The sequence below is a fragment of the Carcharhinus amblyrhynchos genome, chromosome 26, assembly GCF_965287045.1.
Source record: "Carcharhinus amblyrhynchos chromosome 26, sCarAmb.v2.hapA, whole genome shotgun sequence".
NCBI lineage: Eukaryota > Metazoa > Chordata > Chondrichthyes > Carcharhiniformes > Carcharhinidae > Carcharhinus > Carcharhinus amblyrhynchos.
In genome coordinates, this window is record NC_137349.1 from 37,157,992 (window position 1) to 37,230,080 (window position 72,089).

Consider the following 72,089-nt stretch of genomic DNA (forward strand, 5'->3'; position numbering starts at 1 on the left):
AGCATAGTTATAGACTCCAAGTTGTCTGCGAAATCCAACAGGTTTCGGCCCAGCTTGTTTCTTGCAAAACCAGCTCGATGGGAAAGCAATCAATACCTCCTCAGGACAATCAAACCCATTTTACATTTCATCAGTTCCAAGCACTCATCAACAGGTAACCCGATCTCTGGAAGAAGCTGCCAGAAATTCAAAGGCTGCATCTTTTTAAAATTGGGTAAAGACAAAGGACAAGAGACTCTTTTAGCCAGAGCACATGGGTGGTTCACTTCTCCATAACTACAACCAGGGACTCTTCTCCAAGCAAAACAAGCCAACTCTGCCTGAGCTGCAGCCTTGTTTCTTATTGGTCCCAACAGCTGAAAAGACTTTAAAGTTTCTCTTCAACCATCTCTTTAAAGTTTCTCTTCAATTCCACCAGTATTTACCAGCGAAGATCCAGGATACAATAAACTGCATTTTCGGACACAACCCCAGACTGAAGGGTTGCACAGTAAAGATTTTTATACCTAGCTGATCCCACGGCCAATGTGCATATCCCTTCAAGGCAATATGGCCCTGACCTTAAAGACAGCACTGCCTCTTTCTTCCCAGGAGTGGTGAGTACAATCTACAGTCTCCAGAAATCCTCAATTAGCCAGATGTTGAGGAAGGGTGGTTGGGAATTGTATAAAATTGTGTAAACCTAAAAATATCTGTTGTGACATTATAGCCTCTTCCTTCCATAGAATAGTAACTTGTTCTGTGTGCGTGTTAACGGGTCTGGTTAATTTCATTCCTTCCTGAGTAAAATTTGGCCTTTTGTGTCACCCACTCGTCTGTCTTTTCATTCTGGTGGATCACAGAGCTAGAACATAATTCCAAAGTCTAGAACCAGAGGGGTTCAGGTGCCTCAAACGTTCATTCAAGTGGATTCACTGATCAGGCCTAAACAGTGGCTCACTTTCCCTCTCCCTGCGAAGTTATCCCGGTGTGAGGCTTCCGCCGTTTCCTCCACCTGCAGGAGAGGCACACACGTCCAAGAGTGGTAGCAGAGACCACCGCGTGTGGAATAAAAAAACCCCTGCAAGACCCATTGATAGCACAACATCACCATGGATTTCCCGGTGGCGTGGGTGGATCCAGTGGGAAATGCCGTTGACAGCAGCAGGATTGGAAGATCCTGCCACCGGTGAATGCCACTGTACCTCCCGCTACAAGAAACACGCAGTGGGGAGGCCAGAAAATATCCCCCATCATACACTACAACAATCCACCTAACTACAATAATGCCTAAACACACACTTTATCTCATGATGTTCCTCCTTTTTCCCAACTACCTATGGTTCCTCAACACCATCCAATATTATAAATGCAGCATTTGGCTACCACCCTACAGGTTATTTTCCTGGTTGTGGAAAACCATCTTCAGTTACGGTGTACAAATTCTTGTCTGTTAAAGTTTTGATTTTAAACAGCAACCTTTCAGTAACAACTTGTTGACATGAGAGCTGCTTTTTACAGCTGGGTGTGCCTGTGAGGAAGCTGATTCTCTACCCTTTTCTACAGTTATCTTCGTATGGATATGTTATTTTTCCCTTTGATGTTACCCACTCTGTGCGCCAGACTTTTAGCTTATAGCTGAAAATTATTCCCTTATCTCCCCATTTTGAAGTCAACTCTATGATACACCATTCTTTCCTCTTGTCACTTTGGTAAACATTTGTTTTCCTATTGCTACACTAATTTGCATATCAAAAACACCGCTTCAGACAGCTGTACTCCTCAGTTGATATAGTTAAAAGTCTCACAACACCAGGTTAGAGTCCAACCGAGAGTTAAACTGGTTGGACTCTAACCTGGTGTTGTGAGACTTCTTACTGTGTTTAGCCGAGTCCAACGCCGGCATCTCTACATCTTCTCAGTTGATCCCATTTCTTTACTTTATCCCAATTTCATTTCTTAATCTTGCTTTTCCTCAATTCTTAACACGTTAGAATGAATAGATTTTGTACTTGGTAACAAAATTTACCCGATACCATCAAAAGTATGATGTCAAATGGAATATTACAAATGTATTAAACTCTGCAGCCAGATAATTCCATTGTGCCTGAGAACAGGGGCAGGGTTTATGGTTCACATGTCTGCTGGTCCCATCAAATGGTGCAGGAATCGCACTATCAAGATCTTTGGCCAGCACTATCCACGCGATTCAATGGTTGTATGAATCGGAACTGGGTGCAGAGATTTTGGCTCCATTGACATCACGTAAAAGGAGCCCTTTAAGTGAAGAAGCAAATTACAGCCAACGCTAGGAATCTGAAATTAATACTGAAAGTGATGGAAAAACTAAGCAGATCAGGCAGCAGCTTTGCAGAGAGAAGCCAAGCCCAAAGGTTGGATTTAATCCAGTCCATCATGGTAGGAAAATATGGAGTCTGAGCCTGCTTTACTTGTGAGAGTGAACGCACATCAATCTCCAAACACAGGGTGGTGGAAAAGGAGTTGCAGCAGCTGTGTACAACTAAACACAGTAAGAAGTCTCACAACACCAGGTTGAAGTCCAACAGGTTTATTTGGTAGCACAAGCCACTAGCTTTCAGAGTGCTGCCCCTTCATCAGGTAAGTGGGAGTTCTGTTCACAAACAGGGCATATAAAGACACAAACTCAATTTACAAAATAATGGTTGGAATGCAAGTCTTTACAGGTAATCAAGCCTTAAAGGTACAGACAATGTGAGTGGAGAGAGGGTTAAGCACAGGTTAAAGAGATGTGTATTGTCACCAGCCAGGACAGTTAGTGAGATTTTGCAAGCCCAGGCAAGTCGTGGGGGTTACAGATAGTGTGACATGAACCCAAGATCCCAACTGAGTTCTCATACCAAATAAACATGTTGGACTGGAGTTGTGAGACTTCTTACTGTGTTTACTACAGTTCAACGCTGGCATCATGGCTACAACTAAACAGACAGAGAAAGCCTGACTGACTGTTGGACCAATGAAGGAGGGTCAATTATCAGGTCAAGGCCCTTTGTGGAATAGCTTTCATCAAACTACTTTTAAACAAAGGAATGATGCAGATAACTCAGAGTGACTTTTGAAATGTTAGCAAACCAGAAGAAGTGGGAAGATTGGGCAGAAATGCAGATATCATCATTGAACAGTCAGGGCAATTACTCTGCTCGAATGGTCAGTGTGAACGATTAAAACATCATTATTTTTACTTTGCTTTTGACTTTGAAGCTCAAACTTAACAGCAGCAATTTAAACATTACAGAAAGGTCAGAAAAATACAGAGAGTGAACTAGCAATAGAAATGGAGAATATTTGGAAATTGTGGTTAGCGGTTATAACGAACTCAATTAACGAATGTTCAGAATATTGGGAAGTTGCCTGAATTGTAAAACTTCATTTCCCCACTTCCTGCAACAGTTGTTCTATTGCAGAATCAGAAATCCCGAGGGTTCGGCCATGTTAATGTTCCCTTGTGAATCTAGAGTCAATAAACAAGTAATTAAATCTTCTCAGCAATATTCGTCTGGAACAAACCTGCTCTTTAAATGACAATTGCCACACTTTAAACAGTGACAACTACAAAGCACCACAGCAACATCGGAACATAGGAGCCAGAGGAGACCATTCAGCCACTCAAGCCTGTTCTGCCATTCAGTCAGATCATGGCTGGTTGCAGCCTAACTCTAAGAACAAAGAATAAAGAACAATACAGCACAGGAACAGGCCCTTTGGCCCTCCAAGCCTGTGCCGCTCATGCGCCCAACTAGACTATCCGTTTGTATCCCTCTATTCCCAATCAGTCCATGTGGCTATCTAGATAAGCCTTAAACGATCCCAGCGTGTCCACCTCAAACACCTTGCTTGGCAGTGCATTCCAGGTCCCCACCATCCTCTGCGTAAAATACGTCCCCCTGACATCTGTGTTGAACATTGCCCCCCTCACCTTAAACTTGTGACCCCTTGTGTTCGTCACTGCCAACCTGGGAAAAAGTTTCCCACTGTTCACCCTATCTATGCCCTTCATAATTTTATACACCCCTCAATTTTAAGTCACCCCTCATCCTCCGTCTTTCCAGGGAGAACAACCCCAGTTTACCCAATCTCTCCTCATACCTAAGACCCTACATACCAGGCAACATCCTGGTAAACCTTTTCTGCACTGTCTCCAAAGCCTCTACATCCTTCTGGCAGTGTGGCGACCAGAACTGGACACAGTATTCCAAATATGGCCTAACCAACGTTCTATATAGCTGCAATATCATATGCCAACTTTCATACTCTATGCCCCGTCCAATAAAGGCAAGCATGCCACATGCCTTCTTCACCACTATCTCCACCTGTGCTGCCACCTTTAAGGATCTGTGGACTTGCACACCCAGGTCCCTCTGTGGTCTATACTCATGATGGTTCTCCCATTTTTTGTATAGCTCCCCCCGACATTCGATCTACCAAAATGCATCACTTCGCATTTATCTGGATTAAATTCCATCTGCCATTTCTCAGCCCAATTTTCCAGCCTATCTATATCCTGCTGTATTCTCTGACAGTGTTCATCACTATCCGCAACTCCAGCAATCTTTGTGTTATCTGCAAACTTACTGATCACACCAGCTACATCTTCTTCCAAATCATTTATATATATACATCACAAACGGCAGAGGTCCCAGTATACAGCCCTGCGGAACACCACTAGTCACAGACCTCCAACCAGAAAAAGACCCCTCCACTGCTACTCTCTGTCTTCTATGGCCAAGCCAGTTCTAGCTAGCTCACCTTTTATCCCGTGAGATTTAACCTTTTGCACCAGTCTGCCATGAGGGACCTTGTCAAACACTTTAAAATTTTTTTTTTGAAAAAAGCCCTTTTGTTTTGAAAAAAGGAAGTCCTGCTTCTGCCTCTTGTCCCTTAAAATCTTTTAGAACAAAAATCTGTAGAAGTAGACTTAAAATTAACATTTGATTCAGAGTAAATTATTTGTTGAAAGGGGTTACAACTTTTTACAACCCATTGACGTAAAAATGTTTGGTTTTAACTTTTAGACAATGTCCCTCTCAGCCCTGGACTCCCCAACCAATGGGAATAGTTTCTCTTGAGAATATTCACTTCTATTGATCTTGCAATCTGTTTTGTCACCAATTGCAATCAGTGTTATTACGGTGCAGAATGAGGTTATTTGGTGCATCGCGTTTGCACTGGCCCTTTAAATGAGCAGTAAGTCTTTGATTCCCTCCTGAACACCTTGGTTGAAGCTGCCTCCATCACACTTCCACGCAGTGCATTCCAGACCTGATTATTCATGTGAAAAAGATTTTTCTCACATCACATTTGCTTCTTTTGCAAATCACTTTAAATCTGTGCCCTCTCATTCTCGATCCTTTTGCAAGTGGAAATTTTTCTCCCTACATACTCTGTCCAGCCCTCTCATGATTTTGAACATTTCTATTGAATCTCCTCTTCGCCTTCTTCTCTCCCAACCTCTCCAATCTATCCTCATATCTGAAGTTTCTCATCCCTGGAACCATTTTTGTAAACTTCTTCTGCACTCTGTCCAATGCATTCACACCCTTCCTATAATGTGGCACCAGAACTGTACACAGCTGAGGTCTAACTATTGTCTTGTATAATCTCCTTGTTCTTGTACTCCACGCCCCTATTAAGAAAGTGTAGAACGCTATATGTTTTATTAACTGTTCACTCCACCTGTCCTGCCACTTTCAATGATCAATGCGCATGTACACCCAGGTCCCTCTGTTCCTGCTTTCCCTCAAGGTTTTACCACTTGTTTTAGATGATCTATCCATGTTCTTCCTACAAAAATGGTTCACCTCACACTTCCCCACATTGGACTTCATTTGTTACCTATCTGTTCACTCTGCCAACTTTCATCTTTCAGGTCAGTCACAGAAACTATCTGGTTTTACCCAGGACTCATCCGAATGGCCGTCTTCGTCAACTTTCATCATTACTCAGGTTAGTTCGGTTGTAAGCTTTCTTGAATCATAGGACCCCTACAGTGCAGAAGGAGGCCATTCGGCCCATCGAGCCTGCACCGACCACAATTCCACCCAGGCCCCATCCCTGTCATCCCATTAATTCCCCTGATGCTAAGGGGCAATTTAGCATGGCCAGTCAACCTAACCTGCATATCTTTGGACAGTGGGAGGAAGCCAGAGAACCCAGAGGAAACTCACGCAAACATGGGGAAAATGTGCAAACTCCACACAGACACAGACCAGAGGCCAGAATTGAACAACCTGTGCTAATGGCAGTGCCATGGGAAAGAGTCACCTCTGTGTGAGCCTGTACTGAACTGCTGGAGAGGGGTCAAGATATGGTCAGGGCTGGGTTAATGAGATTAAAATGCATGTTAATACATGCAAAGCAGCGAGTGAACCTGAGGGATGGCGAAGTTTTGAATTCACGTTTTCACCAGCGAGAACTGTGACTTCCAGATCTTGAGCCCCCATGTTGAACCTGGGTTCAGATTTTCGCCTGTACTCCTCTGAAGCTGACACAATGGACAGGAGTTTCTGCTCCAACTGTGGTGTGTTTCACCAAGGAGGAGATAGCCTGCCATTAGCTGGCAGCGGGATCTTCTGGTCCCGCCGTTGTTAACTGGGTTTCCCATTGAATGCATCCCTCGCCAACGTGAAACAGCCGTTGAGTGTGTCAACCTGCAAATGCTTCCAAACATGCTAATAGTTGGTGGTAAGAGTGGATGAGACTTCTGACCAATCACACTTGAGTGTTGCCCCTAAAGCTATAAGCCCCTGGCAATAGACTAGCCTTTCGATGAGCACTTGAAATGCAAGGTTACGCATCAAGGCCAAAATTCTCTGGTCATTCACACCAACAAGAATCTCTGGTTCCAGTGAACGGAGATTTGGCAGTGGGGCTTGAACTGCTGGAGAATTGCAGCCCAAATGTTAAGAAAAGATCGCTAGGTGTTTGATGGCTGGCAGAGACATGAGGGGCCAAAGGGTCTCATGTTGTGCTGTAAAACTCAATGGGTCCGATTTTACCATCAAATTGCACCCGTTTTCAGGTACGAAAACTTGGTAAAGTCGGGTGTAAGGCGAGTAGCGTGAACCACTACTGCCTCTGTGCCCGTTCCCCTTTTACCAAGTGCCTAAAATGACAGCCATCAGGACCACGGCAGAATTGGGCGCGACTGCATTTTAAATAAATCATAGAATTCATGGGTCAGGGTCACACCTGTGTGATACGGGTGCTCCATCAGTGAGGGTTAGTGAGGAGGTAAGTTCCTCAGATAGTGCGACATGAACCGAAGATCCCTGTTGAGACCGTTGATCCCTGTTGGGATCTTGCGTTCATGTCGCACTATCTGTAACCCCCATGACTTGCCTTGGTTTGCTAAACCTCACTTACTGTACTGTCTGGAGACAATACACATCTCTTTAACCTGGGCTTAATGCTCCTTCCACTCACATTGTTTGCCACTTTAAGACTTGAATAGCAAGCTAGGTGTAAAGATTTGCATTCTAATCAGTAACCTGTAAACTGTCTGTGCTGTTATATGCTCTGTCTGAGGCCAGAACTCTCCATTCGCCTGACGAAGGGGCAAATCCCAAAAGCTTGCGAGTTTACTATCAAATAAATCGGTTGGACTTAAACCTGGTGTTGTCAGACTTCTTACTGCGTTTACTCCAGTCCAACGCCAGCATCTCCACATCATGTTCCTTCGTTGTCACAGGGTCAAAATCCTGGAACTCCCTTCCAAATGGCACTGTGGATGTGCCAAAGCAACACAGACTGCAGCAGTTCAAGAAGTTAGCTCACCATTACCTTGTCTAGGGCAATTAGGGAGGCAATAAATACTGTCTTAGCCAGCAATATACACCTCTCACAAAAGAAAAAAATTCAACAAAAGTCCCCATGCACAGAGCAGTTATTGTCACCATGTTACTGTCCTGCTGTGAGAACTTCTCTGTGTATCAGAGACACAAATCGCTGGAGAAATTCCATCATCAATGTTGCCACTGCATCCTCCAGAGTCAATGGGAGGACCATTAAACAATCACTGTTGTCCTGCCTGAAGCCCGTTCCACAAACGTTCAAGCAAAACTGCAAAATCTACTACAATGGACTAGACACTGTGCCCAGCTGGCCTAAAGTGTCTCCTGCGTCAGGTCCTTTTTTCTCAACCCTCAACTTTCCAGTGGAGGACAAAGAAAATCCTTCAAAGACACTCTGAAGTTATCCCTTTAAAGGTCAGCAGCATTGAGATCAGTGACCAGGGCTAGTTCACCAGGTTGATCCTGGGTATGGAAGATTTTTTTCATGAGGAGAGGTTGAGTAGATTGGGCCTGTACTCATTGCAGTTCAGAAGAATGAGAGGTGACCTCATTGAACATATAGGATACTCAGGGTGCTTAATTGGGTAGTTACTGAGAGGTTCTTTCCCTTGAGGGAGAGTCTCAGACCAGAGTAAGGCCAGACCAGAATAAGACCAGAGAGTCTCAGACCAGAGTAAGGGGCCACCCACTTAAGGCAAAGATGAGGAGGAATTTCTTCTCACAGAGGATAGTGAACCTCTGGAATTCTTTATTGCTGAGAGCTGTGGTGGAATGGTGGGCAACCTCTAGTTCGGAAGCTACATGCGGCACATCTGGGGTCTAAGTGTGGCCCATGAGACATTATGTTAACTATTAGCCACAGGCAGGATTGTCACATTCAGCTGATTTCTGTCCGCGTAGTTTTTGTTCCTCCCAGTGTGACTGAAGTGAAAGGCAACTCAGTGAAGTGAGGTGTGTGCTGATTACCCACAACATTGACTGCAAGAACCACGCACTCTCTCTGCATCCAAAGCATGAATACTTCAGTTGTTTTTACCATTTGAAGTTGATGAATTTATCAATGATTGAGCATTTTCTATAGCTTGTCAGGAAACATTTAGCATTTATTAAATGTATTTAATCTTATTCCTGGGGTCAAGGTTAGTGAAAAAACCTGATTTCAATCTTGCGGCCCACTGAACAAAGGAGAGCCACTCATGCAGCCTACGTATTGGCCTAGGTTGCCTACCACCACTGCAGAGGCTGGGGCGTTAAGTATGTTCAAGGCTGAGATAGACAGATTTTTAATCAGAGAATTGAGGGGTATGAGAATAAGGTGGGAAAAAACAGAAGAACGTAAGAACTAGGATCAGGAGTAGGCCATCTGGTCTCTTGAGCCTGCTCCGCCATTCAATAAGGTCATGACTGAGCTTTCATGGACTCAGCTCCACTTACCCGCCCACTCACCGTAACCCTTAATTCTTTTACTGTTCAAAAATTTATCTATCCTTGCCTTAAAAACATTCGATGAGGTAGCCTCAACTGCTTCACTGGGCAGGGAATTCCATAGATTCACAAACCATTGGGTGAAGAAGTTCCTCCTTAACTCAGTCCAAAATCTGTGCATCCTTATTTTGATGCCATGTTCTAGTTTCACCCACCAGTGGAAACAACTTCCCTGCTTTTATCTTATCTATTCCCTTCATAATCTTATGTTTCTATAAGATCTCGGCACGGTAGTACAGTGGTTAGCACTGCTGCCCAGAACTCCAGAGTCTCGGGTTTGATTCCCAGTTTGGGGCACTGTCTGTGTGGAGTTTGCACATTCTCCCTGTGTCTGGGTGGGTTTCCCCCGGGTGCCCTGGTTTTCTCCCACAGTCCAAAGACGTGCGGGTTAGGTTGGTTGGCCATGCTAAATTGCCCCTCAGTGTCCTGAGATGAGTAGCTGAGAGGGATTACCGGGTAAATATGTCGGATATGGGGATCGGGTGGGATTGCGGTCAGTGCAGACTCGATGGGCCGAATGGCTTCTTTCTGCACTGTAGGGTTTCTATGCTTCTATGATTCTATGATCTCCCCTTATTCTTCTGAATTGCAATGAGTATAGCCCCAGCCTACTCAGTCTCCCTTCATAAGCCAACCTTCTCAACTCTGGAATCAGCCTTGTGAATCTCCTCCAGTGCCAGTATATCCTTTCTCAAGTAAGGAGACCAAAACTGTACACAGTACTCCAGTGTAGCCTCACTAGCACCTTATACAGCTGTAACATAACCTGTTTTTAAACTCCATCTCTCTAGCAACAAAGGACAAAATTCCATTGGCCTTCTTCATTACTTGCTGCACCTGTAAACCAACTCCTTGAGATTCTTGCACAAGGACACCCAGGTCCCTCTGCACAGCAGCATGCTGCAGTTTTTTACCATTTAAATAATAGTCCATTTTGCTGTTATTCCTACCAAATTGGATGACCTCACATTTTCCAACATTGTACTCCATCTGCTAGACCCTCGCCCACTCACTTAGACCATCTATATCCCTTTGCAGACTTTCAGTGTCCTCTGTAAACTTTGCTCTGCTACTCATCTTAATATCATCTGCAAATTTTGGTCCCCAATTTCAAATCATCTATGTAAATCATAAACAATTGTGGTCCCAACACTGATCCCTGAGGCACACCACTAATCACTGATTGCCAACCAGAAAAATACCCATTTACCCCCACTCTTTGTTTTCTGTTAGTTAACCAATCCTCTATCCATCCTAATACATTACCCGTAACACCTTATCATATGCAGCAGTCTTTGGTCTGAACTTGACACCTTGTCGAATGCCTTCTGGAAATCCAGATACACCACATCCACAGGCCAGAGTTGAGGATTATCATATCAGATCAGTCATGGTCTTATTGATTGGCAGAGCCAACTCGATGGGCTGAGTGGCCTACTTCTGCTCCTACATCATATAGCTGTACAACAAATGAGCAATAGCTGTGGGAGCTGGTCAGCTCAGAGGCACTGGAGGCTGAGTCATGCAAAGCTGCCGCCATCTTTGAAAGGTAGCAGCCTCGAAGGAATCTGGGAATGGTCTTTGGCAATCAGAGAGATCAGAAAATGGTAGATGGCAGAGTTAGAGTAGCTTCGAATTCACTGAATCCACCCTGCTCCTCCAGGTGGCACAACTCAGAGGGAAGTCCTCCTTCCTTCAGCCAGGAGGAGAAGAACAGGTAGTGAGACATAAAGAGCTTGGATGGAGCTAGTGGAGGTGTTGAGCAGTCATTGGGTAGTCCCACATACCTGTTTGCAGTGTTCAGGATCATTACCTCAATACATTCTGCCAATATGAGTGCAGCATTAAACTTTACAACCCTGTGCAACTAGAGACGAGTTTAAGAGTGGGTTGCCCACCCACTTAGTGGAAATGTCCAGACATCAGCAATGGCTGCCACAGGTTCAGAACGCTCTCTGCCCCGTACACTGCCAGAGCTAAATCCCTGTGGCACCATGATAAGCAGTTCAGCTGCCACCAATATCGATGTGGTGCGTGTCTGCTGGGCTGGTAACAGTATACATTTATAAACATTTAGAAGAACTGAATTTGCAATGATTAAGAAAAAGTAACTACTAGGGATGGCATCCATGCATGGTATTCTGTCACCAAATCAGGAAGAGGTATTGGAACCAGGTGGCAGGCTATCACTGATGGTAGGCTTACCACTGACAAACAGCGTCTCCCAAACCTTTTCTTTATGTGATCACATTGCAATCCCCCAGACCTTGCAGGACATCAGAGTAAACATTTGGGGGCTACAAGAGTTGGGGGGGGTGATCTTCAGCTGCGGAGTGGAAGGGATGGGGAGCAGGGGCTGCGCAAGGGGGCAGAGCTAATGCACCCAATATTATTTTGCCATCAACAGTGCAAGACCATGCTTTAAGTACGACACAATCAACAATGGTCACTTTTGGAATTAAAGTATAGGTATCCTGTTTGCAACTTGTTGTACACATTGTGTCATAATGCTTGGCTGCAATTGGGAAGTCTGTCTAGCATTCCTAATTGAATCACCATAAATCTGCAACTACCTATTCGAAATCTTATCTACCCACTCGGTCGTTCTTAGTAAATCTTGCCAACTGCCCACTTTGTAAACATAGTTTAAATAAAACACTTACCTTGACACAGACTTTATTTTAAAAGCAGAAATCAGATCATGCCCACCAATAAAAAAGCACGCAAGGATTTAAAGGGACCTTGCCCCCAGCCATTGCTCGGTGCTCGTAATCCAAAATCTCACCCTGCGATCCCCTGGGGGTCGTGACCCAAAGTTGGGAAACCCATCGTTAGACAATGTAGTTACTCAAACCATCCCACAGTGTTACTATATACATTTGCAATTGTTTTTTTTTAGCTCTTTAGCACGAGGCTTTATTATTTCATGCATTCCAGGAAATAGGCTTTCAGTCTTTATAATAATAGATGTTTTTTAAACACTGTGGAACCAATTCACCATAAACCACAATGACAAAGTTGAGTGAAAAGAAACAGCATTATCAATGATTGACGAAATCAGCAGGTCTCAGGATAGATACATCATTTGATTCTTGTGGTTGGAGTTGTATTCAGTCACAGCTGATTCACTTGAACTCTCACACCTCAGGATAAACTGCATTTGAGGCAATTCCACAGTTGTTATCCATGTCCTTAGCCATGTGGACATATCCTTCATTGCCCCAACTCGCTCCCCAACTGAAACAAGTCAAAGAGATTTTCAGTACAGCCCTGGTGAGTCATATGATTAGAAATTGAACAATACACATAAGAATTGAAGGCAATGTCATAATTTACATTGAAGACACAGTGAGCAGGAATTAAATGAAACCCAGAGAGATAATGGGCAGGATTCTCCAGTTTCGTCCGTGGCGGGATCCGTTGTGACTAAGAATGGAAAATTTGGCGTTCCAGCCAGAATTCCACCCACTTTCAGCAGCACCAGAAAATCCCAGCCCTGAACAAGGATGGAAAATTTGGCCAGAGTTTCTACAATAGGAGAATCAGAACAGGAATGGGCCGTTTAGTTCCTCGAGCCTCTACCTTTTCATTAGATCATGTCTGGTTTGCACCACAACCCCTCTTGGCCTCTTTTAAGGTCAAACCAAATAAACAAACTCAAGTTAAATCAGGACAAAGTAAAAGGCACGGCTCCCCAAAAGGAGGGGGAACAGCCCAAACAAAATCAAAGTACAAAGGAAATTTGAAAACATCAAATTAAAATGTGATTATTAGGGTCAATAATGCAACCCAGCCCCTGCGGTGCCCAACAGGCACGGAAAGCGTCAATTGTGGCCATGGACACCGCTTGCTCCCTCTCCAGGGACACCTGGCCACGACCGTAGCCGCGGTAGAGCGGCAGACAGTCGGGATGGACAACCCGCTGCCTGGACCTGTCCTGGGAAGGGGGGCTGAGGCTTTGGGCCAATGTGGAATTCGTTCCGAGCAGAAGAACGGGATCTCACCGCACGTCTGCGCTGCCTTGAGACCGCGTGCACACTCGGGGCCGAACATGACCATCCTAAGATCTTGGATGGCTTTAGCCGTGCGCCGGGTGGACACCCCCGTGCACTCAGCCAGCATGTGAGGGCTCATCCAGCCCACTCCTCCACCATCCAGCACGTCCCCGATCCTGGTCACCCCGGCATCCACAGCCTCCCTCTCCATCAGCCACCTGAAGTTATACGGCTGGAGGAGCAGATTCCTGAGCAGCGACTCTCGCACGAGAGCCGCTACTCCTAACAGGGGAGAGCTGCGTCACGAGGCGAGCGTGTTCCAGACTGTGAGGACGTGCTGGGAGAAGACGGGCAACTCCTGCAAGGAGGTTGAAATGCGCCCCAGATCGATATGCAGGAGCTGCACGTCATAACTGAGGCCGTGCCACTGGTGGAAGAAATACGTTGCCAGGGCGCACCATCATGGAGGAGGCTCGACATAAAGGTATCTCTGCAGGGTCTAGAGGCGGAAGGTCGCTACCTGGGTGCGAAGGCACACCAGACCTTGACCGCCCTCCGCAATCGGAAAATGCAGAACCGCGGCAGGGACCCAGCGCAGTCGGTTGTCCCGAAAGAAACGCAAGAGGGTTCTCCGGATATTGGCGACAAAGCCAGGGGGAGGAGTCAAAGCAACCAGCCGGAACCACAACATGGAGGCCACCAGCTGGTTTATGACCAGAACTCGCGCCCTGTAGGACAGCACTCGGAGCAGTCCTGTCTAGTGACCCAGGTGGGCGGAGACTTTGGCCTCCAGCTCCCGCCAGTTCTCTGGCCAGGATTCCTCGGCTGGGCAGAGATGGACCCCCAGGTAGAGGAGGTTGGTCCTGCTCCAGGTGAAAGGCCTGAACTCCTCCAGAAGGGGATCCGTCTCCCACGGACTGAACAGGAACCTGGAACACTTGGCCCAGTTGATCCTGACGGAGTACACCGCCTGGCATTCTCACATCCTCCGCAGGTCAGCCAGGTCCGTGAACACAAACAGCACATCATCGGTGTAAGCCGACAGGACCACCCCTACGTCCGGACCGCGCACAGCGAAACTCGACAACCTCCTCCGCAAGAGGCGCAGGAATGGCTCCACGCGTATAGAATACAGTTGGCCGGACAAAGGGCAGCCCTGCCATACTCTTGTCCCAAAGCAAAGGGGCGCCGTCAGGGACCCGTTAATCTTAATTAAACACTCTGCGACAAAGTACAGTAATCAGATCCGGGTGACAAAATGCATCCCAAACCCAAATGCCCACAGAGTTCCGAGTAAATACTCGGGCTCCACCCTGTCGAATGCCTTCTACTGATCTAATGACAAGAAAGTGCTCGACAGACCAGCCCTCTGGGAATGATGAATCAGGTCCCAGATAGAGCAGCCTGGGATAGTGTGGACTGGTCAGGGTGCATCATGTAGTCCAGCACGGATCCAAGGCATGAAGCCATAGCCCTGACAAAGATTTTATAATCCATGCTGAGGAGGGAGAATGGGCGCCAGTCTTTGAGGAGTTGGAGATCCCCTTCTTGGGCAGCAGGGCAATGATGGCCCTGTGCCACGAAAGGGGCATCTCCCGGTAGCAATGCTCTCCTCCGGGAGCCCCACGTAGTCATTTCCCAGGACGTTCCAGAACACCCTGAAGAGCTCCACGGCCAGCCCGTCCAGCCACGCGGCCTTACCCCGTCCGAGGCCATTGAGGGCGCCGGTCAGCTCAGCCAGGCTGATACTGGCCTCCAGCCCACTGACGCCCTCGGGGCTAACCTGCGGCAGATCCTCCCACAAAACTCTGTGGGCATCCTGACTGGACAGGTCCGAAGAGAAGAGTTGGAATAGAAATCACAGGCAATAAGCCCGGATGCCCTCCAGATCCGAGATGGGGGAACCATCGTCGGCCAGCAGCGTAAGGAGCTGCTGACGGTTTGCCCATCCTTTTCCTAGCAAGTAGAAGAAGGGGGAGCCATGGTCCAGGTCCACATGGAACTGGAGCCGCGACCTCACGTACCAAGAGACTCGACAAGTTGCAGGTCCCATATGAGGGGAAATAGTTTCTCTGAACCCACCCTATTGAATCACATTATCATTTAAAGCACTTTGATTAAATTATTCCCAAAATTCTCTAAAATTCTTCAAAAGAACATAAATCAAGTTGATGTAATCCATCCACATAATTTAACTCAGTCTTTAAACTTCAGTTAACTCAGTTGCATAACGGGAATTTCCCCCAGGTTAAATTCTTGTGGAACTTTGAAAAGTCTTGCTCACGGTGTCTGCAATAACCTTCAGCATCTTGTTGTACTAAAGCTTGTGGGTGCCTCAGACACACCACAGCAGATTGGGTGCCTGCTAATTGCATTATTGATGAGAATCCTGGGGAGATAGCAGCAAAATTTGACTCAATTCCCCCGACTGTTAGAACAGTTTCTTTCTGCTGCCAAAGTTGTCAGATTTTCTCAGCCCACACGGAGTACAAGGTCAATGTGTTCTGCCTGTCAGCCCTGTCTCACTGATCGCCACCTACTCTGTCCTACATACTGGCCAGAATTCTCCAATCCACTTAAAGACCACATTGGGCCAAAGTATGGATGACCTGGCTGGTTTTGCACCCACTGTAATATGGGGACAGGCTGGTGGAAAGGTCACCATTTTACATATTCCCCATCTTCAAATGTACCAACGGGGTGTGTGAGGGAGAGACTTAAAATTAACACCAAAACTCTTTTTCATATCTCCAACATTGATTATAAATAAAATGGAACTTGCAACCAGAATGCGTTTAACAATGTCCTCCCTCCGTGATGTACCTGTTTTTGACGATCCAGAATGGCTTCTGATTTTCAGTTCCATATCCAACCACCAAAATTCCATGATCGAGTTTGACAGTACTGCAGTGGGGCTCGTAAAATATTCCTACCAAAAAAATAATGATTTCTAACCATTATTGGAGAATTTCTAAATTTGTCAGGATTTCACAAGTTGGAATTTTGTGAGGGAAGTATCTACGGCAAAGTACCCAAGGGCAAAAATTCTGGCCTGCGGGGATGAAGGTGGGGAACTGGGGTGGAGAGGGGTGGGGGGGCAGGAAGAGGTTTGGTAGTGGGATGGGATTGGCAGATCCTTGTGAAGGGATAACCTGGGATACCAAGAAGGGAAATAGTTCCAACCACTATTCCTATTCCCCAGTTTTTACTGTTTTTTCCTCCTGGGTAGATTCTCTATCACATGTATCAGCCATTCAAAGAACAAAGAACAAAGAACAACCCAGCACGGGAAACAGGCCCTTCGGCCCAACGAGCCCGCGCCGCTGCATCACCCTACACCTATTCCTTAAGAACTTCAGGTCTTTGAGAGGAAGGATCCAGCTTTGTGGGAATGCTTGAAGGTGACTGTAGAAATGCGGTCCAACTCAACCCCTGATAGACAGATCAGATCTAACGTCTAAAAAGGAATAACTGTGAGTAGGGTTGGGGACCTAGTAAAGGCCCAGCAGTCCTGACTTTGATTAAAGAAATAGTTCAGTGTTGAAACCTGCTGCAACCTTAGTCTTCAGCACAATTTGGACCTCAAGTGTCACCTCTCAGAGAAGCGCTCCAGTATCAGTATCTCTGCAGTGTCCATGTTGTGTCACACATGGAAGATTTACTCAAAATATTGAAATAATCCTGTCCCATGGACAGTGACAGGATAATGCCTGCCCAAGTTGGGCGTCTGATTTCACCTGAGACAATTTTTACCTCTTTAAGAGTGATGTGGGATTTCTAGGCTTTGTTGTCAATAGATCGCATGATAGGACAGATTGTGATGTTAAGATGCCTCGACCATTGCCTTAACCTCTGTTATGCCAAATTTTTGCCACATAATTTTGCCACATAAGCTTGGGTCACTGTCTGTGTGGAGTTTGCACGTTCTCCTCATGTTTGCATGGGTTTCCTCCGGGTGCTCAGATTTCCTCCCACAGTCCAAAGATGTGCAGGTTAGGTTGATTGGCTATGCTAAATTGACTGTAGATGCATAGGTTAGAGGATTAGTGGGTAAAATATGTATGGATATGGGGTAGGGCCTGGGTGGGATTGTGGTCGGTGCAGACTCGATGGACCGAATGGCCTCTTTCTGTACTGTTGTATTTCTATGATTCTATGATTCTACGAAATAATATTGGTAACTGGAGCATCCAATTGTATTAAAATTAGGCTCCAGTAACACCATGGAAGCAATCATGCAATTGCCAGCATTTCTCCATCATCTATCTGTTCATTTACAGCGAGTCTCCATTGATAATAGACGTGTATTTAAAAGGACCTGACAGAAGGATTTGAAGAGTATTTCTGAATCTTTTCATTTTGTTACTTTGTTTCTTTCCCTTTTCCATTTAGTTGTTCGATAAGCTTTGTGCCAATTGTCTTCTTTAGTGTTCCCGAAATATTGGAACAATGGGTTTTCCAAAGGAAATTCAACTTTTAAATCTTTTCTTTTCACAGAGGCAGGCAGATGAACAATGGAAGAATGTAGCACATAGACTCGTATTACAGGCATGAGCGCATATACTTCCAGGCTGTTACTGACACTAGTTCAAAATGGTAGGTTGTACCCTCAAGTCTTCCTTTGTCATTTTCATCCCGATATTTTGCTACGAGGCTCAATGGAGAATGCTGGAATTAAGATGAGACCACATTGGGTGGACCATGGGACAGAGTTTCTTCGGCACATGATGCATCCATGCCTCCTGTTTCACACTCAGTAACTGACATGGGCCAATTTAACCCTCCTGTGAAACTTGTTTCTTACCTGATTTGTACAACATGAAAGATCTGTGCTCTGCGTCTATGCCAGCAGATATCGGTCCAACTGTAGCCACTGCTGCAGCCAAATCCGCCTCAGAACCTGCTGCAATCTGCTTGACACCTTTACAAGTTGCGACAATATCATTTTGGTTGAATGTACAATTGCCATCCTGAAACAAATAGTCAAGAATGCTCGTTATATGCGGGATCCCAACGTGAGCCAGGAATTTCCTGGCTGTGTTGCCGTAACTTGTTGGAAGTGCAGCTTTCTGGAAACGATTAAGGCGGTGCTCTGGACTTCTTTCCATTCATCGCAAGTTGAATAAACAAAACGGATCAACAAAACAATGACGTTACAGAGAAGAGTTACCTTTGCAGTGTATGGATAGGACTGCTCAGAAGTGATTCCCTTTTCTTTTATGAATAGGAAGCCGGCCAAGACAGATCCACCATTGCACCCTGCATTTCCAACAGCTCTGCTACAATCCATCAGATACTGCTCACTCAGGGAAATGAGCTTTCCTGTTTTCCTAAACACTTGTCCTTCAAGTACTCCAGTTGTACTGAAAGCCCAGCACGAGCCACATTGTCCCTAACAAAGAAATAAAAGTCACAGTGAGTGGAGAAAGGTTTTTGGGCCAGATTTCCCAAAACGTTTTGAGCCGTGGGATCCCTAGTGACCTCCAACGTGCACTGGGGAACTCCAAATGTTCGTATAATGTCTCCAGAAGCCAGCCTCTAACTTGACAAGCAGTTCTGCAGCAAATGTGCCTGTACTGCCACAGATCCCTGAGGAGGCTCTCGCAGATCCATTGGGTAACGCAGATCCCAATTTGGGAACCCCTCTTTCAGGGCTTTTCCTCTTTTTGGACAATTGAGGAATTCACAAGACCATTGTTCAGGAATCCAGCAAGAGTGAAAAAAGCTGAGATAGGAAAACCAAAGTAAAGACGTAATAGTTACTGCATTAGGTTTTCAGAGCCTGGAGAAAGGGAATTGAGGGGAGCAATGGGTGCAATGGACTTTTATCACATTGGGAATGCATGTGGGATGAAGGGAAAGTAAGATGGCTATTCGGCAGGAAGAACATTCAAAGGAGCAATGATCATAGGAATAGTGATTTTAAAAAAAAGAGAAATTAGAGAAAAGCTAATCTTAGAATCACAGAAACCCTATAGTGCAGAAACAGACTTTTTAGACCATTGAGTCTACACTGACTCTCCAACAGAGCAACCAATCCAGACTCTAAACTAATTCTCCAAACCTACACGTCTTGTGATCTTTTGGCACAATTTAAAATGGCCAATCGACATAACTAAACCTACATACCTTTGGACTTTGGGAGGGAACGGGAACACCTGCGAGAAACCCATGCAGACACAGGGAGAACATGAAGTAACTCAAGGCCGGAATTGAACCTAGGTCCCTGGCGCTGTGAGGCAGTGCTAACCACTGCGCCACTGTGCCACCCCAAGCGTAAGGGCTTCTCTTTCATCATTAGGGTTCTAAAGAAAGTGTTTCCAATTGTGATATATATAGTACTCAAAAGAAATTGGTCTGTAATTTCTGGTTTGATATATTGTGTCATTAATTAATCATGCAGACCTCAACTCATCATAGCAAGCTGATCATTCATTGTTGCTGATATTGACTGTCATACAAAGTCACGGTTTCCTTCATTGTGTTTGTAATATTGTCAGTCACCAACAAACATCTCACTTTATTGAAGCATTTCTCCTGGTCCTTACCTGGTCCTTCACTGCAGTAACATAGCCTTTAGGACGCCAGTCAACAGCTGCAGGCAGTTCAACATTCTCCTGAGCCATAAATACTTTGGAAGCTGAGTTCTCAGCTTTCTTTGTGTTAGGTACAGTCAAAAACTGCTTGAACTCCTCAGCGGTCTAAAAAGTCAAGAAGTTTGTTACTTTACTAAGCTTTAAAGATTTTTTCATTATTTCACAGTGAATTTGCATTAAATTAACACTATCCGCCCGCTAAACATCATGAAATGAAATCCTGAGTGCAAGAAATTAGGATGCTTGAAAGTTAGTCAACAAATGAACTTTATTCACAAGTCACATCAGAGAGCTACACTTCTGGAATGTTCTCGCTTGTCCTCACTTTCTACCACGCAGTCTCCAGATTCAAAGGCTTATCCATCGCCATCTACCTTGAAAAAGTAGAGTTTGGTAGTACAAAAGTTGAATGTTGTTGAAAAACACATGAGAATATGAACTCATACCTGGGAGGCTCAGCACCTTACCTGATTGGATATCTGACAGAAGCTACTACTCCGGAAATTTGGGCCTGGATTTTAGCCTCTGGATGATTTTTGTGCAAGATGGGATCGGAGTGGAGGGTTGAAATTCAGTTGTGAGGGCAGAAAATCAATAAAAATAGATTACCAAAATGTGCTGCAGAATATTGTGTTGCAAGGAATGGAGTTCCTGCCCAAAGGAACCTGACTGATAGACTCGTGACCAAACCGATAGGAATCTATATCACAGGGATGAGGTCCTGAAGAGTAAGTATAGAGAATTAGGCAGAAGGCTAAAGTGCAAGACCTCGAAGGTAGAAATTTCTGGACTACTACCGGTGCCACGTGCTAGTGAGAGCAAGAGTAGGAAGATTAGGCAGATGAATGCATGATATGAGATCTGGTGCAGGGATCAAGGATTTAGATCTGTGGATCATTGGGATGTCTGCTATGGAAGGGGTGACCTGTTCAAGACAGACGGGTTACACCTGAACTGGAGAGGGACTAATATCCTGGTGGGCAGATTTGCCAGCGACACTCGGGAGGGTTTAAACTAGTTTGGTAGGGAGGTGGGATCCAAAGCAGTAGAGAGGCAGAAGTTTGATGACTGCACAAAGGTTAAAAAGAGCACATTAAATAGTAAAAGCAGTGTCAATAATCCTAGTAAAACCTATTTATTTGATAATAGACTCACAAGCTTTCGAGGGACACCCTTTTCGTCAGGTGAATGGAGAGTTCTGGCCTCTGAGGCCAGAACTCTCCATTCACCTGACAAAAAGGGTGTCCCTCGAAAGCTTGTGAGTCTATTATCAAATAAATGGGTTGGACTAAAACCTGGTGTTGTCAGACTTTTTACTGTGTTTACGCCAGTCCAACGCCGGCATACCCACATCATAATAATCCTAGTACCAGACAGATCAGGCAAAAACAGAGCAGAGAGTAAAGGAAGTCCAGATTAAACTGCATTTATTTCAATTATTTCAGACAAGAGGCCTGATGGGCAAGGCAGATGAACTCAAGGCATGGATGGGTACATGGGACTGGGATGTTATAGCAATTATTGAAACATGGCTAAGGGTGGGACAGGACTGGCAGCTCAATGTTCCAGGGTACGGATGCTATTGGAAAGATAGAACAGGAGGTAAGAGAGGAGGGGAAATTGCATTTTTGATTCGGGAAAACATCACAGCCGTACTGAGAGGATCTATATCCAAGGGATCGGCCACTGAATCTATGTGGGTAGAACTGAGAAATAAGAAGGGGGAAATCACTCTGATAGGGTTATACTACAGGCCTCCAAATGATCAACGGGAAATTGAGGAGCAAATAGGTAAGGAAATAGCTGCAAGAAAAATAGGGTGGTAATTATAGGGAATTCTAAATTTTCCAACATTGACTGGGACGGCCATGGTATTAGATGCTTGGATGGAGGGAAATTTGTTGAGTGTATTCAGGAGGAATTTCTCATTCAGTATGTGGATGGCCCAACTAGAAAGGGGGCAAAACTTGACCTCCTCTTGGGAAATAAGGAAGGGCAGGTGACAGATGTATTAGTGAGGGATCACTTTGGGACCAGTGACCATAATTCCATTAGTCTTAAAGATAGCTATGGAGAACGATAGCCCCGAAGTTAAAATTTTAAATTGGGGCAAGGCCAGTTTTAATGGTATCAGACAGGGACTTTCAAAAGTTAATTGGAGGAGTCTGTAGGAAGGCAAAGGGATGTCTGGTAAATGGAAGGCTTTCAAAAGTGTGTTAACTAGGGTTCAGGGTAAGCGCATTCCTCTTAGAGTGAAGGGCAAGGCTGGTAAAAGTAGGGAACTCTGGATGACTCGGACATTGAGGCTCTGGTCAAAAAAAAAAGGAAGGCACATGACATGTAGAGGCAGCTGAGATCTAGTGGATCCCTTGACAAATATGGGGGTAGGAGTAGAGTTAAGAAAGAAATCAGGAGGGCAAAAAGAGGACACGAGATTGCTTTGGCAGATAAGGCAAAGGAGAATCCAAAGAGATTCTACAAATACATAAAGGGCAAAAGAGCGACTAGGGAGAGAGTAGGGCTTCTTAAGGATCAACAAAGTCATCTATGTGCAGATCCACAAGACATGGGTGAGATCCAAAATGAATATTTCTCATCAGTATTTACTGTTGAGAAAGACATGGATGTTAAGGAATTTGGGGAAATAAATAGTGATGTCTTGAGGAGCATACATATAACAGAGAAGGAGGTGCTGGAAGTCTTAAAGCGCAGGAAGGTAGATAAATACCCTGAACTTGATGAAGTGTATTCCAAGACATTGTGGGAGGCTAGGGAGGAAATTACAGGTCACCTAGCCGAGATATTTGAATCATCGATAGTCAAAGGTGAGGTGCCTGAAGATTGGAAGGTGGCAAATGTTGTGCCTTTGTTTAAAATGGACTGTAGGGAAAAGCCTGGGAACTACAAGCTGGTGAGCCTCACATCTGTAGCGGGTAAATTGTTGGAAGGTATTCTAAGAGACAGGATCTACAGGCATTTTGAGACACAAAGACTGATTAGGGACAGTCAGCATGGCTTTGTGAGTCGAGAATCATGTCTCAGAAATTTGATTGAGTTTTTTGAAGGGGTAACCAAGAAGGTAGATGAGGGCAGTGCAGTTGATGTTGTCAACATGGACTTTTGAAAGGCCTTTGACAAGGTACAGCATGGTAGGTTGTTGGGATCCAGGGTGAGGTAGCCAAATGGATACAAAATTGGCTGAATGACAGAAGACAGAGGGTGGTTATACAGGACTGTTTTTCAAACTGGAGGCCTGTGACCAATGGTGTGCCACAGGGATCGGTGCTGGGTCCACTGTTATTTGTCATTTTTATTAATGATTTGGATGAAATTTAGGGAGCATGGTTAGCAAGTTTACAGATGACACCAAGATTGGTGGCATAGTGGACACTGAAGAAGGTTATCTCAGATTGCAACAGGATCTTGATCAATTGGGCCAGTGGGCTGACAAATGGCAGATGGAGTTTAATTTAGATAAATGCAAGGTAATGCATTTTGGTAGTTTGAACCAGGGCAGGACTTACTCAGTTAATGGTAGGGCATTGGGAGAGTTATAGGACAAAGAGATCTAGGGATACAGGGTCATAGCTCCTTGAAAGTGAAGTCACAGGTGGACAGAGTGGTGAAGAAGGCACTCATCGTGCTTGGTTTCACCGGTCAGAACATTGAATACAGGAGTTGGGATGTCTTGCTGAAGTTGTATAAGACATTTGTAAGGTCACGCTTAGAATACTGTATACAGTTCTGGTCACCCTATTGTAGAAAGGATATTATTAAACTAGAAAGCATGCAGAAAAGATTTACTAGGCTGCTACCGGGACTTGATGGTTTGAGTATTAAGGAGAGGCTGGATAGACTGGGACTTTTTTCTCTGGAGCGTTGGAATCTTCAGGGTGATTTATAAAGATCTATTAACTAAGGAGGGACATAGATCAGCTAGATAGTTAATATCTTTTCCCAAATGTCGGAGAGTCTAAAACTAGAGGGCATAAGTTTAGGGTGACGGGGAGAGATATAAAAGGGTCCAAAGGAGCATTTTTTTCACACAGAGGGTGGTGAGTGTTTGGAACAAGCTGCCAGAGGTAGTAGCAGAGGTGGGTACAATTTTGTCTTTTAAAAAGCATTTAGATAGTTACATTGGTAAGATGCGTATAGAGGGATTTGCGCCAAATGTGGGCAATTGGGACTAGCTTAGTTGGTTAAAAAAAAGGGCGGCATGGACAAGTTGGGCCTAAGGGCCTGTTTCTATGCTGTGAACCTCCATGATAGGACCAAAGCCTACACGAGGAAGAGGATGTGTTGGGAAAGTGAGAGAGATCCCAGGAGAGCTAGAAAGCAGAGGGAGTTCAAATTGAGAGGATTGGAATGATTCAAAATCATAGGGGAAGCTCCAGGTTGCTAGGGAGTTGTCCCCGGTTTAAGTGGTCCAATCATTGACATACCACAAATTAAGGAGTGATTGTGGAGAAAGGGAATCCTGGTCATAATGGAGAGGGGATGGGGGATGCGGGGGGCAGTTTCCATGATGATTTAAAGGTCCCAAAAGAGAAGGAGGGGGGTCACAAGCATGGGACAGGTTGCATGGTGGTTCCAGGGGAAACCTAGCAGCAAATGACAAAACCATTTCCCACAGGCATGTTGAATCTGAAACAAAAGCAGGAAATGTTGGAAATGTCAGCATGATGACAGTATCAGACTCTCACTCTGACAAAGAGCCACCCAGACTTGAAGCATTAGCTTCAGTCTTTCTCCACAGATGCTGTCCGACCTGCTGAGATTTTCCAGCTTTTTCTGTTTTTTGTTTCATTGCTGAAAACCTCACTTGAAAATGGAAGTGGTAGCTTTGAGGCAGCTTCGGATTCTGAATCTGACTTTTGGCATTTTAACCTCTGACACGACCCCTAACCCAACCATTATTGGGAGTTAAAATTCAGCCCTTGGTTTCTCCAGTCTAGGGAGCTACCAACCTTATCAGCAGCTGTTCGTGCTGAGTTCAGGAAGATGGTGGCAATGAGCTCACAGGTTTTATAATGAATAGCACTGTTCACTTTGCCAGCTGAGCAAGGTTCCTGTCTCGTGGAAGCTAACACCCAAGTTTCTCAGTTGCCTATTGTCAACTGGTAATTATTCCTGTTAATGGGAAAAAGGCAGGATATATTTTAGATTAATATAGCTTTATGTTAACCTGCCTACTGATTGAAGATTGGTACAGGATCAATCCTCCATGGGATACTCAATTATACAATGGCTGATTTCAAAGCGATACAACTGTGTTTGAGTGCTAGGATTCTTCTCACTCTATCGCAGATAATTATAAAGAGTGGACTTAACCAGGCAAGCAGTAAGGAACTCTGTGTTGATAAACTGTGTGCTTTATCATTCCCTATCTCTCCCCACTGTCCATCAACTTTGTGTTCTGACCTTGGTCTCCCGCACACATCTCTCTCCCTTTGACACACAAATGGGAAAACACAATTAAATGCCATTCCCCCATTGTCTGACATTGCCTCCCTAAATACTTACACCATTCCACCTCTTCCTACTTTAAGGGTCTCTTTAAAACTAACTTAAGCTCCCTCCTAATGCCTCCTTCCATATTTTATTGTTTACTAAGGGGAAGTACGTTCACACAGTTTCATGGTCATCATTAAACTTATAGGTAAATGAATGTTATTTGTTTAAGTGTCTCATTCTCTTGGTTTTGAGACCCTTAAGCATGGTATCAGGTGGCTGGATTAACAATATATTTCTTACTTTGTAGATGCTGTCTGACCTGTTGAGTATTTCCAGCATATTCTGTTTTTATCTCAGATTCCCAACCTCTACAGTATTTTGCTTTTGTTTCAATATTTGCAATCGAGACTGGGAAACCTATAAAGTCTTTGTTTTTTTGTCTCATAGTTCATCTACAATGCACTATCATTCTTGATTCATTGAAAGCACACTCAATAGTGAGGAATCCTCACCTCCATTTAGTACATACCAGATCTCCAAACTGATTCATTCCCACAGAAAATGTGTGCTTCCCCATTGAATGCTCCAGGTTATGCTGTTCAATGAATCTTATATTCTCTTCCCAAATCATTCTTCGCTGATTCCTCTCGTTCTAAAAACATTCACACCAAAGTTAAATTTTAACTCCTACCATTACAAATTTTTTATTACTTCAGTAACACAATGGGAAAGACACAGATTTTATATTCCATATTGACTTTCCCATTACTGTCATAGCTCTGATCATCTGTGCTACAAAGATCAGCTTTGCTCTGTAACAGCAGACCTGTTGGATGGTGACTCTCCTCAAGGGCAACATCACCACTGGAAGTGGGTAAATTCCATTCCCTGTGTTCCTGACCAGTTCTTCTTTTCAGTTGAATTTCCACTCTGCAATGTTAATCTATCACTAAATTGGAGGCAAATAGTGTTGCTCAAGCGTTGTCCTTATAACAGCTTGAAGGACTGTGCACCAGCACTTTTAATAGGAGAAGCACTCTTTTAAATGTAGATACCTGGTAAAAATCTCTAATTTCTTCTCTTCATGGATCTTTTCTCCTGATTATTGGAATGGGCACAGTTAACTGTTAATATTGCTGACCATCTTGGGCAACATGTATAGAAGACAGTCCCTTAGATTGGCCTTTCCTATTACTGCCACCTGGTTCCCACCATCATCCCACCTGCGTATCTAATCATTAAATGTAATATCTTGGCTGATTAGATAAAAAGCCCTGTATTCAGATTGTTAATGGCATAGAAATAGGTAACATAGCAACAACAATAGATGATAACAAAAGAAATGAGCGCAACTGCGGGAAATTGATTTCACTGTCAGTAAATATGAGGTCATTCACCTTGGACAGGATAGAACTGGGCACTATCTAAATGGTGGAAAGCTAGAAACAGTGGCAGACGATTCACCAAAGTTCCTTCGACAGCACTTTCCAAACCCCTGACCTCTGCCACCAAGAAGGGCAAGGGCAAAAACAAAAACTGCTTTAATTCCTCAACAGATTTGGAGTCTCAATCTCATAACTTGTTGACTTTAGGTCATTTCCATAAATTATTATTATCTAAAGTTTTTGAATTGCTTTCCAGTAAGATTCCTCGACAAAATTGTGTTCAGTGCAGACTCAATGGGCTGAAAGGCATCTTTCTGCACTGTAGGGTTCTATGATTCTATGATTCTAAAATCAAAACTTACCTAAAAAGGAGGTAGGAAGGGAATATAGGAAATAATCTATCAGACTCTGATTATTTAATTAATTAAAATAATTATGCATTTCATCTTTGATTTGGAGAAACAGTGGGAAATAAAACCCAGTAAGAATTGATCAACAATTTAGCTGTTGATACTATACACAATTATTCCAATATCCTCATGGCAAACCTTCCAATTTACAGCCTCAGTAAACTTGACTCAGTCAAAACTTTATGACTGTATCCCAACCCTCACCTATTTCTGTTCACCCATTATCCCCTCTTCTTGCTGATTTACATTGTCCAGAAAGGCCCTGGTTCTAAAGTTATCATCTTTGTTTCGATACCTATTCATGGGCTCAATCTTCCCTCCCTTCCAACTACACAAACCTCCAAAATCTCAGCTTCCTCCATCTCGGAACTCTTGTCCATTCCTGATTTATTCTGGAATTCCCTCCCTAAATCTAAGGATCTCTTTACCTCTCTTTCCTCCTTTATGTGACAGAGTGACACAATGGTTGGCATTGCTGCCCCACAGCACCAAGGAGAGGGTTGAATTCTAGCCTTGGTTGACTGTTTGTTTGGAGTTTGCACATTTTCTTCATGCATGCATGGGTTTTCTCTGGGTGCTTTGGTTTCTTCCCACAGTCCAAAGATGTGTGAGTTAGGTGGATTGGCCGTGGTAAATTGCCTCTTGGTATCAGGGGATTAGCAGTGTAAGTACATGGAGTTGTGAGGACAGGCCCTAGCTAATAAAGAAAAAAAGTGGGTTGGTGCAGGCATGATGGGGTAAATGGCCTCCTTCTGCACTGAGGGATTCTATGATTAACCAATCTCTTTGACTAAGCTTTTGTCTTAGCTGTCCCAAGACTTCCTGGTTATGTACATTGGCCATGCTAAATTCTGCTTCAGTGTACCCAAACAGGCATTGGAGTGTGGTGACTAGAGGACTTCCACAGTAACTTCATTGTAGTGTTAATGTAAGCCTACTTGTGACTAATAAATCAACTTTTGAACTTGGAAACCTCTTTTCATGGTTTGATGTTCAATTTTCTTTGATAAATGCCCTTGTGAAGCAACCTGGAATATTTTATGATATTATCAGCGTGGTAAGTTGTTTTGAGTCAAATTTGAATTGTGCCAAATTGCTACAACTTTTACAAAGTAAATTCTCTATAGAATGATCAACATTTACATCTCATTACCTCTTTGTACTGCTTATTATGAAATGACCTCCAACTATTCCAGCCTTCATCCAATGTTGGGTCAAACAGGAATGAGCCAGAGACTGAGTCCAGAATGCAGATGACTGCACAGCCAGCAAACAGAGTGGACTTCATGATAGACAGTCTGATGGAACAAAACCAATGACACTAATCACCTGTGGCAAATAACATTCAAGATTTCACCAGACACAATTGCATTAACAGTTGGCCTGAATAGAGATAGTGTACAGTCGGGTACTGACGATATTTCTGAACTAGCAATCCAGAGGTGTTGATCAGTAATCCAAAGAATGTGAGTTGGAATGTTATCATAGTCATTTGGGAATTATAATCCAGTTTATGTTCAGAAATAATAAAAATGAAAAGCTGGTTTCAATAGAAGTGACAATGAAGCTGTTGAATTATCATAAAAACCCAAATAGATTCACAAGTGTCCTTCAGGGATGGAAACCTTTTCTGATCTGACTCTAGTTCCATCCTAGTGTGGTTGATTCTTAACTCATCTGAAATTTCCCAGCGAATCTGTAACAAACTGCTCACTATCTCCATCTGCTCAGGGCAACTGAGTTGGACAATAAATATCAACAATGTTCAGATCTGAAAATGAACATTTTCATGCTTGTTAACTTTACAGACTTGCACAAACAAGATTGGAAGAAGGCAGTAACTGACTTTTCTTCCACTTTAGAAGCAAGTCTGACACCATTAAACATGTTTGGAGGAATTAGCAGTGGAAAAGCTACTGGTTAAGGACTATCATGGACATAATGTGATTCAATGAAAAGAAACAGATAGAACTATAGAACCATAGAAAATTACAGCTCAGAAACAGGCCTTTTGGCCCTTCTTGTCTGTGCCGAACCATTTTTTGCCTAGTCCTGCTGACCTGCACTTGGACCATATTCCTCCACACCCCTCTCAACCATGAACCCATCTAAGTTTTCCTTAAATGTTAAAAGTGACCCTGCATTTACCACTTTATCCGGCAGATCATTCCACACTCCCACCACTCTCTGAATGAAGAAGCCCCCCTGCCTAATATTCCCTTTAAACTTATCTCCTTTCACCCTTAACCCATGCCCTCTGGTTTTTTTCTCCCCTAGCCTCAGTGGAAAAAGCCTGCTTACATTCACTCTATCGATACCCATCAAAATCTTATACACCTCTATCAAATCTCCCCTCATTCTTCTACGCTCCAGGGAATAAAGTCCTAACCTATTCAATCTCTCTCTGTAACTTGTCTAATGTAGAATTGTGCAGAGGGTTGTAAGGAGGAAAAATCTGAGCATGTTCTGAACTCAAGCTCAAAGTAGTGTTTGTCAGATCAATGAGGTAGGATAAGAAAAGATCAATTTAATAGAGATTAGAAAGTGTTCCCAGCAATGTAAGTGCAGCAGCAATTGTCAGACATTTTAAAAGAGAAGTAACAAGGGGTGAATTTAATTTGGATACACAACGGTATGCAACTTAAACAACAAACGACCTCAGACAACTGATCCTATGCAGTTATCTGAGCAGGACCAAGAGCCACACAGAATGGGGCTCAGGAAGAAGGTTTTGTGAGAGCTGCCTAATCAACCTTCTACTGCATGACCTTTACAGTGAGAATCAGTACTGCTCCTAACTTTAATACTCAGGAACCTCTCTAGTCCCCACGGGAGACATTACAGAGGTCACCAATGAGAGCAAAAGAGGTTATTATTGAGCATTATGTTCACTATGTATCAGATACTTGCCTGCCTCTTCAGCTTATAGCTTGGGAACAAGAAACTGGACCTAGTGAGAGACAAATCATGGACAAAAAGTTATTTTCTCCAGTCTATAATATGCCTGTGCAAACTTTGGTGATAGATTTGACCACTTATGTGTTTTGCTTATTTTATTGAGCCTGCCTATATTAAAATGCACAGACTATTTAGAAGATAAAACATTCTTCCCCTTGTATAATATATGTTTGAAAAGATACCAATACATATAGGATTCTTGACATTTAGAATCATTGCAACATTAATGTAAGCATAAAGTACTTGCCTGAAAACACACACATTATAATAATTTAAGAGATAATTCACTTTAGCAAAGCCTACCTTCCAGTATAGTGGTGACATCACCATGGAGTGAGTTTATGTGGGAAGATTTATTTTATAATCTTTCCGTGCCCTTCCTATCCTAAGGTGCTGCTCCAGCAATGCCTGATTGACAAGTGAAGCAAACACAGTGCTGACACTAATGGCAAATATCATCTGTTGGTTTGTCAGCTATCACTCGATAAGTTATTGCTTTTCCTTCCAAGCTACAACGATCTTTAATGAAGCGTGGTGGCAAAGTGTTTAGCACTGCTGCCTCACAGTGCCAGGGACCTACATTTGATTCCAGCATTGGGTATCCGTGTGGAGTTTGCACTTTCTCACTGGCCAGGATTTTACTGACACACCTGTGCCAAGATCGGGGTAGGTGAGGCTCACAGAAAGTTGGCCTCGGGCAGGATTTTACAATGCAAAGATATGCAGGTTAGGGGAATTGGCCATGATCAAAGTACGGGATAATGTAAAGTTTATTTATTAGTCACAAGTAGGCTTACATTAATACTGCAATTAAGTTACTGTGAAATTCCCCTAGTTGCCATACTCCGGTGCCTGTTCGGGTCAATGCATCTAACCAACACGTTTATTCAGACTATAGGAGGAAATGGGACCTCCTGAAGGAAACCCACGCAGACATGGGAAGAACGTGCAATCTTCGCTCAGACAGTGACCCAAGCCAGGCATCGAACCGGGTCCCTGGCACCGTGAGGCAGCAGTGCTAACCACATGCCACCCATAGGCAGTAAGGGAGTGCGTCTCAGTAGGGTGCTTTTTTGGAGGGTCAGAGCAGATTTGATGGGCCAAATAGCTTCGTTTTGCACTTTCAGGATTTTATGAATTCTACCCTTTACATGACTTTTCTAAAGTTAACTTTATTTTGCATTCCTTTTCTCCTAAATGTGCAGACTGAGAATAAAACACAATTCTGCAGAAACCAGGACTTTCTATCTTACTAAGATCACTACTTTATTCGATAGTGATAGTCATTGTTACAATCCCCATAGCGACTGATAACTTTTAAAATGAGATAGGAATTTCACCCTAACCAACACAAAGAATTAGAAGATAAGATTTCACATTTTAGGATTTTACTGTAACAAACTAATATCAATATAGACAAAACATTACTTAGAGTTAACTAATAAAATGTAGAAAACATTTTCCCTAGTTACTTCTTGATATAACCAAGAACTCCATACGCTCAATGTGGTGAGTTACACTGCGGCCTATATTGATATATATAGGGCCTGATTTTACTATTTTCACCCTAAGTGCTGAATCTGGGCGCAATTCAAATCTGACTTGGAAATCTGCTTTCAGGTACCCCCATACGCACTCATCCTGAAAAAAAATCGCAAGTCCAAATCACACTGTGGGCTGGGCTTAGTGTGTCTGAAACAATCGGAGTTCTGAACTGCACACGCGCAGTTAGAAAAAAATTGAAAAAGCGCACCTGTCACATCGCTCCCTTGCGGGATCATGCCACCGCCTCGCCCCACAGACATTGCCCCACCTCCACAACATTACAGACCCATTTATCCCTACCCCCCCACCTCCGCCTCCGCCTCCCAGAACAATCATGGCCCCCTCCTCCTTTCCCTTCCACCGATCTCAGGCAGAGTGGCAGCGGACACCCCCTTCTCCCCACCGATCTCAGTCAGAGTGGCAGCGGACACCCCCTTCTCCCCACCGATCTCAGGCAGAGTGGCAGCGGACACCCCCTTCTCCCCACTGATCTCAGGCAGAGAGATCCACCCTCCACTCAACAGATATCATAAGAACATAAGAAATAGGAGCAGGAGTAGGCTATCTAGTCCTTCGAGCCTGCCCCGCCATTTAATAAGATCATGGTTGATCTGAAGTGGATCAGTTCCACTTTCCCGCTTTCTCCCCATAACCCTTAATTCCCCTGTCAATCAGAAACCTATCTACCCGTGACTTAAATATATTTAGCGAGATAGCCTCCATCACTTCAACGGGCAGAGAATTCCAGAGATTCACCACCCATTGAGTGAAGAAGTTCCTCCTCAACTCTGATCTAAACTGCAGCCCCCCCCTTACCTTGAGGCTGTGTCCTCTAGTCCTGCTATCCTTCCTAAGCGGGAAGAATCTCTCTACCTCTACCCTATCCATCCCTTTCATTATCTTATACGTCTCTATAAGAACCCCCCTCAGCCTTCTAAACTCCAACGAGTACAGACCCAGTCTATTTAGCCTCTCTTCATCTCCGGTATCAGCCTAGTGAACCTCCTCTGCACTCCCTCCAAGGCCAATATATCCTCCCGTAAGTGCGGCGACCAAAACTGCACACAGTACTCCAGCTGCGGCCTCACCAGTGCCCTGTACAGTTGCAGCAAGACTTTCCTACTTTTATATTCTAACCCCCTTGCTATAAATATCAGGCAGTGATCCCCCTTACCCCCACCCCGGACCCTCCGGCAGAAGGCCCCATCTCACCTACACTCCGATGGCTGTGTGACACCTCCCTCTCCCTTGTCGCTAATAATTGAGGCACTCATCAACATCCCCCCCGCCCCCCCCACTCCCCCAGTAGCTCAGTAGCACACCTGCACGTGCTCACTTGCCTTCCCCTCAGTGCTAACAAGCAAACTGCATGGAACTTGTTGGAATGCTCTGACAAACTGCCTACAGCTGATCTGCCCTAACAAGGGGCAGCTCCATTAAAAACTCAAGAATGGACAGGCAGACAGGCAGTGCAGGGAGATAATGAGTTCGTGACCAGCTCCCTGATTTTCTGAGGATGACTTGAGGTGCCTGCTGGATGCAGCAGAGGTGAGGTGGGACACCCTCTTCCCCCCAGGAGGATGCAGACCTAGGGGGTCTGATGGCCATGTGGCCTGGGAGGCAGTCACCGTCTCAGTCAGTGCCAAGGCAGATGCCCCCTGAACCACCGGAAAAAAATCTCATCTGCGCAGCAAGGGTGAGTGCTGAATCCCATTTAGCATGTTCCTGATATCTCCCCCAGATCCTTCCATTCCCAGCACCCTGCATGCTTCCAGAGGGGTCATCCATCATGGGTAGGACTCCGGTGGTCCTCCAGGACTGGCAGTGCCAGGTGACACCGGAGCTTCTGGAGCTCACTGCAGAAGCACTGCCATCCCATGGAGTGACCCAGGGGCCCACAGAAACCCCAAGGGAGGAGGAAGAGCTCGAGCCCATGCTGGGGCCTTCCAGCCAGGAGACTGTGGCTGTGGCTACACCTTATGACTCCGTACTTTCTGACACCGGGCTATCTCGGGAGCAGTGGAATGGTGTCATGGAAACATCCCAGACACCTGGAAACAGGCCAGGACCCTCAAGGTCCAGGGCCTCCAGAGAATGTCCACCACACGCATTACAAGCCTCAGGGTGAGGTTGGCAGCTGGCCCCCTCCACCTCCAATGTACATTCTGGGGAGTCACTGAGGTGTAATGCTAGGCTGAGTAAGGTTAGGAAGTTGTAGTTGCACTGAGATGGCACAGGTGAAGGGCTGCACTAGTTTGACAGAAATGTAAGCACCTTAACATTTTCTTTTCACAAGTTTTTATGTTTCACCAGCTTATCTGAACGCCTTTATTGTAAATAAATGTTTTTTCTCAACAATCACCTGCAAACAGGTCGCCTTGAATATGATTCCTGCCCCATTGATGATCACCCGATGGATGCCTCCTGGTGATATCAGTTGGGGAGGTCTCTCAATGTGGTGTCACTGAGAAAAGGAAGCCATTGGTCTCTCATACCCCACGAGCGATTACCTCCTGTCTCCAGCCTACCCGCTCCAGGGCCCTGTATGGGGGTTTCGGATCCCTTACCCATTAGACAGATGTGGGCCCAGGTGCCAATGTGCATGTGGATCTCAGGCAGCAATCAGACTGGTTTGCACCAGGGCATCATCAGAATGGTGCTTAGAGAGTCATCATCACCCTCCTGCCTGGAAAAAAATACTTCTCTCATACAGAGTACACAGGTCCACCATTCTGCTGTGACAATGTGCAGGATAAATGGAAGGCATTTTGCAGGAGGGAGTGGGGGGCAGGGGGGAGGAATGGAACCCACAGTCACCACCCCCTTGCGTCTGAACCAGCTGCTTATCAGAGCCTCCCTTGCCACCCTCACATGCATCAGCTGAGATGTCAGCCCTCCAGTGCCTGGCTGGTATTCCAAAGTGTCCTCCTCCTCCTCCTGATGGTCCTCCTCCCCAGTAATGGTGAGCTGGTCATCCTCCATGTCCTCTTCCTCCTCCAAGAGATCACCTCGCTGTAGATCCAGATTGTGCAAGGCACAGCACTATGTAAGAACAGATCACTGGGCAGTATTGGAGGGCCCCTCCAGATCAGTCCACGCACAAGAATTGCATCTTGAGGAGTCCAACGCACCTCTCCACCATCGTGCAGGTAGCTACATGGGCCTCATTATAGCGGGTTTCTGCCCCAGTCGCAGGCCTCCGCACAGGCGTCATCAGCCACGTCCGAAGCGGGTAACCCATATCACCCACAAGCCATCCCTGCAACCTGGACTGCTCCTCAAATGCCTCCGGGATGTCTGAGCTCCTGACAATGAAGCTGTTGTGCACACTGCCTGGGTGTCTGGCACAGACGTGCATGAAGGTCATATTATGGTCACACACGATTTGTACATTCAGGGAATGGAACCTTTCCTGTTGACAAATCATCGTGGATTCTGTAGGGGGCCCCTGAGGGCAACATGGGTGTAGTTGACCACCCCCAGCACATTGCTACAATTGCAGCAAACCCTGCAGCCTGGGCTTCCTGATGAGCCTGGTCCAGGTTGAATTTGATGAACTGGCCAGCCCAGGTACACAGGGTTTCAGTGATTTACTTGACAAGTGTGCACTGAAGACTGGGGGATGCCACTGACATCTCCGCTCGGGCTCTGCAAGGAGCCAGTTGCATGAAGTTCAGAGCCGTCAGTCTGACAGCCACTGAGAGTGGGCGCCTCCTTCCCCCGCCTCCCCTCCACCACCCCCCCCCCCCCCCCACACCCCGCAACCCCCCGCCAACCCCCCGCCAACCCCCCGCCAACCCCACCCCTCCGGCCCTAAGCACCAGGTCCTGCAACAGGTTGCACAGGTGTCACACGGTATCCTTTTGGAGTCACAGACGTCGCTGGAACACAATGTCCGACTTCACCGACAGGACACTTGTGCACGGAACTGCCAGCGTCTCTGTTCTCCCCTACACCCCGCTCTGGGTGGATGGCGGCCACCTCCTGCCTCTGGTGGTCGTCTCCCTCTACTGCTGCAAGTGTTGTCGAGTCAGAGGTTTACAGCATGGAAACAGGCCCTTTGGCCCAACTTGTCCATGCTGCCCTTTTTTTAAAAACCCCTAAACTAATCCCAATTGCTTGCATTTGGCCCATATCCCTCCATACCCATCATACCCACGTAACTGTCTAAATGCTTTTTAAAAGATAAAATTGTACCCACCTCCACTACTACCTCTGGCAGCTTGTTCCAAACACTCATCACCCTCTGTGTGAAAAAATTGCCCCTCTGGACACTTTTGTATCTCTCCCCTCTCACCTTAAACCTGTGCCCTCTAGTTTTTGACTCCCCGACCTTTGGGAAGAGGTATTGACTATCTACCTTGTCTGTGCCCCTCATTATTTTGTAGACCTCTATAAGGTCACCTCTCAGCCTCCTACGCTCCAGAGAAAGAAGTCCCAGTCAATTCAGCCTCCCCTTATAACTCAATCCAACAAGTCACGGTAGCATCCTAGTAAATCTTTTCTGCACTCTTTCTAGTTTAATAATATCCTTATTTGTGGAAGTGGAAGGGCCCAGGCCTCCTCTGCCCACAATTCTCCCTCCAGCTCCTCCTCCTCAGCTCCAGCAGCAACTAAAAGAGCAGCTAGATCGATTGGTTACATCGCAAAAGCAGGGCGGGGGGGAGGGGGGGGGCAGTTGGAGATGAACAAATGTGGAAGTCACGCAATGCAACTTGTCCCGAGCACATTGACTATCACAGCGCTCCCCCCATGCCTCCCAATCCCCCCAGCCACACGCTCCCCACAATCACAGCCCCCCCATGCCCTCCAATCCCCCCAGCCACACGCTCCCCACACCCACAGCTCCTGCTGAAGTTGAGAGGCTGCAGCAGTGCTTTCTGCAAGGACTTTGTGCACATTCTTCAATGAGCTGAGTGCATTCGGATCCAGTAGCACTGCAAGACCTGAGGTCAGTGCTGAGACTCGGGTCCGTGCTGCAAAACAAACATCGGAGACCCTGCGGAGCAACAGCCCCCCACTCCCCCCCCCCACACTCGCAGAGCCACACTGACCCGAGACAGAAAATGGCCACAACGACAGGACACCCGTGAGTAGCGGAGAGCTGTCGGACACTATGCACTTACCTCCTCACTAACCCTCACTGATGAAGTGCCCAAATCAGACTTTTATTTAGCATGTCCATTTTGGCGCGGTTCCGAATTGACGCACGCAATGGTAAAGGGGGAAATGCTGATAAAATTGGGCGGGCAGTTCATTAATTCAACTGAAATGCATGCACATGTATTTAAATCACCATTGCGCCCGTTTCAGGTGCAAAGCAGAACAAAGAGACCTAGCGTTACAGATTCTTGAAAATGGAGTCACAGGTGGACAGAGTGGTGAAGGAGGCATTCAGCATCCTTGGTTTCATTGGTCAGAAAATTGAATACAGGAGTTGGGACGTCTTGTTGAAGTTATACAAGACGTTGGTAAGGCCACACTTGGAATACTGTGAAGAGTTCTGGTCACCCTACTATAGAAAGGATAATATTAAACTAGAAAGCATGCAGAAAATATTTACTAGCATGTTAATCGGTCTCAATAGTTTGAGTTATAAGGAGAGGCTGGATAGACTGGGACTTTTTTCTCTGGAACGTAGGAGGCTAAGGTCTACGATCTTAAAGGTCTACAAAATAATGAGGGGCACAGATCAGCTATATAGTCAATAGCTTTTCCCAAAGGGAAGGGAGTCTAAAACTAGAGGGGAAAAATACAAAAGGGTCCAGAGCAGCAATCTTTTCACAGAGTGGTGAGTATCTGGAACAAACTGGCAGAAGTAGTAGTAGAGACAGGTACAACTTTGTGTTTTAAAAAGCATTTAGACAGTTACATGGGTAAAATGGATATAGAAGGATAAGGGCTAAATTTGGGCAATTGGAACTAGCTTAGCGGTTAAAAATAGGGGCGGCAAGGACAAGTTGAGCCAAAGGGCCTGTTTCCATGATGTAAACCTCTATGACTCTAAAAGCAATCCTTTTTTTCTGCCTGACATAGCAGGATCTGTTGTGTGTCTTTTTCCTTAACTCTCTCTCTGACTGTGTCTGAGAGTTGTGAGTCTGCAAGCAGCAAGAACAGCTGCTATCAACTTTCTATCCTGATGTTAAAGCTCTCACCCAAAGCTAAGAAGATTTGGCCTGAGCTTTTTGACCCTGGCAACTCAGTCACATGGGCCTGTTGCCGGGCAGATTTCAAAACAGTTTCACTCCAATCCCCATTCTCAGACATCTTGTTTTACCTTTAATTGAAAAAGATGGTTTAAAACATAACCATTCTATAAGCCATCTCATGTTCATAAGCCTGGTGCTTGGGCTGAATCAGTTGCTCGTTCACACTTCCCAAGTGAGCAAGAGCATGCAGTGGTGGCAGGGACAGTAGGTGGAGAGTCTGAATTAGAGCGTCCAGTACTCTCCAAGCTCTGCTCAGCTGAACACAGAGGCTCCATTCCAGAGACATCAATGAAGTGGATAATGACTGAGTAACAGCAGAGTGTGTGATCTATACTGAGAAGCAGTCCAAGCCCACAGGCACAGTGGGAATAGGGCTGCCTGTCTGAAATATGAGTAAGTAATGATGCAAGACACTACGCAATTTCTTATCGTATTGATGAACCAGTTAACTATATGGAACATTAAAGGTAATAATCATACAGAGCATGCAGGCCCTGAGTAAAGGCTGTCTGGATGCCTCCTTAAATAGAATGATAGATACCTTGCAGCAAGCCACTGATGTGCAGCAATGTGCTCTCCAACAGAATGATTCAAGATAAAAATGGCAGTAGGTGTAAAAGACACAAGGAAAAATCTTATTACGCAGAGGGTAATGGATGTCTGGAATCCACTGCCCAAGTTGGTGGTGGAGGGAGAGATCATAAACTCTTTTAAATAGTACCTCGATCTGCACCTTAAATGTTGTAAGCTACAAGACAATGGGCCAGGTGCAGGAAGGCAGGATTGAAAGGGGACTTGGTCATCCTCAGGCTGGCATGGACAAGATGGGCCAAATGGCCTCCTTCTGTGCTGTAACTTTTCTATGATTCTATGGGAGCAGAGGAGTGTGGCTGGCCCATGAGAAGGATGATGGCGAAAGGAAACATGGAAACAAAGACTCAAATCAAGATGCTGCCACTTCTCATCTGTCGCCCTCCTCTGTTTAGTGCCCACAGGCTGCCTCATGTCTCAGTATTCCTGTGCAAAGGTGCAGTCTTTGGCTCCAAAACCCTGAGGATTTTTTTATTCTTTCATGTGACTTGGGGATGACCGCTGAGGCTAGCATTTGTTGCCCTTGTGAAGGTAACCACCAACAACCAGAGCTGGGATCTGATCTGGACACCGCTAATTACTCTGTTCTAACCTCAGGGATTTCACCTGGTGGGACTGGTAGAAAAAAGGAAAATGAAAGAGTTGTTGTCAAATAATTATTTGCATGTGGTTGTCCTGGACATTTTTACATTATTAAATTTCTGGTTTTTATTTGAACCTCATTGTAACGAGGAGATGTGTGGGATAATTTTCCACCTGTTCTCTCCATTGGCTGAACACAAGGTGCATTTTTGAAAATGAATGTTTTAACACTTTTAGGCACTGTGACTTTAAAGGAAAGACACAAACAGGCTTTCTTGTAAATTTAAATCAAGTGAAACGATAAATGTTTATTTTCACAACACTATAAATGTAAATACAACAAATATCCAATCCCCAAGCACACAGGCACACTCAAGAAAAGATGATTTCTGGAGATGTAACATGCACATAGATTACTAACAGGGGAACAAGAAACAGGTCACTTGTTTAAAGTCCTTAAGATTGTGGTTGAAAGTATTGCAGACCTGAAGACTTCTGTTCTGATTGAAGACAAATGGAGGACAGAGTTTTCTGGCTTTTCAGACAATATTAAGACCCATCTGTTTTAGTGAAGAAATATAATTGTGCATGTAATGTGAATTAGCTGCATTTCACTATCTCAAAATGATTTTTTTTCAAGGCAGGGTTCATTCTTTTTACTGTATCTCTCCATCTGAGGGTGCTGCTCCCTAACTGTACTGTTGACCTACCTTGGTGGATTAATAAGATATCAGCTCCCTTTCCAGCCAACTTCAGTTATGTAATGACAGTATCAGTGGATCCATTGTCTGCACGATTGGTTGAAACAAATGTGATTGATACGCACAGGGAAAATGTTTGATAGCCCATCAACATTCCTGCAATGATCATCTCACTGAATGACTTTATTTAAATTCCCATCCTTCTGGGGCCAACAGGTGTAGCAGTAATTGTCATTGTAATGTTTTTTATTGAAATGGTGAGGGGTAATCAACTGGCATCTGGGAAAATCGTTTGCACTTTAAGCTATGAGGTGTCAATCCGTGTCAGTCTGTCCAAAGAGCACAAAAGGAGCCATCTATCTTTTTATGGAGTCTATTTTTTGAAGGTACAGTGCCAGTTCCATGTTGCATTTTTTTTTGGAAAAGTACCCATTTCCCAATTAGTTTTATGGACATCATGTGACCACCAGAAGCTCTTTGGTGTTTTGCATCAATTTCTTGTCTTGCCCATTCTTGGTTGTTGGCTGAAAAATGACCTTTTTAACTTGATGAATAACATCATGAACCCCATTGATGTTCAATGCAAGGGCATCCCAAATCCTAGAAGAGAAATTTAGAACATTGGTTCTTAATCAATTACTTTTGTGATTTGGAAAAAAGGTGAGCAAAGAGATGAAGCCTAGTGGGGAAGTTTTTTAAAGGGGTCAGTCGTGTAAATTATTCAAATAAAATGTTTATTAAACTTTAAAACACACAAGAAAGTACAGAATATTTACAATTAACCACAATGATGGGTCCTCAGGCAGTATGCTTAAATTACTCCCTCTCAATCTAAACCTATCTACTTTCCTAAACTCCGAGAATACACCTTCCCCAAAATGACATCCCATAGGTTTGAAAACTTTGAGCCAAATCCAGCAAATAACTACCACACACGGGGCCTGGTGCTTTCTTCGGAAACCCTTCTTCTCGCTTAGAGTAGAATTTATGGGATCACACACAGAGAGACCTCTGCTTTCTTCATTTGATATGCTGTCAATTTCATCAGCATTAATCACCAGCTACCTCCCTGCGCACCCCTCTCACCTCCGGAACCCACATGTACCTCATGTTACAATTTCTTCTTTTCAAAGAGAATGAGATATGCTTTTGCAATGGTGGGTGGAATTTTAAAGAGGATCTAGGTGAATATGTTTCAGGAGGGAACACCAATTCTAGAGGTCGAAAGCCTTCTCCCTACATTGTGATCTTAATGGGAACTCTCTCATGAATGGAAGTGGTTTGACACTGTTGATATTGAGTTCATTACAGCACATTGCACCCTGGAAAAAAAATGCCCCAGTTATATCAGGATTGCTATTAGCCTCACATCAGCTGCCAGGCTTTATTTCCTATTCCCAGCACAGTTACAGTAGTGATTTCTGTTTTATTCTTGATCATGAGGGAATCTTCTTCGTCCATTACTTGACTATTATTCATTATCTGTGCAATTTCAATGGATTACTGTTAGTTATCAGTGCTATTTCGGTGAGTTACTGTTAGTTATCAGTGCTATTTCGGTGAGTTACTGTTAGTTATCAGTGCTATTTCAGTGAGTTACTATTAGCTACTGATGGAATCAAATTTTATTCTACCTCATATTTCTCCCCTGCACATCTTTGCCACACCTTCAGATTCCCCCTCTCAATTTACCCTCTTCCCCAAACAGTTTTTTCTCTTCTCCTCTTCCATTCCCTCAGCTACTCCCTCCATTTCTCCTCTTTCTACTTTGGTTTCTCTTTTTTGCTGGCTAATGGAGGCCTCCTCCTATATCCTGGAACTTGCCTCACAACAACTTCTGGGGCAAAACCACAAGCAGATATTTATGACTGAATGTCATGTGATCCAGTATTACATGGTCTGATGTCATGTGGTCCAAGAATGCCTCCAACCAGGGTTGGCAACTGTACCCTCAGATGGACTAGGTTTCCATTGGGCCTGTTGAGTAGGTGTACCTTCACTTACTGAGATGGGTTCCATCAAGATCCAGGAACTAGGAAGTCCCAATTTTGGGAATCCATGCTGTTAGCCTCAGGTTCCCACCCCCTTACATGGATATAATTTTTGGAGTGGGTCAAATCTTCATCCCCATTTGGCCATCCATGAAACTCATCCAGAATATCCAGAGATCTCTGGAGTGAGAATTCTAAAAATCCAAATTGTCAGCATGAAGACACCATGTTAACAGAAGTTCAGGATATTAAAATGACAGAAAATGGATACTAGCTGTCTTAGCCACATTCCTGAACACAATTAGCTGGCTTAGTCACAATCCTGTGTATAATAGACCATAGATACTGGTGGCTGGTACCAGAAAGAAGTCCCACAACACCAGGTTAAAGTCCAACAGGTTTAATTGATAGTAAACCTATAAGCTTTTGGGGTTTGCCCCTTCGTCAGGTGAGTGGAGAGTTCTGGTCTCTGTCAGAGCACATACAGGCACACACAGTTTACAGAATACTGATTAAAATGCGAGTCTTTACAGCTAACCTGCTATTCAAGTCCCCCCCCTCATCCCCACCAGCGATCTGAGTCAGAGTTCTGACTCAGTTCTGAACTTTACCTCTTCAGAAGCTGGAGCGGCCAAAACAGACCTTTGCTGAGCATGTCTGTTTCACGCAGAATCTGGATGCGTGAACGTGATGGTAAAGGGGGACATGCTGGTAAAGTTGGGCAGGCAGTTCAGTAATTCATGCAAATAACACAGATCGCACTAATGGCCTCATGCCCAACTTTACCACGTTTTCGCGTCCATGTAAAATCGGACCCTTAAAGTGAACAAGCAAAATATGACCAACACTGGGAATCTGAAATTAATACTGAAAGTGATGGAAATACTAAGCAGATCAGGCAGCACCTTTGCAGAGAGAAGCCAAGCCCAAGGGCTGGATTTAATCCAGTCCATCATGGTAGGAAAACATGGAGTCTGAGCCTGCTTTACTTGTGAGAGTGGACGCACATCAATCTCCAAACACAGGGTGGTGGAAAAGGAGATGCAGCAGTTGTGTCCAACTAAACAGAGAGAAAACCTGACTGAGTGTGAGATCAATGAAGGAGGGTCAATTATCAGGTCAAGGCCCTTTGTGGAATAGCTTTCATCAAACTACTTTTAAACAAAGGGATGATGCAGATAAATTCAATGTCTTTTGAAATGTTAGCAAACCAGAAGAAATGGGAAGATTGGGCAGAAATGCAGGTATCATCATTGAACAGTCAGGGCCATTTCTCTGCTCGAATGGTCAGTGTGAACAATTAAAACATCATTATTTTTACTTTGCTTTTGACTTTGAAGCTCAAACTTTAACATCAGCAATTTAAACATTACAGAAAGGTCAGAAAAATGACCTTTCTGTAATATTTGAATGAAATGGAGAATGTTTGGAAATTGTGGTTAACGGTTATAACAAACTCAATTAACGATATTGGGAAGTTGCTGGAATTGTGAAACTTCATTTCCTCACTTTGCCCCCTCCAGCCTGTTCTGCCATTCAGTGAGATCGTGGCTGATTTACAGCCTAACTCTACATTCCTTCCTCTGCCTCTTCTCCCCTAAAATCTTTGGATAACAAAAATCTGTCAAAATAGATTTAAAATTGATTTAACATCAATTATTTGTGAAAAGGGATTACAAAGGACTATTACCCTTTGATATAGAAATGTTGGTTTAATTTTTAGACTATGGCCATGATCTTACCTTCTCATCCCGCCAGCCATCTTACTGGCATTAGATATCCAGCGAGATCAGCCTTGTGCTGTAAAGGGCACAAGGCTGATTATAATATTTAAATGCTATTTAAAATACAATTTAATATTAGAAGTGAGCTCAGGACACATTCGTCCAGACTCACTTGCCTCTGTGTCCTTGCCAGTGAGGGTTCTGTCCGGTGAGGATCAATATGGTCCCTATCAATGGAGACCAGACGTGATGGCCTCATTGATAGGACCGGCCCCACTCAGGAGGTCAGGGGCAGCGATATTGGGGAGCAGGGAGTTTTGGCCACAAAGGCCGGCTATAGCTGGGGGAAGCTGTCACTCTCAGATCTTTGTGTTCTGCACATGCTCAAGGGTACCCTCTGCTGCTAACTGCCAGCTTTCTGGTGAGCTAGACCATGTCCCCTCCCTTGCTTGCTCTCTTGGCCATTCATTTTTGTAGATCTTGCAATCTGTTCTGTCACCAATTGCTATCAGAATTACAGTATTATTACAGTGCAGAAGGAGGTCATTTGGCCCATTGTATCTGTTCTAGCTCTTTAAATGAGCAGTAGGTTAGATCCATTCCCCTGCCCTCTTCTCATACCCCTGCACATTATCTCTATTCAAATTCCCATCTAATTCCCACTTGAATGCTTCAATTGAAGCTGCCTCCACCACAATTCCAGACAGTGCATTCCAGAACCAAACCATTCACGTGAAAAAGATTTTTCTCCTATCACATTTGATTTTTGCAAATCACTTTACATTTTTGTCCTCTCGTTTATCAATTTTTTTTTAGAAGTAGGAACAGTTTCTCCCTATCTATTTTGTCCAGCCCCCTCATGATTTAGAACATTTTTATTGTATCTCCTCTTAACCGCTGTCTCTCCCAATCTCTCCAATCTATCTTCATATCTGAAGTTTCTCATCCCTGGAACCATTCTTGTAAACTTGTTCTGCACTCTCTCCAATGCATTCACATCCTTCCCATAATGTGGCACCCAGAACTGTACACAGTATCCCGGCTGAGGTCGAACTAATGTCTCATATAATCTCCTTGCTCTTGTACTCCATGCCACTATTAAGAAAGTGTAGAACACTATAGGCTTTATTAACTACTTCCTCCACCTGTCCTGCCACTTTCAATGATCAATGCGCATGTACACCCAGGTCCCTCTGTTCCTGCTTTCCCTCAAGGTTTTACCCCTTGTTTTAGGTCATCTATCCATGTTCTTCCTACAAAAATGGATCACCTCACACTTCCCCACATTGGACTTCATGTGTTACCTATCTGTCCACTCTGCCAACTTTCATCTTTCAGGTCGGTCACAGAAATTATCTGGTTTTATCCAGGACTCATCCGAATGGCCGTCTTTGCCAACTTTCGTCATAACTCACGTTAGTTCGAATGTTGTAAGCTTTTTTTCTTCTGATTTACTAAGTTTGGTGATAGCTGCTAATGAGAAACAGAACATCCCATCCCAACTTCAACATCTCTTTTCCTATTCTTCCTATCTTTTCCATTTGCCAGGATCTGTACCTATCCTTTTTCTGGCAGTTTCTTTTAGTTTGCTATTGCCTTTTCCTTCTGTGGCCACCTATGGCTGTCCTTTATGATCAGAAGAGCTTGTGCCCTTTACAGATACAAACGGATTTTGTAGAGGAGCAGCAGGTGGACTCATCGCCATGAGGGGACACCATCATTCCCTGGTGGAATGTGTTCTACATTCTGTTCCCCTGCGGATAGACAGAAGCATGAAGTCCATTTCAATGGGTAGCTTTTTGTGTAAACAGCTAATGGATCCTCCCATTGTGACTGATCTACACATGTACTCCCCTGCAACTAACACAATGAATGGGATTTTCTGCATCCACAGTGGCATGTTTCGCCAAGGGAGCGGTGGCTTGCCATTGGCCGACAACAGGATCTTCTGATCTCACCAGTGTCAACAGGTTTCCCATTGAATGCACCCCTCGTCACCATGAATGTGTCAACCAGGAAATCCTTTAAACATGGCAATAGCTGGGGTAAGAGTGGAAGAAACCCCTGATCAGTCACACTTAATGTGGAGTGGTGCACCTCAAGCTACAAACCCCTGGCGATAGAGTAGATAAGGTTATGCACCAAATGCTAAGAATTGGGATTAGAGTGGATATGAGTTTGATAGCTGACACAGATGTAAATGGTCGAAAAGCATGGCATCCTGTTGTCTAGGGTATTACAAACAAGAACAAAACTTTTTTAGAAGTACAGCACAGGACCAGGCTGTTTGGCCCTCCAAGCCTGCACCAATCATAATGCATGTCTAAACTAAAACTGTATGCACTTACGGAGTCCGTATCCTTCCAACCCCCTCCTACTCATGTATTATCTAGTTGCCCCTTAAATGTCGCTATTTTATCTGCTTCCACCACCTCCCCAGGCAGCGGGTTCCAGACATTCACCACCCTCTGCGTAAAAAAGAGGCTGCAGAAAAAGGCCATGGCTCCTGTTCACATGACAACACCCAGGTACTTGTCTCAGCTGCATGGTGAGCTTCTTAAAGGGACATCAGTCTTAAAGCGATATGACAACATTTTGCTCTTATTAGATTGTCTCCCAACAATTTCCAATATATTCTTTGTGTATTCAACTTCTCTGTCATGCCCTTAATGCTCATGGTAATCTTTCCTGTCTATGCCTTTAAGGACCCACATTTATTTCTGCCAATCTCTTCATTTATACCTACCAATAAATATTTTGCCATCTGTTTTTATATTTCTTGCTAGTTTATTCTTCTTCTATTTTCTCCTTCTAACAGCTTCCTGGTCATCCGCTACATATTTTCAAACTTCTCCTAATCTTCAGGCTTCCTAGTCTTTTTGACAACATTGTAAACCTGTTCTTTCAATCTGATGCAAACCTTACCTTTTCTAGCTAACCATGGAGTGAAGTTATTCCTCAAGGAAATGTATGTCTATTGAGGTTTATGAATGATTTATTTAAATATATGCACCTGCTTATTTGTTTTTAACCTAATTTCCCCAATTTATCTCTGAACTCACCCCCTTATATCTATGCCAATGGTTTTGTTTAAATTTATTCTAATTTTGGATTTTAGCACTTTGCTTTCAAACTTATGAAATTCTATCACTTTATGATCACTTTTCCCCAGATGATCCTTTACTAATGAACCATGTCTTTTTGCATTATACTAGTTCAAATTTATCTTGCTAGTTCTTTGGGACATTGTTTAGAAATACTGTTCTGTTCTATTAATTAATTCCCCAAGCCACATTTTCCTATTGGTTTGCCTGCTCTATATAAAGATTAAAATCCCCATGGTTAATACTCTACTCCGTTGTTACATGATCCTCTAATTTCTTGTTTATATTTAGTCCAACGCTCAGATTATTGTTAGTGATTCTATCAAACAAGCTCACCCATTTTCTATCCCTTTTTCTCATGGGGAGCAGTGGTGTAATGCTTTGTCACTGGATTAGTAATCCAGAGACCTAGGGGAACACTCTGGGTCCTTGGTTTTAAATCTCACCATGGTAGCTGATGGAATTAAAAGCTAGTCTCAGTAATAGTGACTATGACCCTATTGTTGCCTTTTTTTAGGGAACAAAATCTGCCGTCCTTACCTGATCTGGCCTACTTGTGACTCCAGACCCATAGCAATATAGTTAACTAAATACCTTCTGAAATAGCCAGGCAAGCTATTCAATCGGAGGGCAATTAGGGATGAGTCTTCCCAGTAATCTCCACATCCCATAAATCAATTTTTAAAAAACTATCCAAATATTCCGCGTCTCCTTTTCCATTTTGCCTATTGTTAAATTTGAGACTACTTGGGGGGGGGGCTAGTTCCAAAGAAGTCACATGGAAAGACAAGCCACAGGAGCAATAGGGTTTATTGGTGAACTGTACTCATCGCATTCCTGCCCTTGACTGGCTATAGGGGCGGATTCACAGACAGGCCGCCTCTCTCCCCAGGTCGATTGACTTGTCTTCTTAAGGAGGCTGCACTGCGCATACATAATAATTATTTTCTTAAATTACCCTAGAATATTTAATTCCAATGCTAGGTCATTCTGCAGCCATGTCTGAGTAAAGCCACCAAATCAAAACCATTTACCTCTATTTGTGGCATGAGTTCATCCATCTTTACTGCATTTTGATTTAGTGCTTGTAAACATTAGCTTATCCTGGGTCCTTCAGGAATTTAAGATAAATCTCCTGAACCCCGATGTGAGCAAACCGAGAAAAAAATAGTTTTTAAAAACCATTAAAATATTGAATTGCTAGGTAATAAGTTTATTTGACCAAGAGGGTGGGTCTGAAGGCATCTCATGTGCTTAAAGTGTTCAAGGTTATAATTAACCAGAATTGGCAACCCTACTTCCTCCACCCCAGGTTTTATATTTCGTTAAATGAACACAAATCATAGATTGACAAATAATGATGTTTAATGTAATATAGACAACAGCAGTTTGTACTTAGCAGCCTTTAGCATAAAGAAAACCCTTTAAAGTAGAACATTGTTCTAATGCTACTATACAGAGAAAATGCTTAAATGCAACTATTGAATCACATGAAGGTTGTGTGTTACATTGATTCTAACAGAAACATTTTCAGTTCTACTGATAACAGATAAATTTGTGCATATATTTTATTTTAATATTTGAAAAGAATTTCCTATAAACTACAGAAAAGGTAAATTAAGACAGTGTTGAGAATAATTTCTAAATTCAGCACTTCCAGGTAGATGTAATTTTGATTCTTGCTGGAATTTTATCCACTTCTAGCTGATATCTTTAAACCTTCACACCTCAGGATAGACTGCATCTGTAGCAATTCCACAGTTGTTTTCCATGTCCTTCGCCATGTGGACATATCCTTCATTGCCCCAAGTTGCTCCCCAACTGAAATGAAAGCAAAGCTTGTATTATAGCCCCGGTAAAGCAAATCTTTAAACATATTTTTTTTTAAATAAGAGGTTTTGCTTTTGATTATTGGTACAAAGTGCAGACCCGGGTTCGATCCCAGCTTGGGTCACCGTGTGAAGTTTGCACGTTCTCCCCATGTCTGTGTGGGTTTCCACTGGGTGCTCCGATTTCCTCCCACAGTCTGAAAGTTGTGCTAGTTAGGTGCGTTGGCCCGAACAGACACTGGAGTGTGGCAACTGGGAGAATTTCACAATAACTTCACTGCAGTGTTAATGTAAGTTTACTGTGACTATTAAATAAATAAATTTTACAAAGTGGAGAGCTGTGGATTGCCCACCGTCAGAATAAAACTAGCTTGTTAAGATAAAACTGAACCAGATTGCTGAGGACAAAATTTCCAATTGGGTTATACAGGAAAGTCAACAATTGTTTCACAAGCAAATCCATCCCAACAGCAATTTCTATACTTGTGATTTCGAGTGCTGAGTAGTTCGACCTTCAATGAATATTATGATTGGAGGAAAATGTAATGAGGCTTTATATGACATATTTCCTACTGGTTGCACCCAACATCTATAATAAGGAGGCTTGTATGAAGGAAGGTTCACCTGTTCACTAAGTGCATTCCTTTAGCTTTAGCTATATCTTATTGAAAATATTATAGTTCTGTAGATTTTTAACTCTAATTAAAATTCTGAGATTAAATGGATCAGCCCTGACTCCCTGGCTGGGTACCGTACCTGTTTTTAACAATCCAGTATGGCTTCTGATTTTCAGTCCCATACCCGACTGCCAACACTTCATGATCAAGTTTGTCTGAACTACAGAGTGGCTCATAAAAAATACCTGGAGAAAAAGAAACATTGGTACTTATTATCACAGAATTGAAATCTCATTTTAAAAGGAGAAGACAGCATGCTTGGGAGAATTATTGGAATTCGACAGCAGTTAAAAACTATTGGTGTGAATCTGCCTTTCTTTAATAAATCAGGCTCCCCCAAAAGATCAGGTGACAAGAACGCTATTTTTAACATTTCCCCTAATAATCGATTATGCTCCATTATCATGACGGCAACTGTCCCTCAATTCAAAGATGACCTCTGCTCAGGGTCCTGGATTTCTGCCATGGGTCTTCATGCAACTGAACAGTTCACAGATCTTTGGGTAGGTAGGTCAGGATATCCCGAGAGGTAGGGGGATTCTACCTCTGTACACGAGGGCTTTCACAACACCAGGTTAAAGTCCAACAGGTTTATTTGGTCCAAATTTATTTTGGACCAAATAAACCTGTTGTAATTTAACCTGGTGTTGTGAACTTCTTACTGTGTTTACCCCAGTCCATCGCCGGCATCTCCACATCATCACTAGGGCTTTTCCAGAGGAACCTCTGACTGGTCTTTATTTTCAGACGAAATCTCAAGAACAACACCAGGGATTCACCATTGTATTCATCAGCCTGACCAAAGAACCTGATTAAGTCAATCATGAAGATCCGTGGATTGTGCTGCAAAGATTTAGACTTCAAGAAATGTCATCACAATTCTTCAAAAGCTTCATGAAGCTATGGCTTGAACGGGAGATCTGGAACAGATACCTTCAAAATACAGAAAAGGCTCAAGCAAGGTTGTGTGCTAGCTCCCATACTACTTACAGTCTACCTGATAACAGCAATTCACCTCAAAGGTCTACTGTCCTCCGGTGTGAGTATCAAATGTTCTCTAGATGAAAAATTCTTAAACCTCAGTTGCCTCCATGCCAAAACAAAACTGACCACCATCGACAAGGTCTATGGTTTGCAGAAAATTGCAGTGTCATTGCCTACTCTCCACTAGGTTTGCAAACTGCTCTCAATATCTTCAGATCTCTCATTCTCCATTTAATAAATGACCAAAGCCTATCACTCATGTTTTTAACCAAGATGTAAGTTGAGTATAAGACAGTGGTTAAAAATACTAAACTTGTAACAACTTCACTATAATCAACCCTCAACTTCACACTTTGAAATTTTATTCAGTTCATTCAGAATTTGTTTCGACCATGAATAGGTCAAATGTGCGCAGTAGCCATGAATTCTATTGCTTACCTGATTTGTACAGCATGAAGGATCTGTGCTCTGCATCTATAGAAACGGATATTGGTCCAACTGTGGCCACTGCTGCAGCTAAATCTGCTTCAGAATTCTTTGGAATAATTCTGACCCCATTGCAAGTGGCGACAATATCATTTTTGTTGGATTTACAATCCCCATCCTAAAAGCCAAGAGGAAAGCTGAGGCAAAGATTTACTCAAATAACAACACCAAAATGATTAGGCCAGAAAACTGAACAACTTCATCCTTTATTGATGAATCATACTCCTTCAAACCTTTTATTCTCCATGATGCTTTTAAATGCCTCATAAACATATTTCAGTGGTTTCCAATTACAATTTACTTCACATTTGCGTGTAAGTAATTCAATTTATTTTTTTTTCCTGCACCCATTCTTATTTTTAAATTGTGTTCCTCCCATGTAAATGTTCACCAGGGCAAACTATTGTTTGGGTCATTTCCTTCAAACATGAAAGCTTCAATTATGTTACATCAGAGTCTCCTTTCCTCAGAAGAAAGGCCCTACTTTCTTAATTTTCTTCATCACCAAAACCTTTCAGATAAACCTTGTTCACCTAACCAGCAGAATTTGTGTAATTCTTTGTTTAATCTGTTGCTTTGCTGGAATAAATTCGTCACCAACCAATGTACCAGGACTTTTCACATGAACTTGACAAACATCAGCACGTTGAGTTAGGTTGTGCACTGAGATGTATGATGTTCACACAATGGCCCAGATTTTTCAAGGGAGAACCAGAGGGTGGTGTTTATGGTCCCAAATCTCCCAGAATTAGATTTATTGAATTTAGCGAGGACATTTTCCTTCTCTCCTACCATCGCTGTTAGAAATCCATAAAAAAAACTTATACCTTGGTCAATCAGGAGTAACCAGGTATTTAACTGATCTGTAATTAATAAAATTAAACACCAATTAAATTGACCCTAAGAAAATTATGTTATTTTTATAGAGCGCTCTTAAATGATTATTTAGTAAATTCTGAAGGTTTTTAAAATCATTTTCTACATTTTTTTCCAAATAGGTTCATTACTACCTTCATCCTGTGGAGGTGGCACAGTGGTTAGCACTGCTAACCCACAGCGTCAAGGACCTGGTCATGGTCTGTGTGGAGCCTACACGTTCTCCCCGTGTCTGCGTGCGTTTCCTACCTTTAACTTTTAACTTAGGACATAGAACATAGAACATTACAGCGCAGAACAGGCCCATGATGTTGCGCCGACCAGTTAAAAAGCAATGACCCTCTAACCTAAACCAAACCCTTTCCATCCATAAACCTATCCACGGATCTCTTAAACGCCCCCAAACTAGGCGCATTTACAACTGCAGCAGGCAGGGCATTCCAATCCCTCACCAACCTCTGGGTAAAGAACCTACCCCTGACATCCAACTTCACCCTAGATGAATGGTTCAATCGTTAATGTTTTTGATGTCAAGTGTTCCAGTGTTTTATTTTCCTGCTTTTTGCTTCTTGCCTGTATGTTCATAACAATTTCTCCTCGAGGAGAAAAGGAAAACTGATTAAGGAACTATTGGCTTCTCAACACTTGGATAATTCAAAAAAAGATGCAAGATTTGAACGTTTGTTTTGTCTGAAGTGAACATGTCCCTCAGCATGAGCTTACATCACTTGTGGTCACAGTAAAGCAACCACATTATGAGCCCAACTGAACATAGGCAGCTCTCAGACTTTCACAACAATTGGTTCCTGGAAACATCATCAAGTCGAAATGTTGGAACTGCTTTCCCCATAGGAACAATGTTAAAACTGGGAGACTGGTCCCATCAATGAGGCAAGGCAACACTTTTAACCCTGCTTGTTCTGGACCAAGGACCCAATACTGTACAACAGGATGATAGACTGTTGGACTCTATTTCTCCAGCTCTGCCTAAGACATATTGAAAAGAAACCATTTAATCTGCTGATTACGAATAAGCATATGTTCGTAAATTCCAAGTGTCTTTCTGCCAATGTTACAGGCAACTCCTGGAGAAATGCTACATTTGGAACAGTAAAACATCAAATATTCTGGAAAATTTAACTTAGCCAAAACTCACTGTAAATTGTAAATTTGAAACAGGATGTCAATTTATAAGCACTGTAAGAGATTTGATAGAGGTGTACAAGATTTTGATGGGTATAGATAAAATGAACGCAAGCCGGCTTTTTCCACTGAGGCTAGAGGAGAAAAAAAACCAGAGGGCATGGGTTATGGGTGAAAGGAGAAAAGTTTAAAGGGAATATTAGGGGGGGAATTCTTCACGCAGAGAGTGGTAGGAGTATGGAATGAGCTGCCGGATAAAGTGGTAAATGTGGGCTCACTTTTAACATTTAAGAAAAACTTGGACGGGTTCATGGATGAGAGGGGTGTGGAGGGATATGGTTCAAGTGGAGGTCAGTGGGACTAGGCAGAAAATGGTTCAGCACAGACAAGAAGGGCCAAAAGGCCTGTTTCTGAGCTGTAATTCTCTATGGTTCTATGGTAAATGGTGTTCATGATAATTTGAACATTGTAAAGTCGAAGACTCCTGTATCCTAAATTGATCGTTGGTTTACCTATTAGCGTACTCAGGATTGTTCAGAAACTGCTGCCTAATTGTGGAATTACATCTAACAGTAGATACTTTGTTTTGGGTTTTTCAATCACAGGCTGTTGGGTACAGAAGTAGTCAGTCTATAGGAGAAGAGCATTTTCCTCTGGAATGGTGTGACGGGGGCCTAAAACTCTGCAGGGGTTCTTGAAGTCTCCAACGTACCTCTCCCAGGAGGCTGACAAAATCTCTCAGAAAATAGTTCAAACAAACAAAACCTGGCCCTGAAATGGAAAAATTCTTCATCTTAAGTAACACAAAAATTCCAAGAACATTAAGGAGAAAGGAAGGTTACCTTTGCAGTGTAGGGATAAGATTGTTCTGAATTAATACCATTTTCTTTGATAAATAGAAGGGACTGGACTTTATATCCACCATTACAGCCTCTGTTTCCTACTGCTCGGGTACAATCCATCAGGTACTGCTCACTCAGGGAAATGAGTTTCCCAGTTTTCTTAAACACTTGTCCTTCAAGCACTCCAGTCGTACTGAAAGCCCAGCATGAGCCACATTGTCCCTATCATAAAGAATCACAGAGGGAAACATTTGTGATCATTTGTGACATATTTTATTTCACTGAGGAACCTCTATGTAAAAGTCAACAGTCATAGCAGAGGACACCATCAAATTTCAAAACATTTTGCCTTCAGACAAAAGGCTACAGTCAGACCTTCCATCTCTTATACGTCTCTCCTTTCATTTATAATGATTTTCTTTCTTATATACATTTTGGTATTATGAGACTGAGGCTGCTAATTTTTCGACCATACAAATGTCAATGTTTGATAGAAAACTGTCCACTTATCACCGCCGTCCTCATTAACCCACATAGGCTCCTGGCCTTGCAACACCTTGATTTTAAAACACTCAGTTTTTTCTCATATTCTTCCTTCATCACTCCATTTTCTGTCTCCATAATTTTCACCAGCCCACAATCCTCCCTTCTGTGCTGCTCCAAATCTGTCCTGTTGCAAATTACCCGATTTTAGCCCTTCCAAAAATCACAACCTTGTTCTCTGCTGCCAGGGCCAGAGGTGATCTGGTATTCCCTCTCCAAATCACTCATCTCTTTAGCTCTCACTCTCCCTGTCTTTAAGATCATCCTTAAAACTCCCTCTTTGACCACACTAATGGTCAACTGTCCTAACATCATCCTTGAAGGCACAGTGCCAAAATCCTCAATATTGCTGTAATTAAAGTTCCTAAGGTCTTTATCTATGTTAAAGGCACTATATAAATGCAAGTTCTATGCTAAAAATGGACATCCTATGATTAGCAGCACTTCTCCCATCTTTACCTGGTCCTTCACTGGGGTTACATAACCCTTGGGACGCCAGTCAACAGCCAAAGGCAGTTCAACATTCTTCTGTGCCGTAAACACTTTGTATGTCAAATTCCCAGCTTCCTTTTTGTTGAACTTATTCAAAAACTGTCCAAACTCCTTAGTGGTCTAAAAAAATCAAGAAACTCTGAGCTTTATTAATCATAATATACATGGGTTCATTGTATGATATGACTTATGTACATCATTTCAATAAATCCTCATCATTAAAATGATAGTTTAGGATTTGCTGGAAGGTAGATGATCCAATGAGTTATAGCAGTGGGCGAAGCAGACAACAGCCTTTAGAAGGTGGGCGCATGAGAATTCGGAGCAAAGTGGGAATTCGGTGCAGAGGAAAAGCTTTTGCTTTTTGCTTTCTAACTTTTTCACCCTTGAGAAAGTGGTCTTGTCCTGCTGCAGGAGTAGAGGAATATTTGATGGGTATTTCAGCCACTGTGAGGCAGCGATGGAGAAATGAAGCAACAACCATGCAGTCATGGGAAACTGGTAAGTTGATTGGCCAATAAGTACTCAATGCCAGGGTAATGAGTGAAAAACTTGTGTCTGAAGTAAAGGAAAGTTGGGGCCTAATATAGTAAAATGATGCAAGTAATCCAAAATAGAATAGATTTAACATAAAGAATATAAACAGAATGTATGTACCTAAGGTTTAAAACATTATACAACTTGGCGGTTATTTAACAAAAATGTACAAAAAGCACCATAAATAGATAAATAATTCAATTAAGTAATTACATAAAACGCCTCTTGTCTGCGTGTGTTTCCCCCAGGTGTTCCAGTTTCCTCCCACAGTCCAAAGATGTGGGGGTTAGGTTGATTGGCCATGTCAAAATTGCCCCTTAGTGTCCTGAGATGCTTAGGTTAGCGGGATTAGTGGTTAAATATGTGGGGATATGGTGGTAGGACCTGTGTGGGATTGTGGTCGGTGCAGGCTCGATGGACCGAAGGGCCTCTTTCTGCACTGTAGGGTTCAATGATTCTATGATACATTAAGGATGGCGGCATTGTGATGTATCAAGGCTGCAGCATCTGAGAACTCATGGATAACATTGTGATTCACGGCAAACCCACTTGCAGTGAGTGTTTGCGGCTTGAGGAAATTTAGTTCGAATTCATCGAATTGGAAGCTGAGCTGCAAATACTTCAACACATCGGGGAGGGTGAGAATTACCCGGACGCTTTGTTTCGGGGGCAGTTACACTCCTAAGTTTAGGGGCTTCTGGTTTAGAAAGTGAGCAGGGACAAAGCGGGTGTGGCCGAAAGTGAGGCAAGAAAGGTAACCCAGAGGACAGGAGTATCAGCCTCTGCAATTGTTCCAATGGGTTGAAGATTCTTTCAGCTTGTTTGAGCTTTATTAATCATAATATACATGGGTTCAGTGTATGATATGACTTACGTACATCGTTTCAATAAATCCTCATCATTAAGAGTGGGGGTTGCAGGGTGCGTGAGCTGGCTAGCCATGGTACAGAAATTTTGGGGAGCAGATAAGAATGTAGTGGCATTGCTCCGTAGCAAGGAGCCAGAGACCAGATGGCTGCGTTGCCTGCCCAGTGCCAGGGTTAGAGACATCACCTCAGGGCTGAAGATGAACTTGCAGTGAAAATAAAGAGAAAACATTCACTAATGAACCTAATAAAGAGAAGCGTCTTTATCCAGAGACTGCTTAGAATGTGGAACTTGGTACCAAATGGAGTTGCTGAGGCAAGTAGAAGGGGTGTTTTTAAAGGGAAACTGGATAAACACGAGCCGAAATTTTCTGGCCATTCACAGCAGTAGGACCCACCGGTCCTGCTGATGGAGTACTCCCCACCATGGGTTTCACAATGGAAACCCTTTGACAATGATGGCACTGTTAGCCAATGGCAGGCTACCTCCCTCCATTGGGAAATCCCACCTATGAGCAAGAAATGTCTGGAAGAATAAGTTAAATAAGGAAGGGTGGGTGGGGTCATGTGGAGCATAAACACTGACAGGCTGGTTGGCCTGATGGCCTGTTTCTCTGCTATAAATTCGATGTCATTCTATGAAATGTAATTCTGTACATACCAGATCTCCAAACTGATTCATTCCCACTGTAAATGTGTGCTTTCCCATTGAGTGCTCCAGGTTGTGCTTTGCAATGTATTTCATATTTTCCTCCCACACTATTCTTCTGTAACTTGCAGAATTCTGAAAAGTAATCCAACAAAATCCAATTCAAGTGCATTTTATTGTTGTAAATATTGGAAATATTTTAAGAATAAATTCCAGGAAAAAAAATTCCTTTAACCATTTTATCACTTCAAAACCAATGCATATTAAACCAAAGAAAAATTCTTGTAGTAAACTGTGAGGCCAAAACTATCAGGGAAGGGAAGCACTGTAGCACAGTTGTCTGCACTGCTGTCTCACAGCGCCAGGGACCCGAGTTTGATTCCCAGCTTGGGTCACTGTCTGTGTGGAGTTTGTATATTCTCCCCATGTCTGCATGGGTTTCCTCCGGGCACTCCAGTTTCCTCCCGCTGTCTGAAAGACATGCTGGTTGATCTGAACAGGCGCCAGACTATGGCAGCTAGGGGAATTTCACAGTAACTTCATTACAGTGTTAATGTAAGCCTTACTTGTGACTAACATAAGGTGGGTTTTTTTTCCTTATCTGAGAGGTAACTTGATAGAGATCTCTAAAATTATAAGGGGTTTGATAGGATAGAGGAAAGATGTTATGTCTTGTGGAGAAGTCTAAAGCTCTGTAGGATGGTTACTACTAAATCCAGTAGGGAATTTGAGAGAAAGTACCTCAGCCAAAGAGTGCTAAGTATGTGTTTAGAATGACAACAAATGCTGAAGTAAGTAGCATAATACATTCAAGGGGAATCTGGATAAATACATGAGGATAATGTATAGAATGGATAGAATAGAACAATGGATAGAAGGGTTTGCTGAAAGGACTAGATGTAGAGGAATTGAAAAAGGATTTGTGTGGAGTATAATTGCTGGTATAGGCCAGTTGGGCCAAATGGTTTGTTTCTGTACTGCAGGCTCAATGCTTAAGTTCTTTGGAACAAGATATTATTAAATTACTGCAGATAATGGAATCTGAAACAAAAGCAGAAAATGCTGGAAAATCTCAGCAGGTCTGATAGCATCTGTGGGGAGAGAATGGAGCCAACATCTTGAGTCTGGGTGACCCTTCATCAGAGCTGAAGACAAAGAAAATAGGATGAAATTGATACAGTTGTGGTGAGGGGGTGGGGAGGGACGTGGCGGTGAGCAGGGGAAGCTGTGGGGACTGCTAGAGAGTCAGCACTTGGTGGAGACAGGGGAGATTGACAAAGATGTCAGAGGCAAAAAGACCAAGAGAATGCATATGGTCATAATCTTGGCTAGGAACTAATTCAGGTGAAGACTTGCGCCCTATTGAGCAACTTATCTCAGTTAGACAGTTGTGAAATCTTTTGAATTTTGGATGCATTAATGCCAGCTTTCATTTTCTCTCAGTCAGTGAAAGGACTCTTCATCCTCAGGCTGTGGATTCAAGTCGCATAATCCACTGTGGTGGGGCCTCAGGGTTATGGGGTAAACCTTCCATTGTTACTATGAGATTTGTGGTTCCCTAATACAAGCATCTCATTCAACCTCCAGTCAGGAGGCCAAAGTGTTGCTTCAGCCACAATGGGGAACCCATTCGATGCTCCAGAAATTCTGTTGATGTATGAAAATGCCCTTGATCAAGTTACATTGATCATCTGCCCACTTCCACTCAGTAAACTGCCAATTCCAGTAACTGACCCTGCTGGGAAATTCCAGCCTTTTCCAGACCCTCTGCTATGGAAACCCTTCATTTGGACTCTACGTTCAATTATTCCACCTTCTGATCCTTTAGAATGCATAAGCACCAAGTTATCAAAATTCCAGAACCCATATACCATTCTGCACTAAGTCCTTCTCATTAGTTACCCCAGCCTCAGACCCATGATTGCTGGTCTATTCATTCCTCTACGCCCAATCACTTTAAATTCTTATCCTTCTCCTTCACATCCCACTCCCCTCCGTTTCTGCTCCTTTCTTACAACTGGAACTGACACTGAAAATTGTGTCTTGCATAGAATGAGGTCAGTCCAAGGACACTGTTCAATTTCCCTACTGAGGAAAAGCTCGAAGCTCACCTCCTGTACTTCTGACCTCTTACCTTTCACCCCCTGTTTCTCAGTGAAAACAATCAAGTCATTTTGATGAGCAAGCAGCAGGAAATCATAACAGCTGCTCAGTAAGTATCAGTTCAGAATTTACTGCTTCCTACCTTGTCATACTGCTTCTTATGAAAGGACTTCCAGCTGAACCAGGCTTCATCCAGAGTTGGGTCAAACATGGAGCTGGAGGCTATTGTTAGGAAGAAGAGGAGCTCAGAGCCCACAATCAAAGAGAATTTCATGATGCACAGTCTGTTGGAACAAAGGCAGTTTTGTAATATCAATACAAAGTGGCGTTAACAGGTTATACTGGAAAAGTATTTTAAAGTGTGGAGTGTAAGCATTATCTTAACTCACCAAAATATTTAGCTGACTCGTGGGGAATGAAGACAGTAACATGGGAATGGAATTGGTTGAGTGACCGGAAACAGAGTGGTGGTGAACAGATGTTTTTAAGACTGCAGGAAGGTTTGTAATTCAGTTCCCCAGGGGTCAATGCTGGCACCCTTGCCTTTCCTGATATCTATTGGCATATTATGTACTTGATGTGTGTGCTTTATGTTGCATTGGTGATGGCTCATTGATGAGATCTTGAGGCTAATGTTTCCAAATATAAACACTTTTATTGGTAGGCTTTAACTATTTAACCGGCTCGGGTCACTGTCTGTGTGGAGTTTGCACATTCTCCTCGTGTCTGCATAAGTTTCCTCCAGGTGCTCCCGTTTCCTCCCACAGTCCAAAGATCTGCAGGTTAGGTGGATTGGCCATGCTAAATTGCCCCTTAGGGACTAGCTAGTATAAGTGCATGGGGTTGAGAGGAAAGGACCTGGGTGAAATTGTGGTCAGTGTATACTTGATGGACTGAATGGTCTGCTTTTGCACTGTTGGATTCTATGATTTACAGTTCCAAATATGTTCCTCATGGGGTTCTTCATCATAATGAAGGCTGGTTGCTTACAGAGTTTATTCTAGACTGTTCTCTAATCATGTGGGCAGTCCCAATCTTCAATCCCATGTTAACCCTTGTTCTGCTGAATACTTTTATATTGTAATGTACGCAGGCACATTTCATCATTTTTAATATTGATCTAGACTTTAGTGTGAAGTACAGCTTTTCAAAGTTTGCAGATGATACAAAACTTGGAAGCAATGCAAAGTTTGAAGAGGACAGTGTAGAACTTCAAAGGGGCATAAGCAAGTTGGTAGAATAGGCAGGCCAGCGGCAGATGTAAAGCAGTTCGTTTTGGCAGGAAAACATGAAGAGATAATGTAAAATAAAGGATACAGTTCAAAAGGACTGCAGGACAAGAGGGACCTGGGTATATATGTGCATAAGTCATCAAAGGTGGCAGGATGAGATGACAGAACAGTCAATAAGTATACCGGGTTTTATTAGCAGGGGCATAAAGTACAAGAGCAAGAAGGCTATGTTGAATTTGTATAAGCCAGTAGTTTGGTCTCAGCTGAAGTATTGTGTCCAGCTCTGAACACCAGATTTAAGGAAGGATATTAAGACAATGGAGACAGCACATAAAAGATTCATGGAAATAATTCCAGGGAAGGGGAATTTTGGCTGTGAAGAGAAATTGTTTGCCTTAGAGAAGAGATGGTTGAGAGGAGATTTGATAGAGGTGCTCAAAATCATGAGGGGTCTAGGCAGAGTAGAAGGAGAGAAACTGTTCTCACTTGTGAAAGGATTGAGAATGGGAGGGCACAGACTTAAAGTAATTATGGGGAGAATGCCACTTAATCAGTTGCCCATTCGAAGAGCTGACACAGGCATGGTGGGTTGGTCACAAATTACTTTTCAGGAAAGAAATCTGCCATCTTTACTGGGTGTGGCCAACATGTGACTCCAGACCTTTGGCGATATGGCCAAGCAACCCAGTCAGTTCAGGAACAATTAGGGATGGGCCTTGCCAGGGATGCACATATCACATCAAAGGATAAACTAAAAGATCAATTCAATTGGCTCTCTTTTGATTGTTGTAAAATAAAGAGTGGAGTTTTGTTGAGTGGAAAGTGATTCTGTTGTATGAATTGTCATTTACAAGAGAGCTGAAAGAGTAAAGGAGTCCCTGAGTTCTAAGATGCTTGAAACAGAATGGGTTTGGAGGGGTGCCCTGAATATGTGCCCCAGATGTGGGGGCTAATATTCACCACCATGGCAGATCTGACTTTCAAAGCTAATAACCACTGGCAGGAAAAGAAGGAGAAAGCTAAGTTTCTTTCACACCACGAGTTTCCCAGAGGAACTCTCTTCCTCCTGGACTTCACCAATCAACCCTGACCCCAATCACTGCCCCCACCTCACCTCCAGATGAGAAACACCATTGCAGTGTATTTTTCTGAAGCGGCTCAGATCTGGCCCTTGGTCTACCTTGTATAAGATGCTCAGTCTGCCAATGTTAACCTCCTAAACAAATAAAAAAAATCAAAGTTTGTAAAGATCTCAACACTTGTACATTTGGAAATGTTGCAATTTTTGTTTTCTACGAGCGTTCCAGTCAGAAAAATACATAATGAAAAAGAATCAATGATCAGCAACTTTACCTTCCAGGTCTCACGGGCTCGATCTCCCCAGGCGATGTGCCTACTGTGATTATGTACGTACATATATATATATATCCTTCCTCATTGCCTTCCCATGCCAGGATGTTTCCAGACACAACTGATTGGCAAGCGAAGGAGTCACGAAACTGACATTTCAGATACATGTTGTGAAAGAGAATATTCCACAGGTGTTGCTGAATGAGTTGGATCTTCCAGTAGAGTCAAACACACTTCAAAAAGTAATTCATGTGAAGCACACAGAGACCTTTCTAAGATGTTTAAGGTACTATATCCGTGCAAGGTCTCTTTATATCAATCTTCATTGCTAAAGGACCGTTAACACCTCAGTTACCTTCCTCAGACGGAGGAACTTAAAATCCAACCTTGGCACTTTCTATCCTCCTTTGTGTTGGACTGGATGGGCGGCAACATCTGAAACTAGACAGAAGGAGGAATAATGATGAATAGAAAGAGATGCCTATGTCCCCTCGTGGCAAATGTCTGGACTCTCCATTCCTGAAGGTGCTGGGATAGAGCAGCAAATATTCTCACTAATCTGATTTGTGGCCACTCTTTATGTGTGATCCTGCACACCGCAGACAGCTCATAGTCCCAATTGAACCCCCACACATCGGGTAGTTTTCACTCTGTGTATAAATGCGGTTAGTGAACGACAGGATATCTTAAATCACTAGGAATAAGAATCAGGCGAGGTGTAAATGAGACAGCTCATAGATCATAGAACCCTACAGTGCAGAAAGAGTCCCTTCGGCCCATCGAGTCTGCACCGACTATAATCCCACCCAGGCCTTACCCCCATATCCCTACACATTTTCCCGCTAATCTCTCTAACCTACACATCCCAGGACACTAAGGGGCAATTTTTTTGTAGCATGGCCAATCAATCTAACCCACACATCTTTGGAATGTGGGAGGAAACCGGAGCACCCAATGGAAACCCACACAGACATGAGGAGAATGTGCAAACTCCACACAGACAGTGACCCATTTGTGGGGATCAACTGTGATCCCTGCCAGAGAATTCCTCTCATGCTGAGACCACAAAGGCAAATGAGGCCAAACGATTGCATTTTGGACTTGTCAATTACATGCAAATGATATTTTAAATATACTTAAATAATTTATTCAGCCTTTCACTGGAAATGGGCAAGAAGCTGAATGCACCAGAGATCTGGTACCAATAAGATTGCGAGAGGTGAGAAATCAGGTACAATTTCTTGGCTCTCAAGCAATTTTACGGGCTCACCTCACCCATTGATGGACAGAGGGAGGTGGTAAAATCCCCCACTGTGCCTCAGCAGTGATTATCTAATTCAGTATAAGCTAGGGATCTTACCTGAGTTCTTTCTGTCTGTATGAATCTGTACGTTACTGGGACATTGCATCTACCCACTGATACATTCGAAGACACCCTCTAAACAGATATTAATATCTTCCAAGCAGAGCTAGATGAACAAAAAGACCAGAGGTGGTGGGTTCAAAATCACCAAAAACAAGTTAAACTCAATGTATTTGAACATTTTTCAGATGTGGCCAAAGAAACACGCCAGCTTGTTATAAAAGCCCAACTGGTTCTCTAATGTCCTTCAGAGAAGGGGACAGACCTCAGCCATTTCACCACAGTGACTTCAATCTTATAGATTCACCATTAAAGTCATCTGAAGTGCTTAAGGTAGGAGCTGGAGTGCGTTATTCAGCCTTCAAGACTGCTTCCACCCTTCAATAAGGTCATGGCTGATTTTCTACCTCAACTCCACCTTTCCATGTGAGCCCAATATCCCCTTATACCATTAGGAATTAAAAATCTGTCAGATTTCTGTCTTGAATAACCTGAACAACGAAAGCATTCACCACTCTCTACAATAGAGATTTCCAAAGGTTCACCATCATCTTGCTGAACGAATATCTCTTCATCTGAGTCCAAAATGGCCCACCTCTTACCTTTAGGAAGGCACAGTGGCACAATGGTTAGCACTGTTGCCTCACAGTGCTAGGGACTCGGGTTTGACTCCCGGGTTGGGTCACTGTCTGTGTGGAGTTTGCATGTTCTCCCCATGTCTGCATGGGTTTCCTTTGGGTGCTCCGGTTTCCTCCCACATTCTAAAAGACGGGCTGGTTAGCATTGACTCAAACAGGCACCAGAGTGTGGCGACTAGGGGAATTTCACAGTAACTTTACAGTAAGCCTTACTTGTGACTAATAAATAAACTTTACCTTTTAATTCATTTACAGAATGTGGGCATTGCTGCCTGGGCCAGCATTTATCGCCCATCCCTAACTACCCTTGAACTGTGCGGCTTGCTAGGCCATTTCAGAGGGCAATTCAGCCCACATTACAACCATATTACTCTCACATGTAGGCCAGACCAGGTAAAGACAGCAGATTTCCTTCCCCAAAGAACATAAGTGTACCAGATGGGTTTTTATGACCATTGATAGTGGTTTCATTGTCATCATTGGACTTTTAATTCCAGATTTGTATGAATTTAAATTCCGCCATCTGGATTCGAACCCGGGTCCCCAGAGTATGACCCTGCGTCTCTGGATTACTGGCCCAGTAAGATGTTTCACAACACCAGGTCAAAGTCCAACAGATTTATTTGGGAGCAAAAGCCACTAGCTTTCAAAGCACTGTTTCTTCATCAGGTGTTGTGGGGCTTCTTAGTGTGTTTACCCCAGTCCCATCTCCACATCACTGGCCCAGTGACAGTACTGCCTCATCCTGAGACTATGACCTCCATGTTGTAGATTCTCCAACCACCTTACGTACTGTCTCAGTGTTGACCCTGCCAAAGCCCTTAAGAAGTTTATATAATAAAATTAGACCACCTCTCATTCTTCTAAACTCCAGGGAATGTGGGCTTTTCTATTCAATACCTCGTCTATGGAACTGTTCAGTTTTGGTGTGGAAAATGATTGAAGGCTTGTTCATATCACCCACATTGCAAGAACTTAATAAAAACCCCATTCATTTACAATGATGTCATGATATTCTGAGTGTTGTTTGTTCAGTAAATATCATTAACACTGGTGCTGCTTTCACAAGGCCAATGTCTTTACTTAACATTAAAGAATGAGACCGCTTTTGTAGCATTGCGGAACAAGTGTGATGTTTGTCAGCTGTCAGCTCCTGCTCGAGTTTTTCATCAACTGTGACCACCATAGCTATGACTTCCATCTGTGACAAACGCACCCAGTTCCTTAAAGCTGCAGGTAAGCACCTCGTGAAACTTGGTCATATCATGTTCTAATGCCTTGGTAACATTACTCTAGCATTGTCCCACAATGCAGAATGGTATTGTTCTAGCTTGACATAATACCATGGAAAGGCAAAGCACCAATCTACCTTTGCTGGAATGACTCATCAATGTGCGATTAAAGTAAGCATTGTTAAAATAAGATAGGAGATTGTCCCTCTACAACACGCGTGATTCTAACATGTTTTTTAAATGATTTATTGTGGATTTGCTGTTGAACCCGTTATAGCTGCAACAGTTTTAGATCAATGATGACATTCCCATCTCTGATTGGGAAGCTTCTGGATTCAAACCTCATTCTAGCCAGCCCCAGAAAGTGAAGACCCAGCCCCCAGTCTTTGAATGTGTGGACATGCAGTAAGGTATTGGAACATAACGGGAGTGGAGAGGCGACCCCTTCCCTTCGGGCCCTGAACTTTATCTCTGTCTGCGGTGAAGGCTAAGAACAGGCTTCTCCTAAGAAGTTCATTGATCCAAAGCACAGGCTGTCATTAACTGGCCAGCCCACAATGCAAAGTATTTATGTCCTCCACAAAAAAAAGTGTGACCCACATTAATTCTGCAGTGTTACAGTGCTTAGAAAAGGAGAAATTTCCAGTCTCCTTGCTCTGTAGGATACCTCCCTGGAGGCGGTGGATCTGAACTTTGGTTGAAGTGAACCAGCAGTAAATTACTTCCTATCAAGTCCCAATATCCTGGACATCAAACTTAAATAAGATCGTTCTTCATTCTTTAAAGCAGCCAAACACATAAAGCAGCTGTTACAGTGCGTAGTTATCATAATGTGGGTGTTACAATGTGCAGTTATCATAATGCGGGTGTTACAATGTGCAGTTATGGTAATACAGCTGTTACAATGTGTAGTTATGGTAATGTAACTGTTATGGTGTGTAGTTATGGTAATATAAGTGTTACAGTGCACAGTTCATTAATGCAGGTGATATGGAGCACAATTGTTGTAATGAATGTTCTAACGTTCAATGCGAAGGCATTTCAGGTTCCAGAAGGAAAACCCGGAATTCTGATTCTAAACTATTTATATTTGCAATTTTGTGAAAGTGTGAGAAAAGAAATGAGACCTGGCGGGGAAAGGAATTAGCCTTGTACATTATTCAAATAACAAAACTTAATAAACTCTAAAACACACAACAAGTAAGGTAACAGTACACAACACTTACAATTAAATACTGTGGTGGTTACCCACACAGTGTGCTTAAATTATCCCCTTCCCCAATCAACTCTATCTCATTTCCTAAACAATAGAATGTGCCTTTCCCAAAACAACATCCCATAGATGATAACAGGATGAGCCAAATCCAGAAAATAATTACCACATGGGTCTATAGTTTCCTTTTAGAAACCCTTCTTCTAGGTTAGAATATAATTTATGGGGTGGTAACACAGGCAGACCTCTGCTTTCTTCACCTACACTACAGCTTGATTTTTTGCTATGCAACTGGGCATGACTATGATTGATGACCCCAGACTGCTAGTCTCTACTTTGCTTAACAATATCTCTGCTTCACCCAATCTCAGTGCAGCAAAGCACCTTTCAGTTTCTTTTATAGCCAATTCTTTCATTTTCATTTCTTTCTAATTTCCTTACATTATGGTAACACAGGTGTTGCGGTGCACAGTTATGGTAATACAGGCATTATGGTACACCTTTATGGTAATACGGATAGTACGGTGCACAGTTATAGTAGTGCAGGTGTTATGTGCACAGTTATAGCAATACAGATGGTACAGTGCACAGTTATGGTAATACAGGCATTATGGTGCACCTTTATGGTAATATAGATGGTACAGTGAACTGTTATGGTAATACAAGTGTTGCAGTGCACAGTTACAGTAATACAGGCATTATGATGCACCTTTATGGTAACGTAGATGGTACGGTGCATAGTTATGGTCGTCTTCTTCTTGGCAGTCCTTCAGGGTCCAGGATGACTTCCTTCCACATCGGGGAGATGGGTTCTCCGGTGGCTGAATGGTCCAATCCTGAAGCCGCAGACTCTGCCACAGGTTTGGTCGGTGGTGTTTGATGAAGTGGATAGGTGGGACACTCTGGATTCTGCACTCTCCCTTTCTGCTGCTCATGCTGGGGCTCTGTGCACCCCACCCGGTGACGCTCGAGGTGACTGGCACTTTCACAGACGCTTCTTCTCCAGTTTCTGCATTCTCAGGCAAGCGATTTCCACGTGTTGATGGGGATGTTGCATTTATTTAGATGCTAACAGTGCGAACCACTGTGCTGACCTTTTCTGTTTTGCTTTTATTTACTGACCAAACTGGCTGAGTCTTAAAGGACATGGGCTGCTGCACTGGGTCTGCTGCGGGGAGTGAGGCAACCAACGAGAGGGCAAAAGTTACTTGAACTCTTCCCCTCTAATCTACTTGTAGCAGATGCATCTGTCTATGACAGTATTGGTAGGAGTGACTGCTGTGATGTATGTTGGGATTTGGGGTGCAGACTGCCACATTAAGCGTACAGATCAAGTGACCCCTGAGCTATTATCTGTGCCCAGTCTGAGACCCGATTGGGCAGTCCGTGACCAGACAGGTGTGAATGAGTTCACATCCACAATAAACAGCTCCCAGTATTGAAGTATTCAAGCCTACCTCATGGTTCTTTATTCCCCTGAGTCCACAGGGGCAAACATAATAATTACCACGCAGTCCTTGTGGAGGCAAAGCCCCACCATCATACCCTCTGTCATCAGTGGTGCGACCACCAGACTAAATGGGATAAACTTCAAACAAATCTAGCAACTCAGGACTGAACATCCGTGAGGCAACATGGGATATGAAACCACCAGTGGTGTGTTTGGAGGGCAGTTGAGAGTCAACCGCGTTGCTGTGGATCTGGAGGTGGATATAGGCAAGGCCAGGATTTCCTTCAATAACAAACTACTTCTTACAACAGCACTGTGCTCACCATTACTGATCCTTGCTTTTATTCCAGATTTATTCAATTCTCTTTTTAAACCAAGTTCTCAACAGTTATGGTGGGATTTTGAACCCTTGCCTCTCAACTATTAATCCTAACCTCTGGATCATGAACCCAGTGGGCGGGCCACCACTCTAATCCATAATGATACAGAGAACCTCAGAAAAGAAGCTTAGGATTAATTTTAAGGGACTGTTGAAATGCTTCCCTTTGTGAGCTCCAGCTGTGAAAGATTGACAGTGGGTTTGTTAGTTTGTGTGTTCGTTTTCATAAGGAACGGCTGTGCATCACTTATATAACTCTTTGACCTTGTTCAAAGAGGCTGATTGGAGAACCATCAAACAGTGAGAAATATAGAACTGAGACAGAGAGCGGCAAAGTGTGATGGACAGACACACAGAGGGACTGTGACAGAGCCAGCGATGCAGAGACCTGTAGACAAAGTGAGGCAAATACTGTAGAGATAAAGACATGAGCAGACAAAAAAGAAAACTGACAAAGACTGCAAATGAGACTGACTCTAAACTGTCCACTGGAAGTAACACAATACCAGGTTTAAGTCCAACCAGTTTATTTGATAGTAATCCCACAAGCTTTCGGAAATGGTGTTCCTTCGTCAGGTGAGTGGAACCTTCCTGGTTGGACTTAAACCTGGTGTTGTGAGACTTCTTACTGTGTTTACCCCAGTCCAATTTCTGCATCTCTACATCACTGGAAGTAACGCAGTGCTTCTCTGAGCTGTAGCAAATTTAAAGTAGCCCAGTCCCAACTTTACAGAAGAATTAGGGAATAAATACTGAACTGGTTAATTACCATCTGTTCCCAAGAATCAATTCGTATTTATTCCAAAGGTGAAATCTGCAGTGTTACGGAGCAATATCGCCCACTGCTGACGTTAGCTAAAACATACAGTGGGTGTGCTTAAAAAGAAGAAAAACATTTTTCTTTGGCCTATTATTCTATCATTAAGATAAAAATGATGCAGCAACAAATTATATTTATATAGCATCTTTGAAGTAATTAAATTTCCCTAGAATCTTTGCAGGAACAATTGACACTGAGTCCCATAAGGAGATATTAGTTCATGACTAAAAAAAGGGTTCCAAAGGAGGAAAGTGGGCTAAAGAGATGGAGGATTCCAGATTCAGGACATCGGCAGCTGGAGGCGGAATTAGACAGGCCAGAGTTAGAGGATTCAGGTATCTCTGAGGGGCTGGAGGAGGCTACAGAGATAGGGAGGGTGAGGCCATGGAGGGATTTGAAGCGGTGATGAGAATTTGAAGTGAAGCGATGACTGTGAGCCAGTGTAGGTCACCGATCACCAGGTTGGGGTTGGGCGGGGGTGTAGAATCGAGAAGCAGAACTTCCTGCAAGTGAAGACACTGGCAGCACGCTAAATATACTCATCACAATCTGACAGCTCTGCGGCTTTCACTGAGTATCTGCTTTTCACCTGCTCTTTAATGCAGAGCAACTATTGCTCAGAGATTGATGCATTTACAAAAATGCCCATCACAGGATCTGTAAACTGTAGGCAGAATTTCACTCTGCTCAGGCATGCTTGATGACTTCAGCCAGGCTAATGAGGTTGGCTTGCTCGAATATGAACTACCTGATAAGTCCTAGCATGCAGTGTCCACGGGCACAGTTGATGCCTTCCGCGCCTGCTGGGCACCGCAGGGGCAGGAGTGTATTATCAACCCCAATAATCACCTTTTTATTCAATGTTTTTTAAGTTTCCTTTCCACTTTGTTTTTTGTTTGGGCTGCTCCCCCTCCTTTTTGGGGAGCTGCCCCATTTAATTTGCTCTTTAGCTAATTTGAGTTATCTTATTTAAATTGGTTTGCAAACGAGATATCTGATGAGTCCTAATTGATGGTTAAATCAGGGAGTCTCATGTTCCCTATTTAAAGCAGGTATGTCAGACTCCCAGCCTGCATTCAGCAGGGAGCAACTGGAGAGCTGGCTGTATCCAGATGTATGAGGTAAATAAAGTACTTTGGTGACGGGACTTTTGCCTCCATGGAGTTATTACAGCAGGCATGTGTCTTATATGGAATTGTGTGAAATTGCCTGAGAAAATGGTGGCCACACATCCTGATGACTTCACGCTCTTGCCCGGTGCATCAATTCACATTCACGCCCAATGATAATTAGGAAGTTCATTGAGAAAATTAAAGCTTCAATCGACCTGAATTTGACATGATGTGGTTTTTAAGTCACTGCATAGGGAACACGGATAGGCAGAGTTGGTCAGATTTATGAAGAGTTGGGTGAGGATTTAGACTAGACATTATTGAACATTGGGTGGACACCCTCTGCCCATTGCTGTCGCAATCACAGTGGTACGAAATGTTAATGCCTCTAGATCTTTCTAGGGCTCAGTGGGTGATCTTTATGGAATCCCCCATGGCTGTGTCAAGCTGGTGACTGTCGCTCCATCGGGGGTGGGGGGTGAGGGGTTGGGGGGGGGGTGAAAGCATTCATCCAGTTCAGAGTGGATCAAGTCAGCCAGGCTTTACACCTATTGCAAGGTTACCCTGTGCCCAGGGTGTCATTGATTGCACCCATGTCACCATCAAGGTGCCAACCAGCCAGCTGGGTGCCCTTGTCAACAGGAAGGGTTCCACTCCATGCATGTTCTGATAGTTTGTGACCACAGGACCCAGATTCTTCTGGTCTGTCCAAGGTACCCATATGATGCGAGTATCATTTATCAGTATTATTTGCTGTGCTCTGTGTAAACTTGCTCTCTCTAGGGGAGGATCCACTAAAGCAGAAAGACACTGAGGTAGGTATACCAGCCTGAGAGGAGGAATCCAATGAAGACTCAGATGCAAAGTTTAGGCAGCAGAAGAGAATCTTTCAGGATGGCAAGGACACCAGGGAGACGCGATCAGGGAAAAGGTACGAAAGTCTGAGGTCAGTACCAACCAACTCAAAACAGCTTCTTTCCTGCTGCTGTCAGGCTTTTGAATGGACATACTTTGCATTGTGTTGATCTTTCTCTACATCCTAGCTATGACGGTTATAGTACATTCTGCACTCTCCTTTCCTTCTCTATGAACAGTATGCTCTGTCTGTATAGCACAAAGAAAAATTACTTTTCACTGTATGCTAACATATGTGACAATAATAAATCAAATCAAATCAAAAGGCCTTGATTCAACATCCTTTCAGATAGGCAGTCTTACGTCCCAGTCCATGGATATCACCCCCATCTCAAACATCTCCCGCATGACCTTGTCATGAGCCCAATGTCACTTCAATGCCTTAGAAATAAAATTTAATCCTCTGAATGCCTCTCACCAGTGCAATGATACTGTGCCTTAAAGAAATGTATTTGAGTCATATTTCTGTGCTAACACCAGTGCTGCTGGGTCTGTAACTGACAGCCTCTGTTGTTACTGCAGCGGTATAATTGTTCCAAATTGCTGGAATGTTTGTTTTATCAGACAATTTCAGAAACTGGAACACCTGGAGGAATTTCACACAGACACAGGGGGGATCGTGCAAGCTCCACACAGACAGTCACCCAAAGCAAGAATTGAACCTGAGCCCCTGGTGCTGTAAGGCAGCAGTGCTAACCACTGTGCCACTGTGACATCCAAACTAATACTGTTCTGTTATTTTAGTGTTCCCCTGGGGATTTGCAGAAGAGAACTTGATTAGGTTGATTGACAGAAAATCATGTGACTGGGTGGAGCTAGGCTTACACAGAGAATCGAGGTTAGATGCTGCTTGAAGGTGTTTGGACAGCAGTGCCTCTCTTTTCTTCTCTGGGTTTTGAGACTCAGATCTGCTAGGAAATAAATGTCTTTCTCTGCGATTCTGATGTTTGAGGGTGGATCTTTCTCTAGAAGTTGCTGTATGAGAGTCAAAAGCCAGATGTCTGCCTGGATCTCTGGCCAGAGATGTTAAAAGGCTGGAAAGCTGGCATCCACGTGAGCACATATGTTTTGTGCTGATTCTGAAGAGGCATTTAAATCTATGAGAATATTGCTTACATTGGAACTATAGCGATAGCTAGTTGTTAAGAATTATATCTTGTCATGTTTAAGTTTTTCCAATTGGTAACAGTTATGCTAATTCTTTTTGTCATAGCCTAACCGTGTTGTTAAAAGTAAAGTTTGCTTTGATAAAAGCTTCCTAGTAGATCAATTGAATCATACCTGAAGCAAAACACCTCATGTTCACCCTAATGCCGAAATCATAAAAAGTTAGGGTCTAGGCTAACTTTGTAATATGCCTTGGAGTTTCTGATCTGGTCACTAAGACAAAGCACTAATGAGGCAAAAACCCATTGAATACACAGGACTCTGAGAGCTACTGAGTAAAGATATCATTTCTCTTTAGGTAAAAGAAACAAAACTATCCAGTTGGAACTGACATATTTATGAGTGATATTTACAAACTCAATGCTGTCTCACTGTGTTTTAAGCTGACGTTTGCAGCTGCGATGTCTAGATGCCTTTCCTCAAACTTGCTGACAGCATCACTAGAGCCAGGTTGTTGACTGCAGTACCCTTCTGGCATGGATGACCCCAGCAGTTGCCCTCAGGCTGGTGGGACCTGAGCAGGTTCTACCTGAGAGGGTGCGCTCAGAAACATGGCTGGGCATTCCGCAGTCGTCACAGGCTCTAAGGATGGTGCGGTAACTGGCAGAGAGGCAGAGAAGCCGCTGCCCTTGCCCATCATTATGAGGTGTGTT

At 43.5% G+C, this 72,089-nt stretch overlaps 2 protein-coding genes across 2 annotated transcripts; both read right to left on the reverse strand.

Annotated features, from left to right (window-relative positions):
* Positions 1–12,430: 12,430 nt before the first annotated feature.
* Positions 12,431–43,472, reverse strand: LOC145358890 (cathepsin L2-like). Its single transcript, XM_080213264.1, has 13 exons — positions 43,453–43,472; positions 42,497–42,526; positions 40,187–40,319; positions 35,231–35,284; positions 34,508–34,678; positions 31,716–31,732; positions 28,287–28,431; positions 25,868–25,990; positions 19,837–19,989; positions 18,459–18,680; positions 18,093–18,258; positions 16,112–16,217; positions 12,431–12,530 (listed from the first exon to the last, which is right to left on the reverse strand). The coding sequence occupies exons 1-13, from the start codon at positions 43,470–43,472 to the stop codon at positions 12,431–12,433; spliced, it is 1,440 nt and encodes a 479-aa protein (XP_080069390.1).
* Positions 43,473–48,259: 4,787 nt separating this feature from the next.
* On the reverse strand, positions 48,260–58,845 carry LOC145358472 (cathepsin L2-like). Its single transcript, XM_080212553.1, has 7 exons — positions 58,708–58,845; positions 56,475–56,597; positions 54,378–54,530; positions 53,376–53,597; positions 50,467–50,632; positions 49,124–49,229; positions 48,260–48,359 (listed from the first exon to the last, which is right to left on the reverse strand). The coding sequence occupies exons 1-7, from the start codon at positions 58,837–58,839 to the stop codon at positions 48,260–48,262; spliced, it is 1,002 nt and encodes a 333-aa protein (XP_080068679.1). The 5' UTR covers positions 58,840–58,845.
* Positions 58,846–72,089: the final 13,244 nt, after the last annotated feature.

Bases quoted from the DNA above. Each gene is read 5' to 3' on its own strand.
- LOC145358890 (XM_080213264.1), bottom strand. From the start codon at position 43,472: ATGGCTGGCGGGATGAGAAG. The intron at 25,991-28,286 runs GTAATGAGATGT...GAATGTTTTTAG, and splicing joins ATAATAAGCAGTACAAAGAG to AACGAGAGGAATCAGCGAAG. The intron at 18,259-18,458 runs GTAACTCTTCTC...TATTTGTTTCAG, and splicing joins CCTATCCATACACTGCAAAG to GATGGCAATTGTACATTCAA.
- LOC145358472 (XM_080212553.1), bottom strand. From the start codon at position 58,839: ATGAAATTCTCTTTGATTGTGGGCTCTGAGCTCCTCTTCTTCCTAACA. The intron at 50,633-53,375 runs GTAACCTTCCTT...CTTGGCTTTTAG, and splicing joins CTTATCCCTACACTGCAAAG to GATGGGGATTGTAAATCCAA. The intron at 49,230-50,466 runs GTAAGCAATAGA...CTTTTTCTCCAG, and splicing joins CTTCATGCTGTACAAATCAG to GTATTTTTTATGAGCCACTC.